The 72,089-nt window shown below is 37.5% G+C and overlaps 2 protein-coding genes across 2 annotated transcripts; one reads left to right on the plus strand and one right to left on the minus strand.

Moving 5' to 3' along the window:
* Nucleotides 1–10,324: 10,324 nt before the first annotated feature.
* On the minus strand, nt 10,325–10,909 carry LOC140862155 (uncharacterized acetyltransferase At3g50280-like). Its single transcript, XM_073265154.1, has one exon. It carries the CDS (start codon nt 10,907–10,909, stop codon nt 10,325–10,327), a length of 585 nt encoding a protein of 194 aa, XP_073121255.1.
* Nucleotides 10,910–19,663: 8,754 nt separating this feature from the next.
* LOC140862156 (peroxidase 27-like) lies at nt 19,664–38,935 on the plus strand. The gene is made up of 5 exons (XM_073265155.1): nt 19,664–19,876; nt 20,056–20,244; nt 20,339–20,386; nt 38,438–38,557; nt 38,675–38,935. The coding sequence occupies exons 1-5, from the start codon at nt 19,664–19,666 to the stop codon at nt 38,933–38,935; spliced, it is 831 nt and encodes a 276-aa protein (XP_073121256.1).
* Nucleotides 38,936–72,089: the final 33,154 nt, after the last annotated feature.

Consider the following 72,089-nt stretch of genomic DNA (forward strand, 5'->3'; position numbering starts at 1 on the left):
TGGTATTAAATATGAACATACTATCATGTTTTATCTCCTATTACATGATTGAAGATTTATGATTCATTTGGCATATAGATATCATATGTTTAACTGATGTATATGCATGTTGTTCATACTGAGATTTATTCTCACCGGAGTTATTCGGCTGTTGCTTTGTTTGTATGTGTGCATTGCATCAGGTTTGGGGCATGAGCGAGTCAGATGTGGCTTGGATAGCTCAAGATTGAGAAAGATTAGCATGTGGTGACTTCGGGCTAAGAATAGATTACTGTCAAATGCATGTTAGAAAGTGTTGATTTAGTTTGAGCTTAGAAAACTTAGAATTGAGTTTATTGTATTGCATCTTAGAAACATGTATGCGATTATTGTTATGTCTAGATATGCATGTATTTATGCTTCGAACATATTGAGATTATGTATGCAATTTTTCAGATTTGAAATAGCCCTAGCAACTTTGATCTTTGTTGTAGCCTTTGATAATTTTTGTAAATTTCTGCACCGACCCTTCTTGGTAGAATGAGCATAAATTTTTACTGAAAACTTCGATTACGGTGAGGTTGGCGGCATTGGAAAGCTAAGACAAAGATCTACAACTTTTATGTTTATCATTTTACCAGATTCTGTCCGAAACCTATGCGCGGGCGCGCCTGAAGTGGGGTGCGGGCGCGCGTGGGGTTTTGGAAAAAAAAAATTTGGTTTGAATATTCTTTTATTATATGATTAATTGTTGATTAATCATTTATTGCCTTAAGATGAGATTAGCAACCCGAGGTCCCCACAACAGGTGGTATCAGAGCATAAAGTCTTGGACTAAGATAGAAGTTGAGCGGGATAGATTGAGTCGCATGCATTTATAGTATGTCATGAGTATGCTTTACTTGCTTTACAGAATTGTATGCGACTATGATTGCTTGATTGAACACTACTTGCTTTATTGAGATAAGAATTACATGCTTATATGTTGTTATGTATGCCTGATATCTTGAATTCATTAGAATAAGTGAATTCGTTCTAAGCACTGTAATATGTGAAAAAGCATGAGAAATTGCAAGTATGTGTTCTATTAAGAAGCATGAGATTATATGTACGATATACTGACATTGTATGTTATAATATCTGCCATATATATTGCTTCTGTTATTGCATAAGACAGATTGTACAGATAGAATGAGAACCTCATACAGAACATAACCGCAGACAGAACAGAACAGAGTTGAGGTAAGTTTTTGAGCCGATCGATATGATGATTGCCCTGAGGAGTATGTTAGTTGAACAACTCCAAAGCTAGTACTCGCCAACTCAGAAAGATACAGAATATGCTATGTCTAGAAAGGGGTTGAATTGAAAAACTGAATCAGTTGTTCAAGTGAAGAATATTCAGATGAACATAGAATCAGCTTGATTTTATATCAACTCCAGGACTTAGCTAGAAGTTGGTGAAGCCAGAAAAAAAAAAAAACAAAACAAAACAAAATCATGAACCGGTATTATGAGGCAGAGTTGAATTCTTATTCACGCCTCACAATCATGATAATCACCAGATATTCCATAGCAGTATAGCTATGCAGCAAGAACAACAAGAAATAGTGGCAACATCAGCAAAGATTGATTCAATCTCAACGTCAGCAAATGAATAACTATAAGCATAAGTCCCCTAGCTGAAACAGATCAAGAACAGTTGAATGACATATAATTGTTTAGGCAATAAGCAAGTACAGAAAATGCGGCTCAAGTTGTATTAGATAAGAATCTTACAGGTAAGTGAGTTAATTCTAGTTAACCACTTGTATATTGCTTATATAGCATACATTCATAGATCAGTGATTTGTTATGCTATAATTTGTATCTGATGAGACTTTATTTATTGTATTTGCTGAGATTTTGTCTTTAAGTAGATGGAATGCATGTGAAAGATTAGTTATAGACGATGCAATACAGAATTGAGGAAATAAGATTGAATGTACTGATATCAGATATGGGATATTAAGCTAGAAATTTGTGCAATGGTAAAGCAATAGAAATGTATAGAAATGTATGATATGAGTTTCAGACATAAGATTTTGTTATTTTGGTACTAATTAGATCATGTTGGCTGTAGAAGAATGTCAGTAGAATTCTAGTCGATATACTGAACTAGTACAACATTAACCTAGAATTGACAGCTATGTCAGTGGTTAGAATGTACAGAAATAGTTCAAGCCTATTTCGAATTTTCGATGACATGAATGCATTTCTTTTTAGAGTGGTATCTAGTACGAAAGTATTATGACAACTTGTATAGAAGAGCATTACTTGATCTGAAGAACTTCAGAAACAGCTAGCAGATTGAGTAGAAAAGAATTATGTAGTACCGAAATGATGCTATGACGATAAGTTATGTCGAAAATATTATATTCGACTATTGTCAGCTCAGAATTAATAAATGAACTCATATCATTAGAGAATCAGAAAAATTAGTTACAATTGAGCTTTATCTTCAATTTTGCTGAAGCTATTACATCATAGAAATCACGATTCTTGAATTTCTTGATATCGATTCAGAGGTTGTGTTATTTGACCTCGATTGATATTGATCGACTCTTATTTTGCTAGAGTCTGCTTTGATTCACTCGCTGTCATTCAGAATATTTGATTTTGACTGACGTTTCCTTGAGCGAGTTCCTTTGTTTGGAAATTTGAGAATTCTTGATGATTTGATGTGTTTATTCAGTATATTTTGAAGTATTTGGCTCGTAACTGATAGAAATTCAGATCCAGACCATCAGCAAGATTTATGGGTTTTAGATAATTGATGAATTTATTGGGTACGGATCTGTACTTGTTGAATATTTATGCTTGACAGATACTTAAACGATCAGAATTGTTGCGATCCAAGCTAAACTCGATTGGTTTGGAACGATAAAAGTAACATTGATCTAAGATCAAGCAATAGAATATTGATTGAGAGCGCTAGATTAAGATAAGAGATAAGATAGCAGAGCAGAACAGATGAATTTTTGCAGTGAATAATCGTTTGATTATGCCAGATATTCTAGATATGGAATATCAGATTCTGAAAGATGCATATGACAACAGATTTAATATCCATTTAGTTGTCTAAACATGTATGACTTACACGTAGTCAGTACTTGGAAATTAGTATTGGAAGACGAACTGAAAACAGATACGACAGAATTGACAGTACCAATACTAAAATTCCAGTACAAGAAGCAGAGAAGAAGAACGCAAGTGGTTTATGTAACAGATTAGTTACATAAGAGTTGAAAACAGATCAACTTTGTGAACGACTTTAGTTTGAATCTACTCGAATCGTCATGATTTTGCGGTTTAGAGTGTAGTAGATTTCTACAGATTTATGAATATGTTGTATTAGATATGATACAAACATAAAAGATACTTGTCATGCATTTAGCAAGATGATCAGATTACAGGAATTATGGAAATCTATTGTCAAGATAGAAACTTTAGATCTGTTTTCTAGATTGTGGCATTGATTGTCAGATGTTCTGAGTGTTTGGTTGTATGAGATTTCATTATACCATCCTCTGATTAGTGGACTATCAGATGTGATTATCCAGATTTCCGAGGATATGCTCAGAACTATAGTACTAGATTCGGTACTAGTTGCTTGATTATTTGCCACGTGATTACTATGATTCATGTGACAGCTATTTGATTGATATAAAGACAATATTTTGATGATTGATTGATCAGAAACACAGAAATGTCTTTATATAGAAATGATCTTTCAGAACTATCAGCTATTTGACCAGCTATGAGTCAAGAAATGATAGAGAATGTGAAGATTGTTTTGAACAGAAATAGAACAGCAGTGACTGAGCTAGAAAATGGGCAACAGATATAGAGATTTGAAGCCTGAGCAGAATGATCAATTCAGAAATTGTTTATCGAGAATCAGTAGATTTAGAAAGAAATTTCAGAATTGATTTCTATGAGTATTTGATCTAGCTTATTGATTAATACTCAAGCATGAAGTATCAGATAGATGAATTGTTATATGCATTGGCTGAATAATATCAGTTAGAACATGTATGTGTATTCAATTCAGATGCAACAGAAGTTGATAAGATTGTAAGCAAGACAAAGTAATTGATGCAGAGTTAGATAACAAGAAAGAGCAACTTAGATATAAGTTGACTCAGCGATTATATGTGAATGCGAATAGATATGATTGCAGAAACAATCAGAAAGAAGATTAAGCTATGATAGAAGAGAAGATATCAGAATAGATATCGATAGCTCAGAGAATTGAAGTTAGTATTACTTCAGTCAGCTACACAGCCTACAAGAATCAGCAGTAAGATCGATGCGATTTCGAGGAAGAAATCATTCCTTAGAGGGGAGGAAATGTAAGGATTTAAGATTTAAATTCCGAATATGAGAAAATATTTATTTGAAGAAGTTAAGAAATGTGGAATTGCAATTTCGGGTCAGAAATATTTAATTTGAGGATTTTCGGATTTTAAGAAGTTTATTATCCGAAATTCTTAAATTAAAAGATTAAAAATAGTTGCAATTGATATTTATGGAAGTTAAGATGTGAATTCCAAGATGATAAATATCAAGGATTTAATTTGAGGATGAAATCCGAGCAAGAACCCATTTGAAAATATTGAGTAGTTCAAGGACTAAAATGCGATAAGGTCCGAAATTATTTAATTTTAATTCGAGAATAGATTAGCCGAGGACCAAATTGCAATTATTGAAGAATTCAGGGACTAAACTGCAAATAGGCCAATATATATCTAATATTCACTCTTTTCAGCAGAATTCACGTGGGATTCAGAGGGGAAACAGAAGAAACCGTGAGAAAAGAAAAAAAGAAGGGTTAAGCCATTTTTACCTTTTCAAACTCCGATATCTTTTGATCCGCCCGGTAGAATTTCCGATTGAATATATATTTGCGATCACAGCTCGAATGCTACGTTTTGACGTAAGTTTTATGAAGTTCTACCATGTTTGAATTTTATGATGTTGTTAGAATTAAGATTTGATTGTATAAACATGTTCTAGCATATACGATGATAGCATATCTAAGACGGATCGAGAAAAGATCGTCGTTTGGACATGTTTTGGAATATTGAAAGAATTATCGAAATTCTGAATTTTGAGGGCTGCAATTCACGTGATTAGGCTGCTGAATTATGGATGTTCTGATACTTATAAGATTGTCTAATTGATGTTTAAGCTTTTAGAATTTCCGGTTTTAATCCGTTACGCCGCCGGTTCAATATTTTGAATTGTTATTCATTCTATATGTCTAGAGCTCATATTCAAGTGTTTAGTGGATGAATTGAATATGTGGTTATATTTAGAATGAAGGTATAATGATATTTGAATCGAAAGATTTATCGAATTCGAATAGTTGTGACGTCGGTTTGAATTCCGATTGTGTTAGTCAGATTTGAAATGTATCAGCTTTAAAGAAACATCGATTCAGATTGGAAATTGATGTTTAGATATGTTATACATTATTTCAGATTTGACTTGAAGATTATCGAAGTTGAATTGACGAGTTCGAGTTCGAATGACTTAAAGTGTTTGAAGTTGAATCAAGAATACCTTCAAGTAGCACTGATTGAAATAAGCAGAATTTGATGTCAGATTTGGACAACTTGTAGTTGATCAAGAATTGACAGAGTGTCAGCTATTTGAATCATAAATGCAGGTATGAATAGACATTAATAAGATGGGCAGAATAACTCGAGATTGTTGTTGATTATCGAGTTGCCTAAAATCACATACATGCATGTTTAATATTTGTTATTGTTTACGTTTACATAAATGGGATAGATTATTCAAGATAGATATCTTCTTGAATTTCCAGAATATTTATGTCAATGTTTATTTGTCTTCTTTGATTTATATTATGTTCTGTATTGAACATGTCTTACATATTCCATATGATGCTTACAGATTTGTCGGTATCTTTGAGTGACTATATGATTATATGATTGATGTGTTCAAGATGTTGTTTTAGCTTATGTATGATTTGATGCATTCAGATTATGTTGCATTCATCTTGAACTCCAGCCTGAAAAGCACAGAGGGTTGAAAGGCCTAGAATGCAGAGGACGTTTGTAGAACTGTAGTTGAGTGGCACGGAATGTAGATTTACTTCCAGAGTCAGATGACTCATGGCACGGAATATAGATTTATTTCCAGAGCTAGATAACTCACTATAGTTGAACCAATGTCAGGGGATTGAGAGATTTGACGCCACCTCGATTGGGAGAGTCGGTGGTTATTTAAAGATTTTATTTCCCCGGGATCCCAGAATTACGACTTATTGATATCAGATTCGATAGCCTATTCCTTGGCACATGCATTGCATTTATGCATTAACCTAGAGTTTTCTAGGGATTAGAATATGCGTTTATAAATTCTAGCATGTTATGTTATGACATTCAAGATTTGAATGAGTTTATATACTTGGTATTAAAGATGAACATACTATCATGTTTTATCTCCTATTACATGATTGAAGATTTATGATTCATTTGGCATATAGATATCATATGTTTAACTGATGTATATGCATGTTGTTCATACTGAGATTTATTCTCACCGGAGTTATTCGGTTGTTGCTTTGTTTGTATGTATGCATTGCATCAGGTTTGGGGCATGAGCGAGTCAGATGTGGCTTGGATAGTTCAAGATTGAGAAAGATTAGCATGTGGTGACTTCGGGCTAAGAATAGATTACTGTCAAATGCATGTTAGAAAGTGTTGATTTAGTTTGAGCTTAGAAAACTTAGAATTGAGTTTATTGTATTGCATCTTAGAAACATGTATGCGATTATTGTTATGTATAGATATGCATGTATTTATGCTTCGAACATATTGAGATTATGTATGCAATTTTTCAGATTTGAAATAGCCCTAGCAACTTTGATCTTTGTTGTAGCCTTTGATAATTTTTGTAAATTTCTGCACCAACCCTTCTTGGTAGCATGAGCATAACTTTTTACTGAAAACTCCGATTATGGTGAGGTTGGCGGCATTGGAAAGCTAAAACAAAGATCTACAACTTTTATGTTTATCATTTTACCAGATTCTGTCCGAAACCTATGCGAGGGCGCGCCTGAAGTGGGGTGCGGGCGCGAGTGGGGTTCTGGAAAAAAAAAATTTGGTTTGAATATTCTTTTATTATATGATTAATTGTTGATTAATCATTTATTGCCTTAAGATGAGATTAGCAACCCGAGGTCCCCACAGATATGTTCCAGGATTAGCCATAAATCTTGACACTACACTAATTGCGTATGCCAGATCAGGCCTACTACACACCATTCCATATATGAGACTCCCCACTCCACTAGCATATGGAATACCAGCCATCTTCATCTTGTCTTCCTCACTTTCAGGTGACTGATTCGCAGATAGCTTCAAATGCTGTCCCAGAGGGGTCAAGACAAATTTTGCATGATTCATATTATACCGCAGAACAACCTTCTTCAAATAGTTCTTCTGACTCAGATGAATCTCCTGTCTTTTTCTGTTTCTCACTATGTCCATGCACATAATTCTCTTCGCTTCACCCAGATCTTTCATCTCAAACTCTGTGTTGAGCTGTTGTTTCAAGGATGATATCTCTGTCCTACTTTTACTTGCGATCAAGATATCATCAACGTAAATCAGTAGGTACAAGATAACCTGCCCATCATCCTTCTTCAGATAGACACATCTGTCATATTGGCTTCTCACAAAACCAATATCAATCATGAACATACATCTGACCCTTTCCAGAAGAGTTCTGTTCATTCTCTCTGCCAGACCATTTTGCTGTGGCGTTCCTGCCACTGTTCTGTATCTGGTAATGCCTTTCTCCTTGCATAGCTTGACAAACTTATCTGATAAGTATTCCAGCCCATTATCTGTTCTCAGGTGTTTCACTCTTCGATCACTCTTGTTCTCAACTGCCAGCAGCCATTCTCTGAACTTGTCATAAGCTTCATCCTTAGTCTTTAAGATGAATATCCATACTCTCCTTGAGTAATCATCTATCAAAGACATGAAGTATCTGCCTCCACCATGAGTTTCTGTCCGAGAAGGACCCCATAGATCTGAATGAATGTAGGCCAATGGTTGCTCAGTTGTGTGACTTCCTTGACCAAATAATACTTTTTTAGATTTACCAAGAGCACAACTATCACACAGCTCAAGTGATTCGATCTTATCTCCACCTAAAAGACCCTGTTTAAACAGCTCATGTAATCCCTTCTCACTTACATGTCCAAGCCTCAGATGCCATAGCTTGGTTCTGTCTTGCTGTTCCTGAATACTTGCTGTACTTCCAATAATCGTATCACCTTGTAGTACATACAGGAGGTTCCTTTTGACAGCCTTCATCACAACAAGAGATCCTTTTGACACTGAGATACTGCATGCTCCTGATTTGAATGAATATCCCTGAGCATCAAGCGTTCCCAATGATATCAAGTTTCTCTTCAACTCGGGCACATACCTCACCTTGGTGAGTACTCTGTCGATCCCATCATGCATCCTTATTCTAATATTTCCAGAGCCCTTTATCCTGCATGATTGATTATTCCCCAACAGTACCATGCCCTGATCTGATTCCTCCAATTTTTCAAACCAAGATCTTATAGGACACATGTGAAAGGAGCATCCTGAATCCAGTATCCACTCGTGGTTTTGATCACCTTTAGAAACTACCAATACTTCTGCTGAGTCATATCCATCTGTAGCTATGGCCAGAGTACCATCATCCTTGGGTTTTTCCTGTTGCTTCCCTTTCCTTTCAGGACAATCTCTTCGCAGATGTCCAACCTTCTGACAGGCATAGCACTTCATATTATCGAAGTTTCTGTTCTGTATCGTCCTTGACTCTTCGATCTGGACTTTGGCCTGTATTTCCCACTGGATGTCCTCTTATCACTTCTGCCCCTCGCCGTAAGACCTTCTCCATGTGATTCAGTGTTTGTGTTCGATTTTCTCTGAAGTTCCTTGGATTGAATAGCAGACATAACTTCTTCCAATGTTATCGTCTGTTCTCTTCCATATAGCAAAGTATCCCTGAAATTTTCATATGCTTTAGGAAGAGCATTCAGAAGTATCAAAGCTCGATCTTCATCCTCAAGCTTTACTTCAATATTCTCCAAGTCATCCAATATCTTGGTGAATTCTTCGATCTGGTCTTCAAGGTTCTTCTTATCCTTAATCACAAAGTAATACAATCTATGTTTCATGTACAGACGATTAGCCAAGGATTTCGTCATGTATAAACTTTTGATTTTGAGCCACACCGCCGCTGCAGATTCTTCTCTGGCCACCTCCCGAAGAGGTCTATCTCCCAGACAGAGAATAATTGCACTGTGTGCTTTCTCGAGCAATTCATCCTTGTTCTTTATCTCATCGGGCATCTCCTCCTTCTTCTTAAGAGCCTCCACCAATCTTTGTTGTATCAGGATTGCACGCATCTTAATCCTCCAGAGCGAGAAATCGTTCTTGCCCGTAAACTTCTCAATATCAAACTTCATTGATCCCACCATCTTTGCTTGGTTTCCCACAGACGGCGCCACTTGTTAGGAATCAATCCGATAATTTGATGTTCCGAGAATTCACAGACAAACGATACTCAGATAAGAACAATAATCCCAGAAAGCAGATAAACCCAACACACACAAATCAATCAACCAACTCACGCGAAAGCGATTAAACAACACAAGTATTTACGTGGTTCGGAAAAGACTTGCCTATGTCCACGGGAGTGCAACACACACACTTTTATTAATCACCAACAGAACAATCCAAGCTCAAGAACAGAGCTTATTACAGAGATGGACTCAGACAAACTATCAAGCTAGATACAGACAGGATTCAAGCTATTGATACTTGAATCTTTCCGTCACAATCTACGCTTAGTTTTCTCCTCCGAAATCTCTTCTTCTTCTCTCTCAATATATTCTGAAGAATTTTGATTTTCTGTTCTTCTCATTGCGGCCAGCTTCCATCTGCTTATATAGATAATTTAGACCGACTTTTATCTTGGGCTTTAGGTCAACAGTAACTTACGACCCAAATATAAAGTCAAACTGGTCCAGCCCGATAAGTCTTCATTCATCAGTTTGATCTGCCCTTGTATTTTGATCTGCATCGATCTGCCTGCAAGCGTATAGCTTTTTGGACACTTCATCTGACTTCTAACCAAGTCACAGTACTCAAGCAATCTATCTGCATGAACTCATCCGAAGACTCGTCTGACCATCACATCGATCTAATCCCAGTATACGATCTGGCCATGAACTCATCTGATCACCGAGCTCATCTGATCTGTACTATTCGATCTGATCTTCTCTATTCCCATTCAATCTGATAGAAGCATATTTCAACATGAGAACTGGTGGCTTTGATATTGCATCAAACCCACAGGATATCTCCGACCAAGAATTGACGAAATGCCAGAAGGATTCCCCATCTACAACGGCGTGATTTGCTGTGATACCGATGAAGAATCCATCCACAAGTTCCGTGACTTGCACGCCCAGCAAAGGCTTACAAGTGTCGCAATTGAAAACCCCTTTCAAGGTGAAAAACGAAGAGACGATCTCCGGCACATAGGCTGGATCCATGATATCGGACACAGACACGCCATGTGTGATTGCATGAGCGAATTCAGCTCCGGCATTGTTGCAATCGATGAAAAAACAGATCATGGTGTCATCTTCCTTGTTCTTCTCGGTACCGATGCGGCCTGATAATGGAGGGAAGTCATCCAAGGTCCGTGAAAGAGTGTTCTTGAGGCGATCGATGAAGCTGGTTTTCTTGAATTCTTGGGTTTCATCATCTGGGTTTTTGTACACGAGCCCTGTCTGAAGTGGGGGCTGTAGTATGAACTGAAGATCCCATGGAGATAGCTCCATCCTGGATCCGCCATTAGTGTTGGACATCGCAACAAGGGGTGAGACTATGCTCCACCAGGTGTGCTACACCTGGTGGAGCTAAGCCCTTGGATCAAGGAAGGGCCCACATGATAACATGTGGGTCCCACATGTTTTCATGTGGGCCCTATTGATCCAAGGGCTATGCTGCACCTGGAGAAGAACTTCAGGTGCAGCATAGTCTCCCCCTGCAACAAGGCATGAAGAAATCAACTTTACTTCCGCCATGATTGATTGTTAGCTGCTCTGCTATGCTCTGTTGCAGATGATGTTCTAAGTTTTGTAGGCCATGATTAAATTATTGTCCGTGGTTGGAAAAATCCGGGTAATTCTATCCTACAGATGGGGTAATGGGTTAGTCTATGCTACACCGGGAGTGTTTCACCCCCTAATTCAACACCATTAGATCATGTGGGTCCTTGTATTTTTATGGAAATTGACATGTGTGTGGATGATCCAAGGACTAATATTTGACCACATGTGGGGAGAAGTACTCCAGGTGTAGCATAGAATTATCCATGGGGTAATACCCCATCTGCAGGATCAAGGCCATTGATTGGCCAATTTCATTTGGGCCCCACATGAAAATCATATGGGGCCCACATGAAATGCATGTGTGGCCACATAATGGGCACACAACTGCAGTGGGGTATTACCCCCACTGCAGTATCGAATTACCCGAAAAATCATCTGCCACATGTTTTTTTTTTAAAACTCACTGCCACATGTTTTATATATTGCATTTTAAAACAAATTTATTAGGAGAAATATGATTTTTTTTCTTCGTTATAATTCATCTTTCTTTAATTTTGGTTTTGATACAGTAATTTTAAATATAAATTTTTAAAATTTTATTTTGAAGCATTAATTTTTTGGTTTTCGATCCTATTTTAATTGTCGTAGTAATAACGTAACACCATGATGTTATATTAATGAATAATCCTTATATTAAATGTTCAAAAAAAATTAAGTGTTAATAGATTATGACTTTGAATTTAGCTGATGTGGAAAAGATTGTCAAACTTCATATTAGATGAAAGAAAATACAACCACATGCATCCTATGACACAAGTCATGTAGTAGCCCGAACCCTAATTGAGTAATTAAAGGATTAATGTTAATTAAATAAATTGGGGATTGGACGGATCGGAAGCTCCGAAGGGACGATCGGAAGCTCCGATCGGGATCGGAAGCTCCGATGAGGATCGGAGGCACCGATGATATTACGTCATCCATGACGTGTGGCTGGATCGGAAGCTCCGATCAGGACCGGAGGCTCCGATCACCCCTATCCGGAGTCATCAAGTGATATTTTGACACGTGGCAGATCAGGATCTTCGGAAGCTCCGATGGCAGGATCGGACGTTCCGATCCAGGTTCGGACGTTCCGATCAAGGATCGGAGGCTCCGATCGTTGTCTATAAATAGAAGGCCGAGACTTCATTTCTCCTTGCCAATTCCGAATTTCCTCCCTATTTCTAGTCATATTCGAGCTGTTCTAGTCTTCTTAGGCTTGGTCCGGAGGTTGGAGAGGCGTTCGATAGTCGTAGCGGAGTTGTGCCCAAGTTCTGGAGGCATCGACATCAAAGGGCTAACGACGGACGAAGGTATAGCTTTTGCTTCCTATAAATATTTAGGAGTATGCAATAGCTTAGTTAAGGCTTTTAGAGCACTTTAATGATAGTAGTATCATTTCGCTGTGTAGGCGGACTTTAGGCTTGGACTTAGAGCTGGTAGTGCCTACCTGGTATTTGAGGTACGAAAGTACTGTTCGAGATATCCTGACTGAGTATGCATGTATTATGTGACTGCATGATTTATATGCCATGATATTATGCTGCATTCATTTGCATCTTGCTGTATCTCCTTCGAGATGTCTGTTAGTAGGGTTGTACCCTATCCTGTTAGTGGATGGACTTCCATCGATTTGGGTCCGGCGTATCCACGGTTATCTCGGTATGGGAGCCACCTCCTGAAGCGACGGCACAGCGTGCTACATACCAGGGCCCGGTCTGTCTCTGTTATCTGATCCTTGACCTCGAGTCTATAGAGAGTTCACTTTGCATGCATGTATACTCATACTCTCGCACTGAGCGTTTTATGCTCACGTCTCGTACTCTGTATTTTCTGGACACCCTATTCCATGGGGCAGGTTTGCGATTGGACGAGGAGGGTGGATCCAGGAGGGGCTAGTCAGTGGTTGGCCAGCTGGAGCTTCGTCTAGGCTTTATTACTGTTGTTTGGGTTTATACAGCTATTCGATTTGGTTGTATATTATTGGATAATTACAGATTCTTTTTCTTGGGATTGTATAATGTTATTGGTTTCCGCAGTTTTATTCTGATATCTGTTTTATTAAGTTAATTGCATGCCTAAGTTCTGTTTAGTAGGTGATCCGGGTAAGGGTCACTACATTTATGGTATCAGAGCATGCAAAAGATTTCTTGGGATTTAGTCTCATCTTGAGGTATTTTTGTAGATGTCAAATCGTGACGACCAGAGTTCTCATGGCAGTGTTGGTGGGCGTTGGGGTGATGCCGACCGGGAGCCTCGTCGAGAACGGCGTCATCGTCACCATGACGACGAGCGTTTCACTGTGCGTCGATTCTTAGCTATGGGTCCTAAGCCCTTAGTTGGAGGTGAGTCTCCGGAGGATGCGGAGAACTGGTTAGACCGCATGGAGACGACTTTTCAGACTTTCCAATGCACCGATGAGCAAAAGGTGGAGACCCTTGGCTATCTTCTGGATGGGCGTGCGCGCAGGTGGTGGAGGTTTACTTCTGCACCTTTTGTTACGGCGAGAGGAGTGGCCACCTGGGCCGAGTTCCGCACAGCTTTCCAAAAGCGGTATTTTCCTCCTGCACTCCGACAGTCGAAGGCAGGCGAGCTACTGAGTCTGCGACAGGGAACCATGTCTATCGATGAGTATCAGCAGAGGTTCTTTGATCTGCTATCCTATTGCCCCGAGATTGCTGATAGCTCAGAGATGAAGTATAATCTGTTTCTTCAGGGCCTTAACCCTGAGATCCATGACCGTGTGGCGGTTGGTGACGACATGTCCTACGAGGGTTTGGTGAGCCGTTGTCACCAGGCGGAGGACAGCATTCGGCGGAACAGGTCTTTCTCTCAGTCGAGACCTACTAGTTCTTTGGCCCCCCGTGCCCAGTCATTCAAGAAGTCCGGGTCTACTTCTTCCTCTGGTTCGGGAGGTGTTGTCCGTTTCGGTAAGAAGGACAAGTGTGATCACTGTGGGAAGAACCATCCATCCGACAAGTGCCGCAGAGCTTCTGGAGCTTGTTTCCGTTGTGGAGAGACTGGTCATATCCGGAGGGATTGTCCACAGTCTGGGGGAGGCGGTTCTGGTTCTGGTTCAGGATCGGGTTCTCAGGCCACCGTTCAGCAGAGGTCGCAGGGACAGTCTGCTGGGAGTTCTCATTTGAGGCCACGAGCTTCTGGCCAGGTGTTTGCCCTGAGACATGATCAGGCTGTGGAGGAGAATGAGAAAGTCATCGCAGGTACATTTATGCTTTATGGTATACCTGCTCTTGTACTTATTGACACTGGTGCATCTCATTCCTTCATTTCTGCACGTTTTGTTAAGAGGCATAAGTTACCATGCATTGCACTAGACGTAGTGATGTCTGTTTCTACTCCGACGGGCCAATCTGCTTTGGCTAAGCGTCTAGTGATGGGTTGCCCTTTAGAGTTCGAAGGGAACATTCTGTTAGCGAATCTCATGGTCCTGGCGATGGACGACTTTGATTGCATTCTGGGAATAGATGTGCTGACTACCTATCGAGCTTCAGTGGACTGCTATCAGAGATTAGTACGCTTTCATCCGGAAGGGAGTGAGAGTTGGTTTTTCTATGGTGAGGGAGCGCGACCCCTGATGCCTTTGGTATCAGCTTTGAGAGCCTGTCGAGCTCTGGAGTCTGGCGGGGAAGGCTACCTTATCTATGCAGTTGATTTGTCCGCTGAGAGTATTGGGATAGAGAGCATTCCTGTTGTGGATGAATTTCCAGATGTGTTTCCTGATGATGAGATTCCGGGTTTTCCTCCTGCTAGGGAAGTCGAGTTTGGCATAGAGTTGATGCCGGGTACTTCGCCTATTTCTAGAGCACCGTATCGTCTGGCTCCGTCAGAAATGCGTGAGTTGAAGAATCAGCTACAGGATCTTTTGGACAAGGGGTACATTCGTCCTAGTGTATCTCCTTGGGGAGCTCCTGTACTCTTCGTGAAGAAGAAGGATGGGTCGATGCGGCTGTGCATTGACTATCGGCAGCTGAATCGAGTCACTGTGAAGAACAAATATCCGTTGCCTCGCATTGATGACTTTTTTGACCAGCTGCAGGGTACTTCAATTTACTCCAAGATTGACTTGAGATCTGGGTATCATCAGTTGAGAGTCCGTGATCAGGACGTAGCCAAGACTGCATTCCGTACTCGCTATGGGCATTACGAGTTCCTAGTGATGCCATTTGGTTTGACTAATGCGCCGGCTATATTCATGGATTTGATGAACCGTGTCTTCAGGGAGTATTTGGACAAGTTTGTCGTGGTCTTCATTGACGACATCTTGGTGTATTCGCGTAATACGGAAGAGCATGTTTCTCACTTGCGGTTGGTACTACAGACTCTCCGAGATGAGCAGTTGTACGCCAAGCTGAGCAAGTGTGAGTTCTGGATGGATAGAGTGGTTTTTCTTGGCCATATCATATCCAGGGATGGGATTTCTGTTGATCCAAGCAAGATTGAAGCGGTACTTAATTGGTCGCGTCCGACGACAGTTGCTGAGATCCGTAGTTTTCTGGGTCTAGCAGGGTATTATCGTCGCTTCATTCTGAACTTCTCTCAGTTAGCTCGACCGTTGACGCAGCTTACCCGCAAGGGTGTGGATTTCGAGTGGTCCTCCGAGTGTGAGGAGAATTTCCGTGAGCTTCGACGGCGGTTGACTTCTGCGCCGGTGTTAGCATTACCGTCAGGATCTGGAGGGTATGTAGTTTATACGGATGCTTCTCTTCAAGGGTTAGGTTGTGTCCTGACTCAGAATGGGCATGTGATCGCATACGCTTCTAGACAGCTGAAGCTTCACGAGGACAACTACCCAGTCCATGATTTGGAGTTAGCAGCCATTGTGTTCGCTTTGAAGATCTGGCGTCATTATCTTTATGGCGAGAAATTTGAGATCTTCACCGACCATAAGAGTCTCAAGTATTTGTTCACTCAGGAAGAATTGAACATGAGACAGAGACGTTGGATGGACTTGCTTAAGGACTATGATTGCGAGATTAAGTACCATCCGGGAGCTGCTAATCTCACCGCTGATGCTTTGAGTCGCAAGGTGCGACTATCCGCACTTCAGACTTGTTCGATGTCTAGTGCGATCAGTGACTGTTGTACTTCAGGTTATACCTTCAAGCATAAGAAAGGTATGCAGAGTATCCAGATGTTTGCGATATTATCTGAGCCAGCCTTGTATTCGCGGATCCGAGATGCTCAGATGTCTGATTCAAAGACCCAGCGTTTAGCTCGTCTAGCTAACGAGGGTAGCTCGTCTGGATTTCATTATCAGTCAGACGGCTTTCTGTGTTTGTCTGGTAGGCTTGTGATTCCACAGGATGAAGAGTTGCGAGAGGAGATTTTGTCTCAAGCACATCGCACTAAGTTGAGTATTCATCCTGGGAGCAACAAGATGTACAAGGATCTACGTACTCGTTTCTGGTGGAAGGGAATGAAACGCAGTGTTTATCAGTTTGTTTCCAGATGTTTGGTGTGTCAACAGGTCAAGGCAGAGCACCGACGACCTGGAGGATTGCTTCACAGTCTGCCTATTCCTGAATGGAAATGGGAGTTTATCACTATGGACTTTGTGACCCAGTTGCCGGTATCCCCGAGGAACTGTGATGCTATCTGGGTTGTGGTGGACCGACTCACCAAGTCAGCGCATTTCATTGCCTATAGCCGAGAGTACTCTGTGGATCGCATGGCTCGGTTGTACATTCAGGAGATCGTTCGACTTCATGGAGTGCCTGTGAGCATTGTCAGCGATCGGGACCCCAGGTTTACTTCTAGGTTCTGGGGGAGTGTTCAGCGTGCGATGGGTACTACTCTCAGTTTGAGTACAGCCTATCATCCAGAGACTGATGGTCAGTCAGAGCGCACTATCCGTACGTTAGAGGATATGCTTAGAGCGTGCGTCTTGGATTTTGGTTCAGCCTGGCAGGATCATTTGCCGTTGATCGAGTTCGCTTACAACAACAGCTATCACACTAGTATTGGGATGGCACCTTTTGAGGCGTTGTATGGGCGACGTTGTCGTACTCCACTCTTCTGGGAAGAAGTGGGGGAGAGACAGGCTGAGGGACCGGAGTTTATCCAACAGGCGATAGATATTGTTGATCAAATCAAGAAACGGATTAAGACTGCACAGGATCGTCAGGCCAGCTATGCTAATATCAAGCGTAGGCCTTTGCAGTTCGAGGTCGGGGAGAAAGTGTTTCTGAGAGTGTCACCTTTCCGCAAGATTCTCAGATTTGGCCTTAAGGGCAAGTTGTCTCCCAGATTTATCGGTCCGTTTGAGATCTTGGAGAGTATTGGCGATTTGGCTTATCGACTAGCTTTGCCACCGCATCTATCCAGTATTCACGACGTGTTCCACGTATCTCTGTTGCGACGGTATGTGGCGGATGAATCTCATATTCTGCAGCGGTCTGAGGTTCAGGTAGACAAGGATTTGACTTATGTTGAGAAACCTCTTCGTATCCTGGATTATAAGGATAAGGTTTTACGGAACAAAGTCATTCCTTTGGTTTTAGTTCAGTGGCAGCGCCGAGGCACTGAGGAAGCTACTTGGGAGCTTGAGGACAGGATGCGTAAAGACCATCCTGAGTTGTTTTGATTTCATTCTTTAAGTTGTATTCAGTTGCAAACTCTGTAAACGTTTGTTTGAATAAAGAATGTTTCTGATTTCTGTATTTGCATTCGGTACTTAAGATCTGATTTCGAGGACGAAATATCTTAAGTGGGGGAGAATGTAGTAGCCCGAACCCTAATTGAGTAATTAAAGGATTAATGCTAATTAAATAAATTGGGGATTGGACGGATCGGAAGCTCCGAAGGGACGATCGGAAGCTCCGATCGGGATCGGAAGCTCCGATGAGGATCGGAGGCACCGATGATATTACGTCATCCATGACGTGTGGCTGGATCGGAAGCTCCGATCAGGACCGGAGGCTCCGATCACCCCTATCCGGAGTCATCAAGTGATATTTTGACACGTGGAAGATCAGGATCTTCGGAAGCTCCGATGGCAGGATCGGACGTTCCGATCCAGGTTCGGACATTCCGATCAAGGATCGGAGGCTCCGATCGTTGTCTATAAATAGAAGGCCGAGACTTCATTTCTCCTTGCCAATTCCGGATTTCCTCCCTATTTCTAGTCATATTCGAGCTGTTCTAGTCTTCTTAGGCTTGGTCCGGAGGTTGGAGAGGCGTTCGATAGTCGTAGCGGAGTTGTGCCCAAGTTCTGGAGGCATCGACATCAAAGGGCTAACGACGGACGAAGGTATAGCTTTTGCTTCCTATAAATATTTAGGGGTATGCAATAGCTTAGTTAAGGCTTTTAGAGCACTTTAATGATAGTAGTATCATTTCGCTGTGTAGGCGGACTTTAGGCTTGGACTTAGAGCTGGTAGTGCCTACCTGGTATTTGAGGTACGAAAGTACTGTTCGAGATATCCTGACTGAGTATGCATGTATTATGTGACTGCATGATTTATATGCCATGATATTATGCTGCATTCATTTGCATCTTGCTGTATCTCCTTCGAGATGTCTGTTAGTAGGGTTGTACCCTATCCTGTTAGTGGATGGACTTCCATCGATTTGGGTCCGGCGTATCCACGGTTATCTCGGTATGGGAGCCACCTCCTGAAGCGACGGCACAGCGTGCTACATACCAGGGCCCGGTCTGTCTCTGTTATCTGATCCTTGACCTCGAGTCTATAGAGAGTTCACTTTGCATGCATGTATACTCATACTCTCGCACTGAGCGTTTTATGCTCACGTCTCGTACTCTGTATTTTCTGGACACCCTATTCCATGGGGCAGGTTTGCGATTGGACGAGGAGGGTGGATCCAGGAGGGGCTAGTCAGTGGTTGGCCAGCTGGAGCTTCGTCTAGGCTTTATTACTGTTGTTTGGGTTTATACAGCTATTCGATTTGGTTGTATATTATTGGATAATTACAGATTCCTTTTCTTGGGATTGTATAATGTTATTGGTTTCCGCAGTTTTATTCTGATATCTGTTTTATTAAGTTAATTGCATGCCTAAGTTCTGTTTAGTAGGTGATCCGGGTAAGGGTCACTACAAGTCAACCCTATGCAATATTTAAATCTAACAACGTTACATAGAATACTATTATATTCACTAACCAACCATGGGATGAACGGGCCATTCTATGCTGCACCGGGTGAATTTCACCCGGTGCAGCATCCACCATTCATTGGCCCGGGACCCACACAATTTGTGTGTGGGGCCCGGGCCAATGAATGGCCCAGATCCACCGGGTGAAATTCACCCGATGGATCATAGAAGAACCTGGGATGAACTGTTGTGCATGCAATGACAGTTTTCCATGATTTGAACTACTAGACTATAGTCTATATATATGTATTCACGAACCACAAGAAATGCCTACCAAACAGAAACTCGGCAAAAAGCAGGGTTTGAACTCATGGCTCTTATCGCCAAGCATCTTCTTGTAGTGTTTGCCTTCTTGGTGGTTTTCAACATCTGTGATGGCCAAGGATTGAAGATCGGATACTATCGTAAAACATGTCCTAAAGTCGAGGCGATCGTGAAAAAAGAAACTACAAAGATTATTACTACAGCTCCCACTCTTGCTGCTCCGTTACTCATAATGCACTTTCATGATTGTTTTGTTAGGGTACGTTCATGTTCTATGCAAGTGCATGCTTGCATGATCCAAACGGATGTATCTACATAATATAGTATTTGGAAAAGCTGATAAGTGTTTTCTACAAGCTCTCCCGAACGCTACCTTAATGTTATATATATATATATATATATATATATATATGCTAATTAAATATCCCTATTTTGTAGGGGTGCGATGGGTCTGTGCTGCTAAATTCGACTAGAACTTCTCAAGCCGAAAAAGATGCAATCCCGAACCTATCCCTAAGAGGATTCAGATCGATGAATAGAGTAAAATCCGCGGTGGAGAAGCGGTGCCCCAGTGTTGTTTCTTGTGCTGATATCTTGGCTTTGGTGGCTCGTGATGTCCTCTCTGTCGTAAGCGTCGCCGCCGATGTCTTTCAGTTCTCTATTACATTATAAAGTTTTTGTTTGTGTGTTTATTTCAATTATATGATGAATCATTTGACAGCTTAAAGGACCATTCTGGAAAGTTCCCTGGGGAAGAAAATACGAAAAGGTATCTTCTAATTATCTAATTAGAATTTATAGATTTCTTTATATCCACTAAATTTTATAGTCAATAATGATACCCATGAGCATTTGACAAATGATCTAGAATTTGATTCATCTTATCATTATCTTCTTGAACAAATCTGTCGCACTGAGTTTGCTCAATACATTTACTTAACTAGCATGATTTACAAAATATTATGTCACCCTGAAGATTTACCTAACACACAATCACAATAATGACGACGGGTTCTCATGTCATAAAACAATGATAAAATTTTTGGCTTCTGAAGCTCGCTAGAATAGGCTTGGACATTGGGCCTTGAAGAATACTTTGTCGCGTTCTGAAGGAACCACCACCTCTAGATTCTCGATGCTGGTGGATCACCTCTTGAACTCGTAGGAGCCACCACCTCTAGATTCTCGGTGCTGGTGGATCAAGAGTTCAGGTCGCGATGTCTCGGTGCTGATGGATCACCTCTTGAACTCGTAGGAGCCACCACCTCTAGATCAAGAGTTCAGGTCGCGACGTCGCGTCCGAAAGGAGGGGTGATTGTGTAGTGACCCGTATCCAGAATTAACGATTAATGAATAATTAATCGTGTAATCATGTTTAGATTAAGTAAAACATGATTAAGGAAATTCCAAATGGGTTAACGGAGTCCAGAAATGGATTCAGGACACTCGAAAATGGTCGGGAAGGTTCCAAGGGTTCAGATGGTTCGGAGGCTCCGAACCGGGTTAGGAGGCTCCGAACTGGATCGGAGGATCCGAACCAAAGATCGGAGGATCCGAATGGGTTCGGAGGATCCGAGCTCGGGTCGGAGGCTCCGAAGATAATGCGTCATGGGTGACATCTTTGATGGGACTTCGGAGGATCCGAAGTCAGGATCGGAGGCTTCGAACAGGAACGGAGGCTCCAAAGTCAGGAACGGGGGATCCGAACCAGTTCGGAGGATCCGAAGTCGAGTTCGGATGGCCCGAACTTCGCCTAAAAATAGAGGTCCGAAATTTCATTTTTAACTCGCACCTCTCCTTTTCCTCTCTCAATTCCTAGGCCTTCTAACTCAGATCTAGGGAGTTCTAGGCATCCTATTGGGAATCCGAAAGTGGCATAGCGATCCCGACGTCGAGACAAAGATGTTCCTAAGTTTTGAGGCAATTGTCATCAGCGGGCTGACGACGGACGCATGTATAGCTATGGTCTCCTTAAAATATTTAGGAGTATGCAATAGCTTAGTTAAGGCTTTTAGAGCTTAAATAATGATGCATGGGTATTTGCATTGTAGAGCTGATATAGGCTTGAAACCTAGAGTGGGACTGCTAGGAACTACCTGTAGAAAGGTACGTAAGTACATACTGAGATAGCTAGCGGGTTTTGCATGCTTATATGTTTGCATTTGTGTGTCATATTATTATGCAGCATGTGCATATCATATTGTGTCTGTCCATCTTTTGAGATGAGCCATGTAGGGCTGCTCAGCCCTGTCTGGACGGTTGATGTCTAGGGCCTAGTGACTAACGGGTCATGGGTGGCTAGCATCGGGGGACACGGTCCACATCCTATAGGAATGAGCAGTGTTGACAGGGTTTGCTCCCCGGGTTGTACCACTCATGTCCTAGGCGCCATTACTGAGCAGTTATATACAGTTATCCGAGATATGGATACCCTATCATTTGCATGCATCATATTTGTATGTTTTACCCAGTGCTTTCGTATTGAGCTTAGAGCTCACGTCCAGTCTTTTCTGTGTATCTGGACACCCCATTCGACGGGGCAGGTGTAGGTGCAGGATTGAGCACCAGGAGCTTGGAGTAGCCAGTGACCAGTGAAGACAGCAGGATTAGCTGTAGGTTTTGCCTTTAGGGTTTATTTATTCGATTGGGTTGTATAATCGAATTTATTTAACCGGTTGTATTCTGCCGGTCTGTTTTTATTTAAGTTTTCCGTAGCGATTTATTTAATGCATGTTTAATTATGCTCTTAACTCTGATTAGGTAGCGGATCCGGGTAGGGTCGCTACATTTATTGGTATCAGAGCATATGCATGCAAGAGACTTGGGATATAGTAATAAGACTTTGGGTTATCCTTATAGGATTGATGAGACCTTGGAAGAGGTGATGATGCGGCAATTAGTTTGCCCAGAGACTATCATCATCGACAGAATTTCTGAAGATTTGGCTTATGGGATTCCAGCGAGTGCGGACAGGAGTGATGGACCGTGTCCGAGTTTTCGAGATTTCTACTCAGGTGGATCCTAGTTTTGGATCGAGTACCGGATGCCAGAGGCAGTGGCAGAGGATTGGTGGGGACTTACTTGATGCTTGCATCTGTACAGTCATTACCATGATGACACTACTCTGAAGATTCTCCAGTCGTAGTTGGAGAGATTTTCATGCGGAACACAGTTTTGCCGGGATGCTTGTATCGATGCGTTCGGTAGGCACACGGGAAACTTCATGTTCAGAAGCATGATTTGGTTACAAGAAGAATGATGATGGTAGATCGTGAGCAAAAGGGGTCGACTGACATGCACTGACGCAGAGCATAGCTGGTTAGCTATCACGTGCCATTTCTCCGGAGTTCTTCGTAGGAGGACATGTAGAGAGACTTGGTCGGAAGTTCATGCTCAAGAAACGAAGACTTGTACGATGATTTTAAATACTGTATCGTTGTAGTTGTAAACAGTATTTTAGTTGTAATGAATCATCATACTTTGGTTGTATCTTTTCAAGTTCGATTGTACATTTCATTGTATTTTGAATACTGTATGTATTACATGAGATTGTAATAAAGAGAATTGTACATAACTTGAAATAAGTGATACATGTTTTATTTATCCAGCAATTCGTGTATGGTTGCATGATTTTGCTGAGGTTTGGCTTGATTCTAGTTGATTAGTGTTCAACTGCTATAGCTCATGGGATTGGAGTGGGCCGATTGTGACTGTTTGACTTGTGGTTAGTCTAGGCGTTTTCCTAGGATTGACCTAGTTAGTCAGTGGACTAAGATAGTGCCAGCGATGAGTGGACTCATCTAGAGGCATTAGGCATATTGTTCGGTTTAGAACATTTGGGCTTTGTTCTAGGTTGTTTCCTTAGAACAGGCTATCTGACCTTTGTTAGGTTGAGGCTTGTGATGATAGGTTTTCATCAGGGATACCAGGTCCAGTATATGCCGAGAGTTGTGGACTATGACCATGACCAGACGTGATGGGACGCGACCCTATGCCAGTGTTACTCTGGGAGTCCTTGTACTTCAGAGGTTATCTGGGAGCCTTGGTGCTTCAGGATTGGCGGTGGGAAGGCTACTCAGTCTAGGGATTTGGTAGCAGTCACGACGAGGTATGACCTTGGATTAGATATCAGGTTTGATATCGATGGTACGATATGGTCTGGTGTGCCAGAGATATAGTTTGAGTTTTCTGCTGTGGAACCAGTCATGGAGGGATTTCCTTGACAAGTGTATACTCTGAGCAGATAGGTTTTAACCTTTGGGTTACTGCTAGACGTGTGGATCTAGTAGGTGGACGGATTTCTACCAGCGATGACTAGGGGTTGTCATCAGAGTTGTGGTTAGAATTTCCTTGTGATAGGAATTATCCAAGATATTGGATAGAATATTGTTTTAAGACTTAGACTCGAATAGGAGAATTACTTCATGATGATGGACTTCATCTGTGATGGTTTATACCGTATGCTAAGGATTGTATAAGCATTAATTGAGATGTAAGGGAAGCGTGGCCTATACCCATGAAATCTTGTTGATTGTCCAGGTGGGTTATCGTGGTAAGCTACCTCAGTCTTAATTTGTTGCACAATCTTAGCGTGGGATATAATCAGGAGCATGTCCGGGAATGTTGGAAATCTTTGGAATTCCTTAGGTATAACTTTGGACTTGACGAATCGCGATGTTCATCCTGAATGAACGAGGCAAGGATAGTGAGTCCGGTGATTGCGCTAAGTACTGCCTGATATTTTCAGAGATTGAGCGTAGGATTTTCCATGGGATGGAAATGGGCTTAGTTTATCTTGATGTTTGCCTTGGATAAACAAGACAACTATTGGTAGTGCTAAGGTGGCACGGGATCTGTGCTAGTGACTACTAGTGGTTATTGGGTAACTCTGTCAGAGTTAGGATGATTAAGTTCAGAATACGAAGCAGCGGTTAGTAGTGCTGAAAAGGCGCAGGACTTGTGCCAAGTAAACTACTTATGTACCGTGATCTGACACCGTTTGGAAATGGTTCTTTGTGGTAGCTGAGTCATGGTTATTGACCAAGACATGTAGGTTTAGAAGATCAGTGGTGATATGGTCTGATCTGATAAGTGTGAGCTTAAGTAGATCGACGAATTCGATTGGTTGAGCCAATCAGGGTTGATCAGGATGTAGCAATTAAGAAATACCTGGGATAGTATTTTGGCGAGTAAATGCTTATGGGATGAGTACTGAATACCATCTCAGAGAAATCGGAGATTTGAGTTATTTAGTCTCAATGATCGCAAAAGATGAATCTTCTGGGATTGCTGTAATCGGGAACGATTGCAAGTAGACTTGTATGATCAAGTTAGGTGATAACTTGACAGTGAAGACAAGCAAGGGAGTTGGTAGTTTCTAGTATAGTGCATTCTTGTTAAGAAGGAAGCTGATATTGATCCAATCAATTGCTTAGTGATAGAAATAGGCCAGGAAAGGATCATGTTGTTGTTTCATGTGAGAGTTTTCCATTGAACAACAATAGTGAAGATTGTTGACCGGACATTTCGGTTAAGTGATGGCATCTATGTGTACCGTTGTGTTTGGATCCGACGAATAGTTGGAAATGCTAATGGACATTAGCAAGGAAACATCAGTTGTCTGATCTGTGTGACATTAGCTAGGATCTGATCCTCGAGATCTAGCAGGATGTGTCACTAGTCTTCTAGCGTGTGATGAACGATGTCTCTGAAATGACAGAGATAGTAGAATTTCAACTTAGTAGCCAACAAGATTGTTGTGGGAATTGAAGATTTCGCAAGATAGCGATAAAGCAACTTTGTTCTTTCCAGTCGACAAGCCACATCAGTGCGGACCATTCGTCAAGGATATTGTGCTTTAGCAATGGACGATATTTGGATGTGCGTCGAGTGGCAAGTTACTTCGAGCACAATTATTTCCCAGGATTGACTAGGGAATCGACGAATTAGATCGTTCAGTGCTGAGACTGATGCGTTCGGCAAGGGAGCGATTTGACTATTGAGAATTCGTTGGGATTTAGTTCCAGGATCAGTATGTTCAACCTTGGGAGGTTGGTATGAGCTGATGGTATTATCAGAGACTCTGAGTTGAGTTATACCAGGTGCAATGACTGTCGAGTTTCGAGACGGAATAGGAAGCGTTTCCATATGTCTGTGCACTGTGGAATGTTCCAGTCGAGCATATTGGTGGAAGCTTGCCTTAGTCTTGATGTATGTACAGTGATTGCGAGTATGTATAACTATCATGAGGACGTCCATCGATCAAATTCATGAGATGAATAACCTATGATCGAGATGATGTAGATCATCAGAGGCGTGATGACTTCCATTGCAATGTATGCGTGATTTCGCAGGCCAATGGCTAGGAGATGACGTAGCGTCATAAATTGCAAGTGATGATAGTTATCATCAGGGCACAGTGTTGAGGTTATACTAAGAAACGTGGACAGCAGAATGTACTAGACATGATGGTTTAAGTTCCCAGTATTTCTTGGGAAGCTGGTTGTGCTTCAGGGAGAGTGGGAAGGATAACCAGTCTAGGGAACATTGTGAGCAGTTACGTTGGAGTATAGACTTGAGTCAACTGGATTATCTTAAAACGAGATTCATGTTAGAATGTGTCAGCACAATGTTGGGATTAGTGTTTTCCTGACTAGAGGTGTTGAACATCGAGAAATTTTGAAACCATTAGATGGTTAGATTCGACAGTAATTCGACGAGAGTCTGAGTATGTTGGAAGATATTTCGACCAAGACACTCAAGTAGTGGTCTATCTTACGTTCTCGAGGTATTACCTTAGATTTCGAGGATGAAATCTTTTAAGGGGGGGAGAATGTAGTGACCCGTATCCAGAATTAACGATTAATGAATAATTAATCATGTAATACATGATTAAGGAAATTCCAAACGTGTTAACGGAGTCCAGAAATGGATTCAGGACACTCGAAAATGGTTGGGAAGGTTCCGAGGGTTCGGATGGTTCGGAGGCTCCGAACCGGGTTAGGAGGCTCGGAACTAGATCGAAGGATCCGAACCAAAGATCGGAGGATCCGAACGGGTTCGGAGGATCCGAGCTCGGATCGGAGGCTCCGAAGAAAATGCGTCATGGGTGACATCATTGATGGGACTTCGGAGGATCCGAAGTCAGGATCGGAGGCTCCGAACAGGAACGGAGGCTTCGAAGTCAGGAACGGGGGATCCGAACCAGTTCGGAGGATCCGAAGTCGAGTTCGGACGGACCGAACTTCGCCTATAAATAGAGGTCCGAAATTTCATTTTCAACTCGCATCTCTCCTTTTCCTCTCTCAATTCCTAGGCCTTCTAACTCAGATCTAGGGAGTTCTAGGCATCCTATTGGTAATCCAAAAGTGGCATAGCGATCCCGACGTCGAGGCGAAGCTGTGCCTAAGTTTTGAGGCAATTGTCATCAGCGGGCTGAAGACGGACGCAGGTATAGCTATGGTCTCCTTAAAATATTTAGGAGTATGCAATAGCTTAGTTAAGGCTTTTAGAGCATAAATAATGATGCATGAGTATTTGCATTGTAGAGCTGATATAGGCTTGGAACCTAGAGTGGGACTGCTAGGAACTGCCTGTAGAAAGGTACGTAAGTACAGACTGAGATAGTCAGCGGGTTTTGCATGCTTATATATTGCATTTGTGTGTCATATTATTATGCAGCATGTGCATATCATATTGTGTTTGTCCATTTTTTGAGATGAGCCATGTAGGGCCGCTCAGCCCTGTTCTGACGGTTGATGTCTAGGGCCCAGTTACTGACAGGTCATGGGTGGCTAGCATCGGGGGACACGGTCCACGTCCTATAGGAATGAGCAGTGTCGACAGGGTTTGCTCCCCGGGTTGTACCACTCATGTTCTAGGCACCATTACTGAGCAGTTATATACAGTTATCCCAGATATGGATACCCTATCATTTGCATGCATCATATTTGTATGTTTTACCCAGTGCTTTCGTATTGAGCTTAGAGCTCACGTCCAGTCTTTTCTGTGTATCTGGACACCCCATTCTACGGGACAGGTGTAGGTGCAGGATTGAGCACCAGGAGCTTGGAGTAGCCAGTGACCAGTGAAGACAGCAGGATTAGTTGTAGGTTTTGCCTTTAGGGTTTATTTATTCGATTGGGTTGTATAATCGAATTTATTTAACCGGTTGTATTCTGCCGGTCTGTTTTTATTTAAGTCTTCCGCAGCGATTTATTTAATGCATGTTTAATTATGCTCTTAACTCTGATTAGGTAGCGGATCCGGGTAGGGTCGCTATAGATTGTGATACCTTTGTCCCACTTGGGAAAAATGAAATGTTTAAAATGACTTTAAAATGGGCTACAATGGACTTCTATAGCAATTTAGGTTAATTATTTTCGTAAAGCGAGAACGAATACGAAATAGTTGCTATAGGAGCCCATTTTGTGCAGTCGAGCGGGCCTGGGGCAAGACATTTTTGATAGGATATAAAATTAAAAAAATAATTTTATTTTATTTAAAAAAATAAAATATAAAATAAAGTATAAATAGATGACTTTGCTTTTAGTACATTCATTCCAATTCTTCCTCTAAGCTTCGCACATTTTACTCCACAAATAAAATGACAGATAAATTTTCTGGTTCATTCAACAATGATTTGGGTTCTCCAAATAAAGAGAAAAATTCAAAATTTCAAAATTCGCAATCTCGTTCTCGTCTCAACCCTCGTCCTTTTGAATTTCCTTACTCATCTTATTTTTCACAAAATATTCCAACTGGTTCGAATGTTGTTATTAATTTTTCACAAAATATTCCCACTGGTTCAAATTTTGTTCCTAATTTTTCACAAAACATTTCACACTGTTTCGAATTTTGTTCCTAATTTTCCACAAAATATTCTCACTGGTACGAATGTTGATCCTAACCCTCAATTTTATCACCCCATGATCCCAGATGATTATTATACTACAAGGGGTGGCCCCCATATGATGTCATATCATTCTCGCGCATTCTCTCATCCACAACCATGGAACATCTCACTAAGTGAATCTCAAAACTACAGTTTCGGAGGATCTGGATCCGATAGAGAGCCAACAACACCAATTTCAATGTTTGGTTCCACTACAAGAAATTTGGTAATAGACTACACCAGAAGGACTACGATTTTTAATAAAACCATAGTATTTTTATAATTAACTACGGTTTTTACAGAAATCGTAGTTAATGGGCGTTTTTTTAAAATATACGTTTACATTTTTGTGAAAACCATTGTTGTTTGTATTCTACAACATCGGTTTCTAAAAATCGTAATCTATGAGCGTTTTTTAATAAATAAACTATGGTTATTTTGTACCGTAGTCTATGAGCAAGTTTTTTTTGTAAATAGACTACGGTTATTTCGTACCGTAGTCTATGAACATTTTTTTTAATGAATAGACTACTGTTTTTTTGTACCGTAGTCTATGAGCGTTTTTTTTTAAAATAAATAGACTACGGTTATTTTGTACCAGAGTGTATGAGCGGTTTTTTTTATAAATAAACTACGCTTTTTCACCGTAGTCAAATTTATGTAGATAATTGATGAAGTAAAAATATGAACCTTATAAATTTTTTTATTTATATTTGGTGAAGTAATAGGTTGATCCGATTAAAAGTTCATATTTTCATTTTTTTTTCATTAACTTACACGTCTCCTCCTTTCTCTCGATCTCAAGTGCAAATCCATTTAGGGCTTCCCCATTCGTTTCATGTGTAAGGACCCGATGATAATTTCCTAATTAATTGGCACGATCTAGTAATAATTATTTTAAAGTGATAAATTAAAATAATTAAGTCAAATAATTTAATTGTGTGTTGAAAATATGTATTAATAAATGTCGGTTTGTATACGATATTAAAATACATATTTGATTTTTATAGCACACAAAAGTTGAAATAAATGAACTAGGTCAAGTTTTAACCTCAAATAAATAATAGAACATACTTATTTAATTATATTGTTATATTGTGATAATATATATCATTTTTCTTTCCTATTTCTATTCATCTTCATCGTCTGCTTCTCGATTTTTTTTTTCTTTTCCAAATTTTTATCTTTGCTTCAAATTGCCTTATCTTTGTCGTCGGTGATCGATTTTCGAAAATAAGCATAGTTTCAGAATCCTCACGAAGAGACCTAGCTAGTGATACCGATTTTGTAAAGTTTTCTCGCGACACCTTCGAACCCGTTTCTGGCAGCCTTCATTTCGCCGCTCCTTTGCTGCCGCCGATCGCCGTCTATACTAGGAATAAAGTGGTTTAGCTTTTTTGAAGCTCAAATTCGAAGCTTTGAGGTAAATTTCGAGACTAGGGTTTCGGAAATTTGGGATTTCAATTTAATTGACGTCCGAAAATTGCTATTTAATTTATTGTTGGTTGTAGGTGCAATATTTAAGCCGATTGGAGGTATTACTAATTTTTCAGAATTTATTTATAATAAATTTCGAATTTCCAGATTATGTAGAATTTTCGAATTTTAGTGTTAAATAATATGATATTTGGATGTTTACATTCTCATAAGGGGAATGCAACCCCATTTAATTCTCTTGTTTCTACTGTCATTTTCTCATTGTTTAGCCTGGTTTCAAATGTGTATGTATTGTGTCTCGATTTACGTTTACAAGTACAACGAAGATTATATGTACTTTGTAATTGAGATACTTGTTTAATTTCAAAAGTTTCATCTTCGATAAGCATCCATGAGTAGTCCTGAAATATCAATTTTGGGCATCTTTCTTGCAATCTAAGTTTCTTGCGTGATCAGACATTGTTGCTTACATTTATTGGCTAGGTGTTTAGATATTTTTACAATGTCTTATATTATTGGATTCCGTCTTTAATTAGCTCCATAGTTTTGCTGTTGTTATAAATTTATTAATAGCGGCCTGCATTTGTTTCTTTTATGTTATAGGCCTATTCGTTGTTTTGTGATGTCTAATTTTTGATGCATCGCTACTTCCCAAAGGGAAAGAAGGTCTTTTGTGTTGTCTTGATATAGTAGATGAGTTGCTATCTGTGCAATGTTGTGGCACAAAATTGATGTTTTAAACTTAATTTACTCGGACGTTTGTGGTTTATGAGTAGTGTTTTTGTTGTTGGTACGTACGTAGATTATGACCAATTTGTAGAAATTGTACATAGTTTTGATAAACTAATTGCACATTTTATGATGTTTTAAACATTATGAACAACTATTTTTTTGTAAATTGATCCTTAACTGGGCATTGAATTCCCATAGAGACTAAAGACAACGATTTTATTTTGAATATAACCATTGTCTTTGACGACAAAAGACAACGGTTTTATTTCTTAAAAGACAACGATTTAAAACCGTTGTCTTTAACGACAAACGACTACAATTTTACTATAAAAGACAAAACCGTTGTCTTTTACGACAAAAGACTACGGTTTAAAATCGTTGTATTTTACGACAAAAGACTACGGTTTTTTATGACAAAAGACTACGGTTTAAAACCGTTGTCTTTTACGACAGAAGACTACGATTTTTCACAGTTGTCTATGACCGCACTTTTAACTACATGACTTTTAACATCGGTTTTACAACCCCATTTAACTACGTTTTTTCCACCGTAGTCTTTCAGTGTTTTTTTGTAATGTTCTCAAATTCCATCACATTAGACACAGCCTGGGATAGAAAATATTAACCTCGAAGATGATGATTCGGGTGCAAAACAAAAAAAAAAAGGTTCATCGTAATAAAGGTAAGGTTATGTGGTCAATCGAGGAAGAGAAATGTCTTGAGATTATTTTGTTACATCATTGTACTGATTTAATTCAAAATTTTATAAATTAATTACAAATAAAAATAAAATAACCATAAAAATTTGTTTAGATTAAAAAAAAAATCAATACAGTGCAATGGATAAATTTATATTGCATTTGTGTAACGAATATAACAAACTTCATAGATTATGACTTTGAATTTAGCTAATGTGGAAAAGATTGTCAAACTTCATATTGATATCATGTTAAAATTATGAATTAGAATATAACTCATTTCTGAAACTATCTCAAATAAAAAATTGTCAAATACTATACATATTACATACAACTGTTAATACCTTAATTGAGTCAATGTATGACATTTAACGAAACCTATTTTCTTACAAAAAGATCTTCCAATATTTTGTAAACAGACGTACATATATATTATTAACACGATTTGCATATTGATATATTATGTGTACACCTGTTTTAGGGGTGTATTTATTGCAGAGAGTTACTTATTTTTTTAAAATAACAGACTTTTGTGGAGTTGATAAACTTTTACATACTTTTATAGATTCTCACAGATTTAAAGATTTTGACAGAATCGTGCAAATTTATTTTTCATGACTTTTATTGACATTTGTAAACTTTTTTTAGAACCCATGAATTTTGTATTTCATGATTTTAGTATTTATTTATTTCTTAGAATTATTAATCGATCAATAACTTCTATTTAGGTAGTGTTTGTAACCTTTAAAAATAAATGATTATGGAGATTCTCTTAACAAATTTTGTTAAGAAAATCTCCATAATCACTTATTTTTAGAGGTTACAAACACTATCTTATATTTATTTAAAATAATTCTATTTCTTTAAAATATTTTTATCTATCAAATAAATAAATTTTACTTATCAATTTGGTTTACAAAAATGGGTAAGTAGTATTAAATTTATTGCAATTAATAAATTAATATAACTCTATAAAATTTGAATATATTTAATTTTATATATTATCCTTATTTATATAATATCTATATATATAAACACACATTTGTGTATGATTTGAATTAAATGTCCATCTAAATCTTTAGGTTGAACCAAAAACAATTATTGACATTTTATTGTTGTACCTTAGACTTTAATTATTATACTTAATAGAATTTCATGGAGTCTTTAAAAGTCTATTGACATTTTGAATACCTCTAGGCTTTTGTAGAGTTTTTAAAAGTCAAGTTTGAATATCACATGACTTTTTAAAACTCTAGAAATGTTCATCTTGAATACTACTAAATTTTATGGAGTATATAAACATCTAGATTGAATATCTCTAGACTTTTAAACTCCACAAAAGTCATTAAAAGTCTAGAACAAATACACCCCCTAGTTTTTTGAGGAGTTATTATTTTTTTTCAAAGAAATAGGTATACCTTTTTGATTTTATATATACAGATATTATTTGTTGACATATGTACTTTATACACAAATAAACATCATATCATTTTGTAATTTGGTCAATCTTTATTTTTATCATATTCTTATTACGATAAATTGTTTTTATTTTCACTTTTAATATTTATTTTGATAATCTAGCTTTACTTTTTTTTTTTCTTTTGATCTTATAATCAGTCAAAGTTGATATTCCTCCGTTAAATTTTAAATTGTTTTTTTCTATTTTGATCCTATCTTTACGGAATTATAATTTTGGGTAGATTTCAACCTAGCATATAGGTAATACCTCAATGATAGATCTAATGTCTCATGATTTGTCACGTCAACAATATATAATTAATTACGCCTATGTGTAAAAATACGAACTGTTGGATGCATGATTTGGGTATTACCCATATGCTAGGATCTCATCTACCTTTTGATCGGAAATTGGTGAGTAAGATGATGAAATGGCAACAAATGAAAAAGCCACCTAAATAGCTAGCTTCCACGTCAGACCATTAATCTTTTAAAAGTAACAGGAAGTGTTTCCTTCCCCTAAATTCTATGAATTGGCATTTTTAAATATTTTATTTTATGTATCCATAATTTTAGTTTGATGGGGTGAAATGCATGTTGCATTTCAATTTGGAATATTACTCTCAAAATTGAAAAAATCCATAATTTTTTTGTCACATCATTAATTTAGTCATTGATTTCAGAATAAATTTAGAATTATTGTAAAAAAAAAACAAAACAAAAAAAAAATCAAATCAAAATGACTAAGGTAGTGTTTTGTCAGCTTTTTCATAACAAAATAATTAAAATTTTGTTAAGAAAAAAATGTCAAAACATGCCGAGACAACAATCGGCACATCCTGATGAAGGATGGTGGACTTTTATATGGAGCCTTTCTATTCCTCCAAAGGTCCCTCTATTTTGGTGGAGTTTTTCAATGATTGTATTCCCACTAACCACAATCTAGGCAAGTCATCATGTTCCGGGTAGTGCTTCTTGTAGTCTGTATAATTTCTCGCGGGACACTACTTGTCATGCCTTTTTTCTCTGTACGACAGTCAAACACTTAAGGAAGCAGACACCTTGTAGTAGTTCATTTCTATTTTACAAAATTAAGTTGCTAATCATGTTTAGATTTAATAAAATATTAAAAAATTTGAATTTGATCTATCGGACCAAGGAATTGGGTCCAGAATGCCCGGAAAATGCTTAATGGCTTATTGGGCTCGGGCAGTTCGGAGAATCCGAACTAGATCGGAGCCACCGATGGAGTTCGGAAGCTACGGGCGAGTTTGGAGCGTCCGATCTCAATGACATGCACATGGCCAGAAGGCTTGCACACGTAGCTGCATGCAAGGAGATCGGAGCCTTCGAAGTGGGATCGTAGCGTCCGATCTCACCCGATCGGAACGTGGCACCCATGCACGGATCGGAGCATCCGATCAAGGGACCGGAGCGTCCAATCCCAAGCTTATAAATAGGGGTGTGTAGGCTCATTTTCAAATCGCTCAGAATCCTCTCCTCTCCCGTGATGACTCTATTTTAAGGGCTTCGAGACTCTTTCTATAAGAGTTGGAGTAGAAAGTAGCATTTTTATAGTGGACAATATCCGTAATAACAGCCAGGCAGCGGAGCTTTGGCGAGGTATCCAGGGATCGTAGCTAGGCTATTCCCAGGTTCTGGGGAATGAGACATCAGCGGGCTGACGACGGACGAAGATATGACTTTGGTTCCCTATAGTAAATATGGAGTAGGCTATAGTTTAATTAAGGCTTTTAGAGCCTGTTAGGTGATAGTTGGCATGTTAGATAATGCATTGTATTTATTCATTGTAGTGCTGCATGGTAGGCTTGGATCTAGAGGGGAGCTTCTAGGATCTGCCTTAGAAGGTACGGAAGTATTATTCGAGATATCCAGATTGAGTATGCATGTATTATGTGTTTGCATTGATTATGTGATTGCATGTTTTATATGCCTTTATATACAGCATGTCATGTCTGTATGTTGCATACATGAGCATATTGAGTCTTTACCTTAGAGGTATCCTGTAGTAGAGAGCTCACCCTACGAGTTTGTGGATGGTTGGATACGTAAGTCTTGTGTCAGGTCACCGTGATGGTTGGACACTTGTACTAGTATCAGGTCACCATTATCCACTGGGTATATGAGCCACCTCCCGAGGCGACGGTGCAGCGTACTATATACCCTGGGCCCGATCTATGAGCTAGTTTTATTGGCCTGAGTATCTTGGTACCCAGTTCATTTGCATTCATGCGCATATAATATTGTATACTCATACTCTCGTAATGATCATGTAAAGCTCACTTCCGGTTATTTTTTGTTGGCTGGACGCCTTATTTCATGGGACAAATGCATGTAGTTCTCCTGGGGACAGGGAGATTAGGTGGTGACCAAGGGTAGATGACATGGTTGACCACTAAGTTTTGCTTACCTGGTATTTAGTTTATTTTTAAGTTCCGCTTTTGCTCTATTTAAGTTTATTAATGTTTAATTGCATGCTTAAATTTTGATTAGTAGGTGATCACAGTGCGAGTCACTACATTCATGGTATCAGAGCATGCAATGAAATTCTTTGGGACATAGTGTTAATATTTGGGTTATCCTTTGTAGGATTACAAGTTGGGTTCAATAACGATAGCAGTATCAGGAATTGGAATAGCAAGGTATCTAGGCTTTTCCAAGATCTTCATTGCCAAGGTTAGCATCGGAAGTTCGTATTATATGGATCCCAGCAGGATGGAGCTGGAAGAGAAGATCCAGTTTTCAACGCCAGACAATTCTCAGGATTGAATGGAATGTGTGACATGTAGTCATTCATTCTGCTTCGACCAAGGAAGCCACCCCGGAAGTTTTTCAACTAGCGGTTGGAAAGATTGTCAGAAGGACCTTGTCTCATATACCAGATAAGGAACCCAACAATATTATAAAGATCAGGTAGATTAAATCTTTTGGTTCTTTCGAGGAAGAGGTCTGCTGACATGTTGATGATTTCGGGAAACTTCATGTAAGGCCCGGGATTATTGAAAATAATTCGAGATTATTTAATTTTAATCCGAGTATATGTAATTTGGTAATATTTAGAGTTTCGATTTAAATTCTAATATTTTAAAATTATTTAGGATTAAAATTGAATTAAAAAGAGGGCCGAGGACTGAATTGCAATTTTTAAAGTTTCAGGGGATAAATTGCAAATATGACAATACATATCCGATTATTATGTGAATTATCAGCATGAATATGTGTAGCTTCCTTACTGATATTCATAAATTGAACAGAGCAAGTTGAGACCTTCTTCGTTTTTCTTGATATTTCAATTTTCAAATCTTCGTAACTTTTGATCTGATTGTCCGATTTTAATTCCAAAAATAGCGCTATGATCCTTACAACGAGGGCTTCGGTTTGGTGCAAGTATCTTCATGATTCAATCTATTTTGAGATGCTGTATGTTGGAGAAATCAAATTATGTGTATACATATGTGTTTGTGCGCTTTTATACATTCCGATATCGAAAACGAATCAAAGATTGAATCTCATATGAAGTTATGATGATTTTCAGAAGTATATTCGATGATTATAGCTGCTGATAAGAGGATTATGATGATGTTTTGCTGATTTGAATATGCGTATGAATTGTATTGAAGTTGGAAATGGTTTCGATATTTTGTCGGTTACCGATTTTCAATCGCTACGCTGTCGATTCATGTTTTGAGACCGTTTTGATAGACTACGTTTGAGCTAAGATGTTCTTTGAGATGTTGTTGATGTTGTAGCAATTTTATTCTTCAATTTCAGACTAGTTTTGAAGGCTAACGACTCAAGAACTTGAATTCGAACCGAAGAAGAAGAAGTTGAGGTTGAAGTGATTTTGATTGAAGATCTATTGATGATTTTGAATTGATTTGAAATGATAGATTTGAACAAAGTTTGATATGAATGTTTTGATGTTATATTTCAGATTTGAAGCATTCAAAACCGAGATATACAAAGGTATAATACGACATCGCGTGTCAGGGATCTGAAACTCGAGAATGAAGCTTCTTGAGTTGTCCCGCCAAAATCACATACTTGTTTATCGCTTTGATTTTATTTGATATTGTCGATCCATCTCAGGTAGTGGATATTTGAATTCAATATGATTATGATATGTTATGTATGGAATTGATTCTATTGCCAAGGTCGGAGGCGACCTTATTTTCTAGTAAAAAATGGCTACGATAGATGGATATCCATGTCAAGATCGTTTACGAATCTTGATGGCAAAGACGTTATATGAATCAATTCTTGATCGATATATGTGTTATTTACTCTCTTATTGAGTCGATTATGATTAGAGTTGATATGATTTATTTAACGCTTTATATGTTGATTATACTAGGAATGATTTCTCACCGGAGTTTATCCGGCTGTTGCTTTGTTTTGTATGTGTGCATGGCAACAGAGGGGGCAGGAGCTAGTCAAAGATGTCATTGACAGCTTGGGAGAGAGATGTAGCAAGTGTGGACTCGGGTTATAGCTGAACTTTTATGTCTAGAAGCATCAAACATCATAGAACTATTTTGGGTTGAAGTTGATGTATAAGTATTGATGTCGTTGTGACTTTTATCGCTTTTTGAACGACTAGTTTGATGTAATAAGCGCATGGTTTGATGCTAGGGACTTAATACTTGTATGTATGCATGTTTCCAGATTTTATAGCATGTTTAGAATCCATGTTTGATGATGAATCATGCCTTGTTCCATGTTTTGACAGCAAAATTGTTCTGCAGATTTTTCTGGACAGGGAGCCCGCTCGATCGGGTGAACTCCTCCGATCGAGCGCGGCCTGAAAATATTGAAACCCGAGAGACATGAAAATATTGAAACCCGAGAGACATGTTTTTGGGCTTGCTCGATCGGACGAATTCAACCAATCGAGCGAGGCTAAAAATGATGCAGACCCGAGAGCTTGGAGGTGATGGAATTTTTTTAAAAAAAATTTGAGCTCTTGGTTTTAATATTCCTTTATTGTTTGATTAATTATTAATTAATCATTAATTGCCCTAAGATGAGATTAGCAACTCGAGGTCCCCACAACAGGTGGTATCAGAGCTTAAGATTCTCGGACTGAGAATAGATGAGCGGGGTAGATCGAGTCCTTATGATTGCTTTAGTTACTGACTGCATGCTCGCATGGAATATGTTTTACTGTTGTTCAATTTTATTATCGCATGATTATGTGATTAAATGGTAAGAGTATGCTGATCGACTTACATGCTATCCGAATATCTGAATTGAGTAGCCGCATGTATTGAATGAGTATGAATCAGAACTCGATCTCTTGACGACGCATTAAAGTGCTAATCAGAGGAGGGACTGCGACAGAATTGTGTATATGATATATTGACGAATTGTGCACTAATCTGTTTGATTATCAGATATGCCTCCCCGTCAAGTACTGACCACTAGACAGACATTGGCAATGAATCAGCCAGAGCAGACTAATGCTGCACAGACAGTGCCACAGATAACAGTGACAGCACCTGAACTAGGACAGGGTAGTACGTCTGTTGATACGATGAGTGGTGGTGCAAATCCTATGGAAAAATTGCTGAAATGATTTCAGTCCTTCAAACCACCGACATTACAAGGAACTGAGAACTCCGTTGATTGTGAGAATTGGCTGGAGGATATCGAGAAGTTATTTGAATCCCTCAACTATACAGATGATCGTCGTGTGAGACTGGTGATTCATCAATTACATGGCCTTGCAAAGAATTGCTGGGTAGCGACGAAGAAATCGTTTGAAAATCGAGGTACAGTTATCACATGGTCTGTATTTAAAACTGCTTTTTATCAACAGTTCTTTCCTATTTCTTATCGCAAGGATAAGGGAGCGGAGTTTGCAAGTTTACAACAGGGCCAAATGAATATTGAAGAATATGTTGCGAAGTTTACAAGTCTACTGAAGTTTGCTCCACATATCGCTGGGAGTGATGAAGCGCAAGCCGATCAATTCATAAATGGCTTGAATCCAGATGTGTTCACTCTTGTAAATGCGGGAAGACCGAATAACTTTGTTGATGCTCTAAATTTGCAAAGGGAGCTGAAGCAGGAATATTGAGGCAACGAGGAGCTCAATTTGTGCCACAGCCGATGAAACAACCGCAAGAGCAGCCACAAATTCCACCACCACCTCGATTTGATGCTGGAGGTAGCAGTATTGGTAAGAAAAATTTATTTAAAGGAAAAAGCAAACAGTTTAAACGTCCAGGTGGTAGTTCTTCTAGTTCGAGTGGATCTAGACAGTCTAGAGCTGGACAGAAATCTGATGTGTATTGTACCAAATGTGGGGGTCGTCACACTACTGAGCAATGTCGAGGAGTGTTTGGAAGCTGTCACATTTGCAATCAGACAGGTCATTTTGCACGAGTCTGCCCACAGCGTGGTTCTGGAAGTGCAAAGGTTACTGGATCATCGAGACCAGTGGCTCAATCTGCATCTTTTGTTCATTCGTTTCAACCACAGCCAGCAGCACAGGGTAGAGCAGGAGGAGGAGGTCAGTCAGTGAATCAACCTCCAAGGCAACAAGCTCGAGTGTTTGCATTGACTGAGGAGCAAGCACAAACCGCACCTGATGATGTGATTGCAGGTAACTGCTCTATTTATGGTTATCCTGCATATATATTAGTCGATACATGTGCCTCACACACATTTATATCTGCGCAATTTGTTGCATTACATGAATTGCATGTTGAACCTTTAGTTACTGTAGTGTCTATATCTTCATCGTTGGGAAAAGGTATAGTATCTGTGAAGTCTGTCAGGAACTGTGTACTACAGTATGAAGGTAATGAGATTGAGCTGGACTGTATTGTTCTTGGTTTATCTGATTTTGATTGTATTATCGGTATCGATATGTTAACCAAGTACAGAGCTACAGTTGACTGTTTTCAGAAGATTGTAAGATTCAGACCTGACATGACTGACGAATGGAAATTATATGGTAAGGGGTCACGAGCCAGAATTCCTTTAGTATCTGTTCTTTCTATGACTGATTTATTGCCAAAAGGAGCGGAATGATTTCTGATTTACGCAGTTGATGTACTGAAAACTAGCCCGCAATTGGCTGATTTTCCAGTGGTTAGTGAATTTGCTGATGTTTTTCCTGATGAGATTCCGGGATTGCCTCCGTTTCGAGAGGTAGACTTCAATATAGAATTGATGTCAGGTACACAACCAATATCGAAAGCACTTTACCGTATGGCATCAATTGAATTGAAAGAGTTAAAAGAGCAACTTGAAGATCTGTTAGCCAAATGATATATTAGACCGAGTGTTTCTCCTTGGGGCGCTCCTGTTTTGTTTTTCAGAAAAAAAAGACGGATCGATGAGATTATATATTGACTACCGGCAATTGAATAAAGCAACGGTAAAGAATCGCTATCCTTTACCTCGTATAGATGATTTATTTGATCAATTGCAGGGTTCGTCATTATATTCGAAGATTGATTTACGATCCGGCTATCATCAATTGAGGGTAAGAGACGAAGATATCCCTAAGACTGCATTTAGAACCAGGTATGGCCATTACGAATTCATAGTCATGCCTTTTGGTCTAACGAATGCACCAACAGTATTTATGGGATTGATGAATAGAGTATTTCAAAAATATCTAGATGACTTTGTGATTATCTTTATTGATGATATTTTGATTTACTCTAAGAATCTGTGTGATCATGCCAACCATCTCAGAAATGTATTAAGAACTTTGCGAGAATAGAAATTGTATGCCAAGTTATCAAAATGTGAATTTTAGTTGCAGAAAGTTGTTTTTCTTGGTCATATAATTTCTGGATATGGTATTTCAGTCGATCTAAGCAAAGTTGAAGCTGTGATCAATTGGCAGAGACCGACATATGTGCCAGAAATTCAAAGTTTTATGGTCTTAGCTGGATATTATCGTCGATTTATCAGAGATTTTTCATCTATTGCGAAGCCTATTACACAGCTTACACAGAATAATGAACCGTTTGTTTGGTCTGAAGCATGTGAATCTAGTTTCCTTGAACTGAAGAAAAGATTGACTACAGCACCAGTCTTGACAATCTCTTCAGGTATTGGTGATTTTGTTGTTTATTGCGATGCTTCTCACCGAGGCTTGGGATGTGTTTTGATGCAGAGAGGACATGTTGTTGCGTATGCCTCACGACAACTGAAACCACATGAAGTCAGATATCCAATTCATGATCTTGAATTGGCAGCTATTGTCTTTGCATTGAAAATTTGGCGACATTATTTGTATGGTGAAAAGTTTGAAATCTTTTCTGATCACAAGAGTTTGAAGTATCTATTTTCGCAATCTGAATTGAACATGCGACAAATAAAATGTCTTGATTTATTGAAGGATTTCGATTGTGAAATCAATTATTATCCAGGGAAGTCAAATGCAGCAGCTGATGCCCTAAGTAGAAAGATATGTGTTTTGTCCTTGTCTACTATAGGTGTATCTAATTTGATTGAAGATTGCTGTATTTCTGGATTAACATTTGAGACAGATAGAAGGCCGATGAGGGTTTGTGCTATCAGTGCTGAGCCAGAATTGTTGATTCGAATTAAAGAAGCACATAAATCTGATTTGAATGTTCAGAATTCGATTGAAATGATCAAATCAGGACATTAGTCTGAGTATAAGGTCAGTGTTGATGGTAGTTTGTATGTGAATAACCGAATTGTTGTTCCCGATCTTTCAAATTTGAGACAGAATATCTTGAAAGAAGCTCATTGTAGTCAATTCAGTATTCATCCTGGAGGCAGAAAAATGTACAACGATTTGCAGAATCGGTACTGGTGGAAACAAATGAAGTCTGATGTGACTGGATTTGTATCCAAATGTCTCAGTTGCCAACAGGTGAAGGCTGAGAGAAAGAAATCAGGTATCTTATTGCAGAGTTTATCTATTCTTGAATGAAAATGGGACCACATTTCCATGGATTTTGTGACGAAATTGCCATGATCATCCCAAGGATACGATGCTATTTGGGTGATCATTGACAGGTTGACGAAATCTGCATGTTTTATTCCATATCGAATGACTTATCGTCATGATCAAATGGCAGATCTTTATATTCGAGAAGTGGTAAGACTACACGGTATGCCAAAGTCAATTGTATCTGACCGAGATCCGAGATTCACTTTGCACTTTTGGCATAGCCTACAGCAAGCTCTAGGTACGCGTTTACATTTGAGTACCGCTTATCATCCTCAAACTGACGGTCAATCTGAACGAACCATTCAAACTCTCGAGGATATGCCTCGAGCTGTGATACTTGATTTTGGTATTACATGGCAAGATTCTATACCACTTGTGGAATTCTCTTATAACAACAGTTATCAAACGAGTATAGAGATGGCTCCATTCGAAGCGTTATATGGAAAGAAATGTCGATCGCCATTATATTGGGATGATGTGTCAGAGGTACCTGAATTGAGACCGGATATGATCAGACAGATGACTGAGAATGTCAAACTGATACAGCAAAGAATGAGAACAGTGCGGCATAGACAGACCAGATATGCGAATATCAGACGGCGGCCGTTATTTTTTGAACAAGGGGATAGAGTATTCTTGAAAATTTCATCGTTCAGGGGCACAATCAAATTTGGCAAACGAGGAAAGTTATCTCCATGATTTATTGGGCCGTATGAGATACTCGAGAAGATAGGCAATCTTGCTTATCGCCTCGCTCTTCCTACATCTTTATCTGGTATCCACGATGTATTTCATGTTTCGATGCTTCGAAAGTATCAAACTGATGAATCTCATATCTTACAACCTGATGAAGCTGAATTAGATGAAACTCTTAGTTACTTTGAAAAGCCTATTCAGATACTTGATAGAAAAGAAAAGCAACTCCGAACGAAGACCATTCCATTGGTGAAGATTCAATGGAGTCGGCACGGAGTTGAAGAAGATACTTGGGAAGTTGAAGATAATATAAGACAGAGATTCCCAGAGTTATTCCATTGATGTGATTTCTTATTCAGTTTTCTGTTATTCTTTATTCTTATGTGCGTACATACTGCATATCTAGATTACTTATGAATTCGAGGACGAACTTATGACTTAGTGGGGGAGAAATGTAAGGCCCGAGATTATTGAAAATAATCTGAGATTATTTAATTTTAATCCGAGTATATGTAATTTGGGAATATTTAGAGTTTCGATTTAAATTCTAATATTCTTAAATTATTTAGGATTGAAATTGAATTAAAAAGAGGATCGAGGACTGAATTGCAATTTTTGAAGTTTCAGGGGCTAAATTGCAAATATGACAATACATATCCGATTATTATGTGAATTATCAGCATGAATACGTGTAGCTTCCTTAATGATATTCAGAAATTGAACAGAGCAAGTCGAGACCTTCTTCGTTTTTCTTGATATTTCAATTTTCAAATCCTCGTAACTTTTGATCCGATTGTTCGATTTTAATTCCAAAAATAGAGCTACGATCCTTACAACAAGGGCTTTAATTTGGTGTAAGTATCTTCATGATTCAATCTGTTTTGAGATGTTGTATGTTGGAGAAATCAGATTATGTGTATACATATGTGTTTGTGCGCTTTTATACATTCCGATATCGAAAATGAATCGAAGATTGAATCTCATATGAAGTTATGATGATTTTCAGAAGTATATTAGATTATTATAGCTGCGGTTATGAGGATTATGATGATGTTTTGCTGATTTGAATATGCGTATGAATTGTATTGAAGTTGGAAATGGTTTCGATATTTTGTCGGTTACCGATTTTCAATCGCTACGCCGTAGATTCATGTTTTGAGACCGTTTTGATAGACTAGGTTTGAGCTAAGATGTTCTTTGAGATGTTGTTGATGTTGTAACAATTTTATTCTTCAATTTCAGACTAGTTTTGAAGGCTAACGACTCACGAACTTGAATTCAAACCGAAGAAGAAGAAGTTGAGGTTGAAGTGATTTTGATTGAAGATCTATTGATGATTTTGAATTGATTTGAAATGATAGATTTGAAAAAAGTTTGATATGAATGTTTTGATGTTATGTTTCAAATTTGAAGCGTTCAAAACCGAGATATACAAAGGTATAATACGACATCGCGAGTCAGGGATCTGAAACTCGAAAATGAAGCTTCTTGAGTTGTCCCGCCAAAATCACATATTTGTTTATCGCTTTGATTTTATTTGATTTTGTCGATCCATCTCAGGTAGTGGATCTTTGAATTCGATATGATTATGATATGATATGTATGGAATTGATTCTATTGCCAAGGTCGGAGGCGACCTTATTTTCTAGTAAAAAATGGCTACGATAGATGGATATCCATGTCAAGATCGTTTACGAATCTTGATGGCAAAGACGTTATATGAATCAATTCTTGATTGATTTATGCGTTATTTACTCTCTTATTGAGTCGATTATGATTAGAGTTGATATGATTTATTTAACGCTTTATATGTCGATTATACTGAGAATGATTTTTCATCGGAGTTTATCCGTCTGTTTCTTTGTTTTGTATGTGTGCATGACAACAGAGGGGGCAGAAGCTAGTCAAAGACGTCATTGACAGCTTGGGAGAGAGATGTAGCAAGTGTGGACTCGGGTTATAGCTGAAATTTTATGTCTAGAAGAATCAAACATCATAAAACTATTTTGGGTTGAAGTTGATGTATAAGTATTGATGTCGTTGTGACTTTTATCACTTTTTGAAAGACTAGTTTGATGTAATAAGCGCATGGTTTGATGCTAGGGGCTTAATACTTGTATGTATGCATGTTTCCAGATTTTATAGCATGTTTAAAATCCATGTTTGATGATGAATCATGTCTTGTTCCATGTTTTGACAGCAAAATTGTTCTGCAGATTTTTCTGGACAGGAAGGCCACTCGATCGGGTGAACTCCTCCGATCGAGCGCGGCCTGAAAATATTGAAACCCGAGAGATATGTTTTTGGTCTCGCTCGATCGGACGAATTAAACCGATCGAGCGAGGCCAAAAATGATGCAGACCCGAGAGCTTGGATTCCTAGCTCGCTCGATCGGATAAGTTTGCCCGATCGAGAGAGATGATGGAATTTTTTTAAAAAACTTTTTTTTTGAGCTCTTGGTTTTAATATTCCTTTATTGTTTTATTAATTGTTAATTAATCATTAATTACCCTAAGATGAGATTAGCAACCCGAGGTCCCCACACTTCAAGTTCAAGATCAGTAGACGGAATGAAAGATTTTTGCAAAAATTTAAATACTGTATTAAGTTTTGTTGTAAACAGTATTTCAGTTGTAATCAGATGTATTAAAAGATTTCAGTTATTTGATGTACTCAGTTATTGTTGTATTGTACATCTTTCAGTGTAATCTTTTGATTAAGTTATGTATTACATGGGATTGTAATAAAGATTGTATTTGAACCTGAATTAGTGGTTCAAGTATTGTAATCATAGAGATTATCTTGGTTATGTTGAATAAAAGATTAATCATTTGTTTAAAATGTGTACTTGGGATTATATTATGCATGTTTCAAATGAATATTCTGGGGTTTTTTTATTTTTACCGTAAATTAAATAATAAATTTCAAAAATAATGTAAAATTAAAAATTTTTTACAAATACTATAAAACTCCAAATCTGACAGCGGACTTTTATTTACACGTAAGCATCGTCCTCCGCCAAGAGGCGCGGATGCTGCAAAATAGGCAGCGTCCGCGCCACGACGCTGCCAAATAGGCAGCGTCCGCGCCTCGTGGCAGAGGACGCTGCCTAGTTGGCAGCGTCCTCCGACAGCGTCCTCCGCCACGGGGCGCGGACGCTGCCTATTTGGCAGCGTCCTTCGCCACGGACCGCGGACGCTATGCCTAGGTGGAGAATTAAATTTATTTTAAATCATCTAACACTGACTTAATTAAAAAAAACGCGTATTGAACGCGTAATAAATTTTTAAATATATTATATAACGCGTATTGAATGCGTAATAAATTTTTAAATATATTATATAATGCGTAAAGAATTAATTTAACGCGTAAACAATTAATTCTACGCGTAATTGTATTACTATATATATATATATATGTTCACAAATGTTATTCGGATATCACTCATACAAATATTAAACTCTTTAAAATTTTCTCTTTTCTTTTATCCGTTTTTCATTTTTATTTCAAAAAAATATATCGAGAATGGAAAACATTGATATATTTTTATATTTTGGTGGTCATATTATTGTGGATAGTGGATCGATTGTGTATAGTATTCCTTATACTAGACCGATGCGAGTTCTACGTACCATTACTTTGTCCGAGTTGGTTGAAGTTGTGCATCAAATATTGAGGATTGATCCAACTACTTTTACTCTCAAATTGTCAACGAAATATTCTTTCATGGAAAATTCATCTTGGCATGAAATTCAAGTCAATCTTGTCGATGACAACGCTTTAGAGTTTATGATGCAATCTCCCAATATACGTATATTGCATTTGTACGTGGAAGCAAACCAAATTGACCATCACGTTGGTCATGTCGACCAAGAATCGGATATTTTACACGTCACCGAAGGAATGGACAACATGTATCTTTATCCTGAAAGTGGATCGTGAGATCAATATATCGCCGGCACATCAGAACCTGATCCTGCAAGTTGGCCGCAAAGTACACGTATTTGGGAACAAAATTATGGTGAAGCAAATTGGAATTCAGAAATTCAAAACTTTGTGCCACGTGTTGATGATCCTAGGAGTGAAAACGAAGATGTCCAGATAAGCGATACAGAGCCAGAGCTGTCATACGGGGAGTCTGAGGAAGAAGATGATGACGATGTTGAAGATGTGAATGATGATGTACATGTGAATATCCATGCAAATACTGATGAGGGAACATCATCTCGTCCACCACCTCGTCAGAAATTACAGAGGCAAGATGTTCCTTTCTTTTCTACCACTTCTGATATGCCATCTTTCTTTAATACATATTTTGGAGAAGAGATTCCTGATTCTATTGGCGTACCTCATGACATGCGGACAAGATACTATAATGAGGAGAGATGAGAACTATGTGTAAACATGGTTTTCAAGGATAAAAAAGATCTGATTGCATCTGTGAAGGATTATTCGGTCAGAGTTTCTAGGCGTGAATATCTTGTTGTTGAGAGCACATGCATTTTGTGGAAAATTCAATGCAAAAATGATTCTTCCACCGTCAGATGTCGTTGGGGTCTTCGCGCATCTTTCAAGGAGAAAACAGGTTATTGGAAAATAACCAGATATGGTGGGCCTCATACATGTATATCAACCAACGTCGGCATAGATCATCACAACTTAAATAGTGATATGGTTGCACATACACTATTGGGCATTGTACGATGTGATCCTTCGTACGAGATTAAATATATAATAGAGAGTGTGAAAGATAAATATGGATATCAAATCTCGTATACGAAGGCGTGGCGGAGTCTGAAACGTGCAGTGGAAATTGTTTATGGAACTTGGGAGAGCTCTGTTCAATTACTGCCAAAATATATGCGTGCTCTTTGCAAATACAATATTGGAACAATTGTCGACTGGAAGCATCTCAGAAACAATGAAGAAATAAAAACATTGAACTATTGTTTTTGGGCATTCAAGCCGTGTACTAATGGATTTTGACACTGTCGAAAAATCATTAGTGTCGACGGTACACATTTGTACACAAAGTACAAACACAAAATGTTGATCGATGTCACTCTCGATGCTAACAATCAAGTTCTACCATTGGCTTTTGCAATTGTCGATGAAGAAACGTCTGATTCCTGGAAGTGGTTTTTGGAAAATGTTGGACGGCATGTTGTATGTGGCGAAAATGGTGTGTGTCTAATATCTGATAAGCACAAGGGAATCGTGCGAGCCGTTGAAGATCTACCCTATTTCAAACCTCCACAAGGTGTGCATCGTTTTTGTTTGCGGCACGTGTGCTCAAATTTTAATTCCAGGTTCAAAGATGTGCATTTGAAAGATTTGTGCTGGGAAGCAGGTAGTCAAGTCGGTCCATTATCAATAATGGAGCAGATGCTGCTGGCGTGGCACACCCCCACGCCACGACGCAGCATCCGCTCCAAATGTTAGCGGACTCTGCCCACGTGTACTGAGTATCCGCTGTCAGATTTGGAGTTTTACGGTATTTGTAAAAATTTTTTAATTTTACATTATTTTTGACATTTATTATTTAATTTACGGTAAAAATAAAAAAACCCGAATATTCTAGATGTTTTACCTAGAATATTCCAGTGTTTTCCAGGGATGATTTGAATCATCTGGGGCATAATGAGAAATTATACTAAATACTGTGGACTGTGTAAATAGATAATTATACTAAGAAAAATGCGACCCTAGGCTTGTATTAATCTGGAAGTTTTCTTGTTTCAGATGGTTATTCGGGGGGGGGGGGGGGCTACCTTAGTCTAGTACTTTTCAATAGTCATAGTAAAAGTATAATATTATTGGAAGTATCTCGTGAAGATTTAAGAGATTCAGTATTTAAAGTAATTTGTTTTAGTCCAATTTCTTCAAAGATACGTAATAAGAATTTTTGTTGTCAGAACAGTCTTGGAAGGTATTTTCCTTGACAGGTAATCGTTCTGAGCAGATAAGTTTCGGTTTTGATTTGGGATTTCAGGATTTAATCCAAGAGTTTAGTTGAATTGGTATCAAATGGGATTGAATTTTCAGATGCTTGCAGACTCGGGATTTGAGTCGTGTTTCTGTAAAGTTAAGCAAGTTTTCCTTGACCAATGATTTTGGTCCAGATAGGAATGTTTCTCAGTAATGATGGATTCATCAGAGACTTAGGGATGAGTTATGTCAGGGTGCTGATGACTGTTGGGTTTTGAGATGGTATAGTAAGTGCGACCTTATACCGGTGTACTATGGAAGAATTGTTTTATTCCAGTTTGGCATTTTAGGAAAATTTACCTCAGTCTCGATATATGTACCGTCATAGCAATGAGTATAACTATCAGGAGAACATTCAAGATTTATTTGAGTCTTTTAGAGATTATTCTTGATGTTGTGTTAGTGTCAAGGGATATAATGAGTTATCGTCTGACTTCGTCATAGGTACAAATTTTTTTTCCGTGGATAGAATAGTTTTGGAAAGAATTCTTTGACAAGTGTATATTTTGGACGGATAGTTGTCGCACGTGATACTGGGGGAGAACCAAGAGGTTTGACCAGTATTGACTGATTCTATGAGGGATACATTTAATAATCAGGATCTTGATTAATTTGATGAAAGAAAATTCTAAGTGATGGATTTACTTAGATAAGTTTCCCTGTAAGAATTGAAATTTGATTGTTGGATTGTCAAGTAAAGACAAGTTTACATCAGGACACCGAAATTATTTATACTGGGAGAACATGAACTGTGATCTGGACTAGACATGGTGGAATGTATTTCCAATATTACTCTGAAAGTCTTTTATACTTCAGAGGGTGATGGAAAAATTTACTCAAGTGATCTAGAGATCATTGCAATAGTTCCGTTAAAGTGTAAATTAGTGTCAATATGATAACCTTGATCTTATCAATGAATAGAACTGCATTGGGATAAGTGTTTCATGTTTAGGAACATTTGGCATCATAAGAGTTTGAGATCTATCAGATGATTGATCTAGTTAGTGTGACGGATGACATGAGTCTGCTAAGTTATAACATGGATTTCGCAGTATGAGAATTCACTTGGATAGTGAAATTTAGGTGTTCATGTTGGTTTTATAATTAGTTAGACTAGTGCAAGATTAGTACCCCAATGAATAATTGTGACTATCTGATGCATTCAGAGATAGATGGGATTGATTCCAGAATGGATATAAGATATTATGAAACAAGTATGTGTTTCGAGATAGTGATTAAAGATGTGATAGAGTTGTCAGGATGATTTATTCTGATAATTACATCTAACATTATTAAACTGATGTCATCAAGTATTTACGATCTGGTATCGTGATTAAGAGATATATCTAGTTGTGAGATGTGATGTTTTAAATGTCAATCCAATTTTTTGAGATTTGACTCAGGATCAGAGTATCAGATTTAAAAGAATTCCAGTGATGCTGACCGGTGTTTGGATCGGTGGGATGTCACTGCAAAGAAGTAATCAAGTTTCTTATGCTTTTTTCAAACAATGATTTAAAATCAATGATATCAGTTAAGATATCTGATGATTTTATGACTAATCATGAAATCTAGCAGGATTGCATCAAGTGTTTTAGACATAAAAAAAGACAACAGCCGAAGATATGGATATATCTAGTCTGGTAGGATTGTTGTCATTAGTTTTCCAGGTTGTCTATTGGATGCGGTAAATAGTCATATGATTGGATATAGAACGATTACGAGCAAAATTACGAATTTTGTAATTACTAGATGATGTTTCTTGTGGATTACGATATCCGAAAACAGTTAGTCAGGATTCGGTGGAATTCTGCAGAGTTCAGAAAATCAAGAATTGTGAACAATAGTGTTGTCACAAGTATTATGACTTAGTACAAGTCCTTAGTATGAGGATTGTTGTACAGGTTCTGATAAAAAGGAAAGAAGCATTTTGAGTATTAGAATGTTTCTTGTTGTTGAGTGATTCAATCGATTTAGATTGAATATCGACAATCCGAAGGATTGTATCGGAAGTATTAATTTCTGAGTGAAAATAGGGATTTTCACAAAGAATTTTCACAAAGAAGTTGTGAACCAATTGCCAGTATTCTCAGAAAATTATGGTACAGTTAGGATTGTGGTGTACTGACTCACCAAGACAATATAATATTTTTGGTGTAATCAAAGTGTCACTCTTGGCAGTAGTGATTGATTATACATTAAAGAGATCATAAATCTGACTTATCTTTAAGCTCATGTATGGCGATCCGTGTTGCGTGGGAGGGAATTAATGAATTCCATTCACACCTAAATTATTCCAACCAAAATCTCATCTTTACTGTCTCTGTTAGCTCATGTATGGCGATCCGTGTTGTGTTGGAGGCGTATCAGCAGCAGCAACATTATTCAAAACCAATAAATTTACTTCTCCATACCCGTTGATACCAGAGAAAGAATACCTCTGCATATTTCTTACTTCGGAAACGCGACTCACGCGGTGAAAGTCGTGGCGAAGGAGGACGATATCTTGCATCATGGGCTGGGATATACGGCGATGAAGTTACACGGAGCGGTCACCCAGCAAACTATGGAATGAACGATCAAAACCATGGAACTTTGGGCGGCGAAGCCTACTATGCCGCCTAGTGTGGGTGGAAATCGTAATATCTGTATGCTTAGTAATTCGCCGAGGTTCGACGTTTATGGGAATGACTTCGGATGGGGAAAATCGATCGCTGTGAGGAGTGGGATCGGGTCGAAATTTGACGGCAGGATCATAGTTTTCGCGGCTGCGGATTCAAACGGCATTGACATGGAAGCTTACTTGACCAAGGAAACACTGGAGGCGATGGAAAACGATGCGGAGTTCATGGAAGCTGTTACCTTTTGATTGGAATCTCTGGATCTAGACTACATGATAAATTTACTAGACAATCATCCATCAAATCTCTATAAATTCTTTAAAAAATCGACAGGCGATTTGCAAAATAAAAAAAAAAATATATATACATGTGAAGATTTGATGATCAAGCTAGTTTTGGCTTTTATATATATATACACATTAATAATTCTGGATATCACATCAGCATTTTTCGATGTCATATTAACATTTCCCAATGCACGTTAGCACTCCATGAAAAACTGATTAAAAAAAAACATAGCTTAACTTATTTGACAAGAACCCAAAACTGAATTACAGGATGAAAATTCAAAATGGGAAAGCTTAATTATATAATTATTTTAGCTATTTTCTCGGGTTTATATTTTAATTTTGGGCCTCTTTTCCTTACCCTTATTTCTATAAGAAATATTTATTTTTTATATATAACTTTTAGCCTTCTAGCCCCTCTTCAGTTTAGTTAAATCGATGTCATGCCAAGGCAAGCTAGCTCGAGCTAGCTAGACTCTTCGCGAGATTATTGTTTTTCCCAATGTCCGATTAAGAATCCCCGAACTACCTTGCACTCGTGGCCGTTGATGAAGTATCCGAAAGCGATCGCGAAAAACATCACCACTAAAATTTCAAATTTCAGCACGAACATTTTCTCGACCGGTTTCAAGGATTTCAGAAGAAGAGACGTTATATGTTATGGAGAGGACTATATCAAGGTTCTTGAATTTCAAGGGTTCGATTCGGCTCGGTTCAGATTTATTAGGTTGCACGGAACAAAGACAAGGTAGAAGATCAGTTGGGGGAGTTTGATGACCAAGCGGAACAAGATTTCAGCCAACTGCAACTACGTACCTAATTTGTCTTAATATAATTTACATTTGAAAAACTGGTCCGGAATAAATGTAGATTTAATATATTGCCATAATCCATTATTTCAAAAAAAAAAAAAAAACTTTGCCATAATCCAAGTGTAACGGGCTTTATTTTGTACCATAAAAAAAGGGCTTTATGTTGCCCCAAAGTAGACCTGGCCACGGTCCGGGTCCGGGTCCGGTTCGGGTCGGGGTCCGGTCCGGGTCCGGGTTGGAATTTAGCCAACTCTTAACCGGCCCGCCAATGGCCGGTTCCGGTCTGGGTCGGTGAACCGACGGTTCCGGTTCGGGTTTGGGTCCGGGTCCGGTTAACCGCCGGTTCAGGGTTCGGGCTAAACCGTGTCATTTAAAAAAAAAAAAAAAATTTGCAGCGCCCCAGCGCTGCATTGTAGGCGCTGGGGCGCTAAACCTTCGAATTATATTCGAAGGGCGCTGCCGGAGTGCTGGGGCGCTGCACATTCGAAATTTAATTATTTTTAAATTTTTAAACAAATTTTTAATAAGACATATTCTTTAAATAATCTCAATCAAATATTTCATATCTCCATAATAAAAATCTATTACATTTATTAAATAAACAATATATTAGAATTTCAACATCTTAATATCTTATGACTTAATATTACAAATCTATTACATTTTATTCTACTTCACTCGCATTTCCTCCCGTCGTAGTTCCGGATGTTCCTTCGGTATCATCTTGGTCTTCTTCATCACTTTGAATATGTTGTGTTCGAGTAGCGGCTTTTGACCAATCATTGAGCAAATATTGGGCTTCCATGTTTTTCGGCCTTAAGCTAGAACGTCTCTCATCCAATGTATTTTCTCCAATACTAAATGCTTGCTCCACTGCAATTGTTGAAATCGGACAAGCTAGAATTTTTTTTGCCATTATAGCCAAAATTGGATATATTTGTGTTTTTTGCGACCACCATCTCAAAATGTCGAAGTTTTCCTCATCTGTATCACTAAAATCAAAAGTAGTGGTAAAATAATTCTCAAGTTCCTGACTGGAACTTGAGGATCCTCGTGGACGTTTCGTCCGTTCCCTTAATAAAAGTTGTGCTTTAGTAAGTTTAGAAGTAACATTACTAGTTGCAGTGGATTGTGTTTCATGTGAAACAATTTTTCCACCATATTTGATGTTATATTCATTATAAATATCAAGTAAATGAGTTTTAATATTAAACAAAATCAATGAGATAGAAGGAATCGTTTTCGCAATAGGCTCCAAAGATTCATAATATAATGTTAACATGTCGCTTAAGCCATCTAATTTAAGTCTAGGATCTAAAACAAAAGCACATAAAAAAAATTTCAGGAATGAGCAAAAAATATTTTTTTCATTTTGCTTTCATGACGAGAATACATTGAGATAAAGCACTATCATTAGAATTAACATGTTCATGAAAAATACAAGAAATGTTGCAACAATGTGTTAAAACTAAATGTGAAGTAGTGTAATAAACACCGGATAATTGGTCACTAGCATCATTAAAAACTTTTAAAATTTCACAAATACTAGTGCATATGTTCCATTGATTTGAAAACAAATAAATATCACGATCTTGAACAAATTGATGAAAAAATGTACATAATAAATCTTTATATTCAAAAGAGGATAATAACAATTTATATGTTGAATTCCAACGAGTTGGAACATCTCGTGCAAACCGCTTAGGCTTCATACCATTTACTCTACAAAATTTTTCTCATTGCTTCATAACTTGAGGATGCGTCCATAAATAATGAATAGCGTTCCTAATTGGTTGAATATGTATGCCTAAACTTTTTAGTCCATCTTGAACACACAAATTTAAAATATGACATGTGCATCTAATATGAAAAAATTTGCCACCTAGTGATGGTTTACATATTTCAATAAGGTCACTAATACTTGAAGTATTTGCACTAGCATTATCAAAAGACATTGAAAAAACTTTGGTAGTTAGACCATATTCTTCTAAAATAACAAATATAAGTTGCGAAATATTTTGTGTCGTGTGTGATTCGTTGAAACATCTATATGCAAGCAACCTTTTTTGAATGTTCCAATTATTATCAATCCAATGACATGTAATACCCATATATGAACAACTTTGACAATGATCACTCCAAATATCGGAACACAAAGAAACTTTATTATTCAAACTATAAAATTCCTTAATTAATTCTTTCTTTTGATCAACGACTAAATTTTTCATTGTGCGTTTGAGACTATTTCTTGGAATACGTCTAATAAAAGGATTTGCACTTGTAGAAAGCCAATTTTCAAAAGATAATTTATCGCTAAAACTAAAAGAAAGTTGTTCAACCGCACAAAATTTAGCCGTTTCTTCTCTAAATCTAGATTCGTTATATTTAAATAGTTGAGATTCATTATCCGATTGAGAAGAGAATGCCGGAATTTGAGTTTGAACACGATCAATACCAATTTCCACCGGATGATTTTTCTCGATATGCCGCGTCAAAGTTCCATAACCACCTCCTTGTTTAAATTTGTAACATTTTGAACAATATTTGCATTTGGCTTGCAAATCACTGGAGGGAAGCGTCACCTTGTCGAAGTGTTTGGTGAAGATATCGGATGTCGGGCGAGGCACCGCTCGAGTTTGTCTTTGAGAGGCCGCCGGATCGTTCATACTTTCTTGACTTGCATGATGAAGTGGTGGTGGTGATGGTTGTTCAACTTGCTATCTTTGTTGCGCCTCTTGTCGAATTTCTTGAATTTCATCATCGGAATATTCAAGATCAAATCCATCGACATTGAATTGAGGATACTCGACCTCGGATGGTATGATGCTCTTTTCCTTTCCTTTTCCTTTGTCACCCCTACGACTTGATCCCTCTCCGGACATTTGTAATTGTATAAATATGAAAATAAATCAACAATTGACAATAAACCAATAATCGAAACTTGATATTTTTGATAATTCAAGAAATTAAAAGGAATTGAGAATAGAGAGAATGAAGAGAGAATTGTGTAAACAAAATGAAAGGAGGTTTGGGATATTTATAGATAAAAAGTAGGTTTTTAAAAAAAAAAAAAATATCCGGTTGACAACGGCCACAAGATCGTGGCCGTTGATCTCAACGGCCACGAAATCGTGGCCGTTGAATGATCCAACGGCCACTTGCTAGTTCCAACCCGCCGGGTTGCCGGTTTTTCCTTGGGAAAATGGGGACCGGACCGCCTAGTGGCTGGTCCGTTCCTGGGTCGAGCCCGTTGACCTGGTTAACCGGCCCGTTGACCACGGGCCGGGTCCGGGCCCAACCCGGCCCTTGGCCAGGTCTACCCCAATGTACTTATGGTTCCCACTCGTCAGTGTCACCCAAATGATCATTTAATTAAGGGAAAATGTGTGCGTGTAACTTGCTATTTTGGTCATTTATATTATTAAATTTTAGTTTTTGTATATTTGATTTTTGAGAATTCTAGTATTTATTAATTGAGAATAATGATATGACATTACGCATGTTAATATCATATTGGAATCATATCGAAGCCATGTTGGAAAAAGAAATATTGCCGAACAAAACAAAGTTAACGGATATTGAAATTTCACAATGTTGATAACAAAAAATAAAATAAAACTACATGACCAAAAATAATTTGATCGGAACACTTTGGATACAAAAGTTGTAGATTAAAAAAAAAGTTACAATAGCTTTTATTTATTTATATTTTTTGTGACATGGGAACCCACTGTCGCTATTTTTCGGTGCGCTTTGGGTAAACCCTCGGACTAACGCAATAGCCTGCAAACTATGCTAGTCAGGTAAATCACATTAGGCAAGCCCTGTATGACAGGCTACTCCAAGAAGGTGTTGACATGGGGAATCGAACTTCTGACCTATGACCAAAAGTTCACCTACTCCACCAATTTGACAATTGGAATGGTGAAAAATGATTTATGTTTATTTTTAAATAGAAGTAGAACTAGAAGCTAAAACACGAGAAGTGCTGCTAGCTTTAAAAAAGTATTTTTTAAATTATTTTTAAAACAATTTTTAAAACCAAACACCACAACTTTTTAAATTTCAATAAGTTTCTCTAACTAAACTCACTATAAGAGCAAATGGGAATGGGATTTAGGTATAAATAAAATGGTAGAATAAAATATATGATGTTTGAAATAATTTTAACATTATGGGTTATTTTTGTGTATTATCATGAAATGACCAAAATATCACCATTATGTTTATATAATTACCTAATTTAAATATATACAAAAGCAATAAATAAATAATAAAATAATCATAAAATAAATAAATTTAAAAAATATTAATAATATCGATAGCAAGTAAAATAAAAATACATTACGACGTAAAGTTTAATAAATTAATATTAAATATAATTATAATATATAATGTTGGGATCGGATGTATATAGAAGGTGTGAATACACACTTTTAAATTTTTCTTTAAATGAACAACCGGTCAAGTAGATGTTATTCTACTCAACCAACTTTCTCAACTTTTAAAGTTACTTGAACAACTTTAAAATGCATGCATAAACAGTTCAGGAATTTTCAATGAAACTTGCACACTTAAACCAAGAGTAAATATACAAGATAATGTAAAACAAATAAGGTAAGAAACACAAGACATATGGAAGTTTGAAAGTTGAATCCTTCTACGTCTCCCCTCCCCTTCTTCTACGCACGAAAGAATCCACTAGATGACCCAAATAAACATTTAAATAAGGGAAAATCCATTCTCCAAAAAAGAATACAAGGGAAAATTGTTCAAGAACGTTAAAAAAATCTCACATTAGATTCCACAAAATAAAAAGTTAATTAATATAACATAAATTAAGCCTTAAAATGGGTAAATTTTATTTATTACCCATATGAAAACCAAAAAGAGCAGAAATCCCTGTAAAAAATAAATGATCAGATACAACCCGAGAAACATTTAGGAGTGCGAGAGTTGAACTATTAGGCATTGTTTGGTTTGATGTATTATTAATATATGTATAACTTATCTCAATTAATTTCGTCTTATTTTCGTCATATTATTTATCTATTTATTAATTAATAATTTTACATCAATTAAATCAAATAAATTATAATCTATCTATCAAATCAATTAATGTATTAACTATTTTCTCTTATTTATTTTTAATTTACATTATATTACTTATCTATGGATTACTTATCCTATCACTCAAACCAAACGGTGCCTTATTATATTCAACAAATCAGAAATATTCAACAAATCAGAAAATTTATTATTAATCAAGTGATTTCATGTATACTGCAAAAGATAAATTTGATGGAACGAATCGCATGAAGGGATAAATTGGTGTTCAGTCCCAGCACTCAAATATAAATACATGATCAGTCTTTGTCAGAAAAAAAAATTGTTTAAACTTCCTGGGATCACATGTTTTTTTTTCGGATGAAAGTCGGTACAAAACATTGAAAATATGGTATGAATACATTGTATTTGAGTATCAACTCTTTCAAAAATCATATATTTGTATCAGATCTAACACATATGATACTCAAATATCATATATTAGTACCATATTTTCAATGTTTTGTATCGATTTCCATCCAAATAAGATAAATGTATTATTAATATCAATATTTTCATAGTATCCCAAAATCATATATTTATATCAGATCTAACATATTTAATACTAAAATATCATATATTAGTACCATATTTATAATATTTTGTAATGATTTTCATCCAAAGCAGATAAATGTGTCATTAATATCAATATTTGTTTACATATTTGAGTACTCAAAAATCATATATTAATATCAGATCTCAAAGAGTTGATACTCAAAAATCATGTATTCATACCATAATTTCAATGTTTTGTATCAAATTTCATTCAAGAAAAAACATTTGAATTCAGAGAATTTAAACAATTTTTTTTGCGAGAGAAACTGATCATATATTTATATTTGGATGCAGGAAGTGAACAACAAATTACCGTCACATGTACAATGTGCTAAATTTTATTTTGTTAAATTTTATTATTTTTCGTCTTTGTCAGGGCGGGCCTGCACGGCCAAGTCTCGTGAAGTAATAATTAGCTAGGACACATCAATTCGAAAGACAACGACCGCAAATTCAGAATAGAATAGTTTTTTGGAAATATAAATAATATAAAATATATATAAAAATAATAATGATATAAATTTAATAACGATAAATTGTTTCAGCAAAGAAATGTGAGGTGAGGTGAGGTGAGGTGGAATAAATTGTTTTTGAAGTGATAAAGTCAACAAAGTTTCACTATATTCCCCTTCAACCGAAAACTTCACCGATTCCATTACCAGAATACATTGCAAATCAGCTATGCCGGAAACCGAAATACCATGTTCATGCCTCGTTCACCAGATTGTTAATTATCATTTTTTATTTATTTTATATTATATTATTTATCTTATCACTAAAATCAAACTGTATCTTATTATTTTATTTTATTTATTATTATAACTAATACTCGGATGCACGCGCGCGATGCATGAGCTTGTATTCTATTTTTTAATGAAAAATAAAATAATAAATCAACGGTGAAATAAAAAAAAATACAACACTAAGTTTTCTTACACAAATATCCACCAAATGTAAAAAAAAAAAAAAAAAAATCACACAAAAAACAAATGTGACATTTTATAGGGGCATACCAATGTATCAAAGTCTCATTCATGCTTAATATAATATAATAAATTAAATTGTGATAACTTTGATATTCCGATAACGGACCATGATACTAATTAAAATGTCTCAAGTATAATAATATAATATAGATTCACACATATATTACAATATTCTGGACTTGGTGTAATTACCACAATTAGATCTTTGTTTAAAGGCAACTAAAAGTGTAACGGGTTTGTTAGCTAATTTATAAAAGAAATAAATATATTTCAGTCCTGTTATTTGTATTACTTTTTCACTGGTTGTTGTTATGTTAATGGAGAATTTGTATTTTCACTCATGTAACTTGCATGTGTTTTGTTTTATTTATTTTTGATCTTGTTACAGTAAATTTTCATTTGTAGTTTCTTATAACTTGTATATTAATTACTTTCATATTCAGTCATTTAACTTGTATACTATTTTTATTTTTGATCTTTTTATCCAAGTTTATTGTGTTTGTCGATCATGAAAGTGTGAATTTTTTTTTTTAAAAAAATGTTTTTTCATTTGTTAGTATCGGAATTCAAATGATTTTTTTGGGATAATTCCTAAATATATCCTTGTATCTTTTCCATTTTCCGTATTATATCTCTTTCACTTTTCATGTTCCAAATATATCCCTAATTCATTAAATAATTTCTTGAATTTGTCCTTAAAACTAAATAATGTTCATTCTACCCTTTATTTTCCTATTTAATATTTAAAGGCTTAATCCCATCATGCTTCTGTCAGTAAATTAAAGCAGAATACCTTTTTGACCACACTGTTGCCGGGTAATGTCCACCGGATTTTATAGGTTGCTCCTCACAACCAAACCACGTAATCGCAACATATGGTTTCTGACACAGACTCCTTCAGCAGCAGCTAGCACAGCCCTATTTCGTTTCCTACCTTAGGACGTATAGTAAAAGCTTAATTTTTAAAATAAAATAACATGATAGGGAAGAGCTTCGAAAATTTATTCAGACAACATATTATTACATAAATCAAACTCCTTTAAAGAGGAGGAGATAACTAGTTTAGCTACTCATAGTAGTCTTGTTCTTGAAATACATAAAATTACAGAAACTTAATATAATTGTGGAAAGAGAAATATTACAATGATTTTTTTTTTTGTAAAAAAAACTGAAGGGAATGATCGATATATTCAGCTTCCTCAAATGCCTGTATTTATAGCTGAAGTTCCACTCGTTTCACCGAGAAACTTCGGGGAATCTTACAGCTGTCTTGAATTTTTTATGTCATTATTGATGGCATCTTTTGCTAGTGGGAGAGTCACATGCTTGAATTTTTTTTTTTGAATTTATTCTCCTCACATGCTTTCTTTATTGTTGTCGGGGCATCTTTTGCTTTTGCAGTGGGCTCTTGGGAAAACGCGGTTTTGGTGGTCCCTGTCCACCTTTGCTTGTCTCGAAATTTTTTTTTCGATTCGTTCGGGGTTTGAAGGTTTTTCCGAATTCTGGTTCCTTTTGGTTTGGACATTTTGGGCAGATATTCTCTGACCATCTTCCGAGCCATGTTACAAAATTTTCGGCGAGTTTTTTTATTTTTCGGCAACTTGTTGTTCCACAAAAAGTTTCTCTTTTTTTCGAAGAGTTCTTCCGCAAAATTCGTAGTTTTTCCTGTCATTGTGTTTAACAGGAATGATCCGTTCATAGAATTTTGATAAAATTTGAACGGAAACTTGACCTTGTCCATATCGGCGAGACAAACCCAAATACCCCATGCCCTTCTGGTTGAGATTTCATTTTCTCCAAAAGTGGACAACAATGGTATTTCTTCAGATATAGGATCCTTGATAAATCTTTGATTATTCATGTCAGGTCTCCTTAGCTTGATGAAATGAAAGGGCTCGTGTGATCCTTTTCCTGTTGGTTCTGGGGCTGCACTAAAGAAGTATAACTCGAGCACATCTCCTTTGGACAAATGATCATTATTTGCCCATGTTTCTTGGACTGCTTCCTGAATCCATTTTGGTAGCTGTGATATTTCCTGGAAGCCTGGTGAAGTTGTGTAAACTGAGGCTAAAGCCCCAAATTCATATCATAGCTTTACATCCTTAGGATTGACATTGTTTTTTAGCCAAACCCTTGGATATATTCCTGCAACATCAACCCTGCAAGTGATTGGGTTGATTTTACTTCTTGTACTTAATTTCTCTCATCTTTGTTGATAAACCTGAAATGGAAAAATGACAGCTGGGTTAGTATCAATATTAGATTTGCCCTTGTCAGTGTTGGGCCTAAGATTGATCTCTTCCTCTTTTACCCCAGAGGCGGAGGGTTGACTTGATGAGTTATCCTCATCGATTGTTGCTTTATCTAGATCATCAAAAGCTGATGATAGATTAGTGCTTGTTTCTTGAGTATTAGAATCCTCAACATATTGTTTTACAACCGATGGCTGTATTTCTTGTTCTTGTAAAACCAATGGTTTTAACATTTCTTGTTTCTGAGAAACCAATGGTTTTTCTATGGCATGCATAATTGGCCCTTGAATAGCAGCTCATAGTTGAGTTTGAGCTTGCATACATCCTGTGATTCGATTGGATACTTTGATCCGATCATCTTGTTATAACCTGCCCGCCATATCGGCACTTATGACAAGCTGGTTGAACTCGGTTTGAAGCAACCCAAGGTGTTCACTGAGATTCCTCTGCATTTTCATGATGGAATCCACGTCACTGCCTTCCATGTCTTGTTCAGAAATCTGCAAGAATATTTTCATGAGATTTAATAATAACAATATCAAAAATATAATTTTGACATAAAGCTTGCCATATTAATAACCTAGCTTTCTCAGGTTTAGATTCAATCTTATTTCTTAGGAAAGCTTTTACCTGAGTGTTATCAATCTTCAAAGTGAATTTTTTAGCAAGTAAAAATAATGGCCATTTTTCGAAAGCCCTTTTAACTGCATAAAATTCCTTCTCGTTGATATGCCACCTGATAGCCTCAGATTCTGAAAAAACACCGCTACAGTATCTGCATGGTATTTCTCCATACGGATTGATCTTAGTAAGGACTGCTGCCCACCATTCGTCACTGGCATCCGTAAATAACACCAGATCATCTTCAACCACGGGTATAGCCATTTTTGGGAGATTCTTACATATATCCTTTAATTGGTTCACCCCTTTAGTATGGTCATCGGTCCATATAAACCTTGCATTTTTTTTTAACAAATGACTGAACACCTTTCTGTACATTGTCAGATTGTTTATGAACATCCTTGCAAAATTAACTACTCCTAGAAAACTTTGGAGTTGTTTTACATCTTTGAGTTTATCTGGAAAAGTCTTTACCTTTTCCACAATATGGGGTTGTAAAATTATTCCAGTTTCATCAATCTCAATTCCAAGGAATTCAATTTTCCTTGTTGCTATGACTGCTTTCTTTTCAGATAAAACCAGTCCTTCTTGTTTACAAATTTTAGAGAAAATCTCTAAATGTTTAACATGTTCATCTATGTTTTTTGATGCAATAAGAATATCATCAATATAAACAAACATGAAGTTGAAATAATCTTTAAAAATATTATCCATCTTTCTTTGAAATATTTGGGGTGCATTAGCCAATCTCATAGGCATAACTTCCCAGATATAATGTCCTTGTGGTGTAGAGAAGGCTGTGAATTTCTTACTGCCTTCTTCCATTCGAATCTGGTAAAATCCAGACTTACAATCAAATTTTGAGAACACTCTAGCATTTCGTACACAGCTAATTAGATGATCTCTACTGCTTATGAAGTACCCATCAAAATCCAGGATTTTATTAATACCTTGGTAGTTAATAACTAACCTGTGTTTCCCTCTTTTTATTTCACCATGATTTCTGACCAGAAAACCTGGGCTGCTATATGGTGAAACTTCTTGTTTGATTAGACCAATGTACAAATTGATGCGATTACGGATAGCTCGCATGCTGATCACATGGTTAAGGATCCGTTGGAGATGCCTCGAGGACCAATTACGAGTGGTCGAGCTAAGAAGTTCAAGGAAGAACTTCAATCGTTGATGATAAATTGTCAAGAAAGCATTGGAATGTCTGAAGAATACTTTGGGGAATGTTACAATCTTATTGAAGTCCAAAGAAGTCAAGAGAGTGGAGAAAATTTCAAGAAGAACACAAAAATAGGTGACATAACCCGAGACACATGCGCGCCCGCGCCTTGTTCTCGTGCGCCCGCGCTTGTTTAACAAAATGTTAAGCGCGTCCGCGCCCCTTCCCACGCGCACCCGTGCGTCGATCCAGAGAGCTATGCGCGCCCGCGCCTCCGAGTTTTACACACAGTTCGGCATGTTGTGTGTGTGCGAGACTTTTTTTGATATTTTTGGCATTATTTTCTTAATTAAAGTCTTTTATTCCTATTAGGAAAATTTTAGGAAGATATTATCATATCTTTAGATATATTTTTGAGTTATTTTGCGATATCTTTTATTATTTGTAGTTGTATTATAAATACAACAAAAACATTCATTATTGATATAGAATTCAGATTTTTGATATTGATCAATTAAAATTCTCTATAGAATTTTTATTAAGATTTTGTTTACTCAAAAATCAAACTTATCAAAGTTTTCAACTTTGTGGCGTTTTTCGATTGATTATCCTCGTGGGTTGTCAGAAACAGGTTTTCTGAAGGTCCCGTTGTAAGGCCCGAAAATATTAAATTATTATTATGGGATTTGAGAATTAAATTCCATATTATGGGATAATATTGATTTGAGAGGTTATGGAAATGATAGATTTAATTTTCGAGTCGAAAATATTTAATTTGAGAATTTACGGATTTTGAGAATTAAATTGCGAGAATTCTTAAATTAAAAGAATAAATAGTCGATTTGAATATTTATGGAATTTAAGATTAAATTTCATATTTTGGAAATTAAAGAAGATTAATTTTGAATATACAACCCGATCAGGGACTGGTTTGCAAATATCGAAGTTTGAAGGGCTAGAATGCAAAAGGCCGAGATTATTTAATTAATTCAAATTTATTTAATTTTAATCCGAGTATATTTAATTTGAGAATATTTAGAGTTTCGATTTAAATTCTAATATTCTTAAATTATTTAGGATTGAAAATGAATTAAAAAGAAGGCTGAGGACTGAATTGCAATTAATGAAGACTTGAGGGACTAAATTGCAATTATGCAACACATATCCGATTTCTAATCAGATTATCAGCATGTCAACGTGTATGCTTCAGATTTTATTCAGAATTTAGAGTGCAAAAGCCGAAGCCTTTTTCTTTCTTTGAATTCTTTATTTTCAAAATCCCGTAACTTTTGATACGATTGTCCGATTTTGATTCCGAAAAGAGTTCTGGAATCCTTACGACGAGGACTTCGATCTAATGTAAGTTTCTGATTACTTCGGTATGCTTTATGGAGCGAAATATTGCAAAGATCAGCTTTTGGATTGTATGATCATGTTCTTCAACGTTTATACGATTCGATATCGAAACCGGATCGAAGAATTTATCGTATTTGTATTGAAGCATGATTTCCAATTTATATATGATGTTTATAACCGCTGGTATGAAGATTAGAAGTATGTTTTGCTTATTTGAATAGACTTGTGAATTGAATTGATGTTAGATTCGAATTCGATATTTTGTCGGTTACCGATTTTCAGTCGCTACGCCATTGATTAATATTTTGGAGCCGTTTTGATAGCCTATAATTGAGATAAGATATTCGTCTAGATGTTATTGACGATATGTCAATTTTATTTCTCAGTTTCAGACTACTTTTGAAAGCTAATGACTCAAGACTCCGAATTCAAACCAAAGAAGATGAAGTGAGGTTGAAATGAATTGTATTGAAGAAATATTACTGGTTTTGAATAGATTTTTGAATTGATTGAATAGAATGAAGATTAAATTGAATGTTTTGATGCTATGTTTCAGATTTGAAGCGTTCAAAACAGAAGAAATACGAAGGTATAATGACGACATCGCGAATCAGGGAGTTTGAAACTCAAGATCGATTATTCTTGAGTTGTCCCGCAAAAACCACATACTTGTTTATGTTTAGATTTGATTTTGATGTTTTCGATCCATCCCAGATAGTGGATCTTTGATTTGAGTCGATACGATTATGATACGAGGCTATATTGAATTGATTCTATGGCAAGGTTGCGGTTAACCTTATTTTCTAGTCCAGAATGACTACGATAGATGGATTTCCATGTCAAGATCGGATACGAATCTTGATGGCAATGATGAAATATGAATCAATTCTTAATCGAGATATGAGTTATTTACTCTATTGTTGATTCGTTACAAATAGAGTTGATATGATTTATTTAACGCTTTATATGTCGATTATACTGAGAATGTTTTCTTACCGGAGTTTATCCGGTTGTTGCTTTGTTTTGTATGTGTGCATTGCAACAGATGGGGCAGGAGCTAGTCTGAGATGACGTTGATAGCTCGGGAGCGAGATTTAGCAAGTGTGGACTCGGGTTTAAGCTGAAGAATGGTAGTTAGATAGCATTGAGTTTGACATGAAACTTGTGATTTAGAAGCTCACTTTTGAGACTTAGTGTAGCTTATCGTTTCATGTTCTTATGCTATTCGATTGATGTATTAAATGCATGATTTGATACTTGAAACTTTATACATGTTGATATGCATGTTTTAGAATTTATAAACCATGAATTGAGTTGATATTGAATGCATTTGGACTGATGAGGCAAGGTTTGACAGCAAGATAATATTGCTGTCATTTTCTGGAAAAGGAGCCCGCTCGATCGGGTGAATGTTACCGATCGAGCGAGGCCTGTTTTTATTAGGCAGAAAACTTGAATTTTCCTGCTCGCTCGATCGTTAAGATTTGACCGATCGAGCGAGACCAAAAATGATGCAGACCCGAGAGCTTGATTTTTATAGCTCGCTCGATCGGTGAAGTTTGACCGATCGAGCGAGGTGATGGAATTTTTTTAAAAAAATTTTGTGCTCTTGGTTTATTTATTATTTTAATGTTTGATTAATTGTTTAATTAATCATTAGTTGCCCTAAGATGAGATTAGCAACCCGAGGTCCCCACACCCGTTGTGATCAATTGTTTTCTCTTCGTGATTGTTTGTTGCTAGTTTCAAGTAAACTAGAGGTGAATAATCCAAAACCTTTACTTGTTTTCAAGATTGGGCAATTTCTTGATTTCTTTTGTTATTGGATTGAGGGTACGATTTTAATATAGTCGTGTTTGCCTTCCATACATTAAGAATTCATATCATTTGGTATCAAAACCAAGGTTTTGAATCAAGTAAGTATCTTATATCTTTTCGTTCTTCGTATTCTTCGCTCTTCATCTTTCGTTCTTCATCTGAGTCTATTATATTTCAAATTTTTAAGTCGTTTCTGTGTCAATCTTGTCGCCCAAGTTTTTGTGTCTTGTGCTACAAGTTATTTTGAAAAAAAAAAGAAAAAGAAAATCGGTCAAAAAAAAATAGAACGACCGAAAGCTTCAAAAGAAAAAAAAATATATAGAAGAAGCAAGATAGCTTGTGGTCAATTAATTATTTCGCTCTTGTTCATCCTTGGGTGCGAGTCAGAAATTTAAGTTCATAAATTTCTTCATCTTGTTTTTGTCAGTCTTCGAGAGTCAAGCTTCAAGTGTCTACAAGTTATAAACTTGAGAGTTTGATTAACTTCTACATAAAGCAAAAGCCTGAATAAAATTTAGTGAAAAAAAAAAGAGTGGTTGAGTGAATTCTTTGGAGTGACTAGTGAGAATTTGTGTGAGGAATTTTTATTACTAACGTTTTCTTGTGGGTACAATGAGTTCTTCTAGCCAAAATTTTTCTCAAGGCCAAATGGATGAATTGACCAAGATGATGATGGCAGCTTTGGGGCCAATACATGAGAAGTTGGATAGGCTTGAAGTTAGTGGGGGTGATGGTAAAAATAAAAATAAAATATTTGAAGAAGATGATGATGGTGGGGATGATGAAGAGAGTTTGGGTGAAAATTGGGGTAGAAATAGAAGGGATCATGAGGGTGAAAAAAATAGAAGGGGAGCTGTGAGAGGAAGATACATCGAAGGAGTTCGAGAGGATGAGAATATTAGTGGAATTAAGATGAAGATTCCTTCATTCCATGGGAAATCTGATCCGGAGGCTTACTTAGAGTGGGAGATGAGGGTGGAGTCCATATTTGACTGCCACAACTACAGTGATGCAAAAAAAATAAAATTTGTGGTTGTTGAGTTTGTGGATTATGCTCTTATTTGGTGGTATCAGTTTGTTATTTCTAGGAGGAGGAATCGAGAGCGTCCTATTGAGACATGGGAGGAGATGAAGCAAATATTGCGGAAGATATTTGTGCCTAATTACTACTATCGTGACATGTTTAGGCGTCTACAAAATTTGAAGCACGGTCCAAAGAGTGTAGAGGATTATTTCAAGGAATTGGAAGTTACTATGATCCGGGCTAATATTGAAGAGGATTGTGAAGCAACTATGGCTCATTTCTTATGCGGTTTGAATAGGGAGATTCAAGACCAAGTGGAGCTTAGACATTGCATGGATCTTGAGGAGATGGTGCAAATTGCCATGAAAGTAGAACAAAAACTCAAAAGAAGAGGCATGGGTCGAAACTCTACTGTTGGAGGTTCTTCTACTCCTTGGAGTCCAAACGTTGGCAAATGAGAGGATGTCAAGCCGGTGTCCAAACCAAAAATCGACATCAAGCAAGAAACACCAAAGCAAGGAGTGCAAGGTAAATCTGAAACTCCTATTAATCGTTCTAGAGATATCAAAAGCTTTACATGTCAAGGTGTTGGTCATATTGCTAGTCAGTGTCCAAATAAAAAAATTATGATTATGAATGCTTGTGGTGAGTTTGAGTCGAAGAGTGAGGAGGAGAATTATGATAGTATGCCTGCGTTGGAGGATACCGATGATGAGGAATATGATGCGGTGGTTGAAGAGTTGTTGGTGACTAGGAGAGTGTTGAATGTGCAATAAAATGAGGAGGAAGAAAATCAAAGGGAAAATTTGTTTCACACTAGATGCTTTGTGAAGAATAAAGTGTATAGTGTCATCATTGATAGAGGTAGCTGTACCAACGTCGCGAGTAGTGAGCTTGTTGAAAAATTGAGTTTGCCTACTTTAAGACATCCTCAACCATATAAATTGCAGTGGTTTAATGATAGTTCTGAAGTGAGAGTGTGACGCCCGGGGCTGAAGAGGCAGGGAGTGATCGCCGGTGCCAAGAGGTTGCACGGACAATGAGCGGCTCCTGGTAGGCTTCTAGGTGGAGGGAGACATGAATGAACCGATCCCGTGCCGAAATGAGAGGGGATTCTGAGACTTTGTAGGTATGGGACTACATAGTTGAGGAGGGCTTAAAAGATTTCATATGTACTGCTCATATTAAGAAGGTGCATCTTCTTTTCGGAAGCTCATCACATAAGAACTCCAAAGTTAAGCGTTCTTGACTTGGGACAATTATAGGATGGGTGACCCCTGGAAAGTTTTCCAGGGTGCGTGTGAGTGAGGACATAAGCACGCTGAAAAGACCCATTTTGATACAGTGGTTCGTTACAAATGGTATCAGAGCCGACCTTTCTTAGTACGGTATGCTTCGGGGACGAACCAAGCGGAAGCTGGTGGGCATGTGACGCTCGGGGCTGAAGAGGCAGGGAGTGATCGCCGGTGCCAAGAGGTTGCACGGACAATGAGCGGCTCCTGGTAGGATTCTAGGCGGAGGGAGACATGAATGAACCGATCCCGTGCCGGAATGAGAGGGAATTATGAGACTGTGTAGGTATGGGACTACATAGTTGAGGAGGGCTTAAAAGATTTCATATGTACTGCTCATATTAAGAAGGTGCATCTTCCTTTCGGAAGCTCATCACATAAGAACTCCAAAGTTAAGCGTGCTTGACTTGGGGCAATTATAGGATGGGTGACCCTTGGAAGTTTTCCAGGGTGCGTGTGAGTGAGGACATAAGTGAAAGAGTGGGTGCCCGGTTAGCCAACTTGTGGCTAAGGGCTTTTATTACTCTATGTAAAATAATCTTTTGTTTAATATAATTTACACTTTTATAATGGCATTGACTTTATCTTTCTTCATATTGTTATATTATGATATACTATTGTTGTTTTGATAATGACCTTGAATATACTATAGTGTATGTAAGATGTGGTAGAACATGGGGATGGCTATCATGAAACACATCTTATAGTCACTGTATATTCTAAACTGTTCCTAGTCAATTGAGCCGTCCGCAAATAAGGATAAGGATCGCTCGAGATTGAGACTAGCATTTGTGATGCCGAGTACCACGTTTCATTGGTATGGAACATAGAGATGTTCAAAGCATGCAAATGGATATTCATATGACGAATGATCGAACTACCCTATTCGGACTTTCCAAGTGGTTATCACTTATCGAGTGGATAAAGTCCACGGTTTTGGTTGTACACCATTAGTCCTTATTACTTGAAACATCATTGAGACTCTATATGCTAGTACTGTACTTTGACTCTCTTACCGACTCTATTGGGGTCATCAGGTGTCGGAATTGGGTACAGTTACGACACATATAGGAGTCGATGCTTTGTTGTCAAGGATTCACCACATACTTGCGAGTGTGGATATCCTATGCAATCTGAGGAGATATTAGTGTGACGAATATCTGGCCAGAGTACATGATGTGTTTTAGGTTAATGGGTTTTCCTAGTAACACATGCGTTGTCACTAATAGATCTCCAAGATGTTATGCATAGTTATCGAATCTCGAACAACTCTCGATATACCAATGGTTGTTGATTCGATCGGGATATATGGATGAAGGGACCGTACTGTATGCTAACCAAAATCTACTGGTTCTTGCAGGCACTATCAGTAATACCTAGGGAATCATGGGGCGATGTTGCTAGGCGCTCTTACCATGATTCGATGGGTAAGTCGGAAATTGTTGTTCCGAGTCACAAGGAGTTGTGAGCCCACGGCTAGCTGTATTCCTGAACCATTGAGGGTTACACAAGTAATGGATTACTAAAACCCCGTAGAGATAGTTAAATTTAAAGAGTTAAATTTAATGAAAGAGAAGTTGGACTTCTTAACTAAAGGGAGTGAGATTTCCTAAAATGACATAGGGATGGGCATTTTTGGAAATCACTGAATTCGGATTCAGAAAAATTATTTTGACTCTAAAAGATGCAGAAATGGTTTCTGTGCACATTGGTGAAATCAGTTTATCAATCGAAGTCACGATGAATTTTATATTAATTTCTATAACAACAGGCTTGGCTTGTTGGGCTTAAGTTATGGATTGTGAGCTTTAAGGAGTTAGAGTCCTGATACAATTATAACTAGAAATTATCTATAAATATACTGCAGTGTTCGAAAATTCCATAAGATTTTTAGTCTTGCAATTTTCAAATTTCAGCCTATATTATTCAAGGGGATTTTCGAAATCCTCTGTCTCTTTTGGAGAAAATTCGGGTTGTGATTTTTGTGAAAAATTACAATCTGAATTAACAGATCATATCTGTTTATTCTCTACGCAAACTTCTGATTGATTTCTAGTGCAGTCAATCAGAGGGTTTTTTTTTCTATTCGTGGACCTGATTGAAGAAACGTTTATTCATCAGTTCCTGGGATATACAACAAGAGCAGATTAAATTCTGTTGGTGTCCATAATCTCGCTTCGAGATTTCAAGGTAAAATATTTAATATTTATTATTTGTTTTACTTACACAAATTTAATCGTAAAGTTTTGATACCCAGATATGGAATCGTTTCATATTAATAAAATAAATTTTTTAAACTTCCGCTGCACCGGGTATCAATTCTAATTGATCTGAACACAGTTTTCCAACAGTGGTATCAGAGCCAGGTTGCTCAGATCAAACGATTAAATTAATCGATTGTACAAAATTTTTAAGCCTCGATTTTTGAAACAAAACGAAAATTTAAAATTGAAATTTTAATCTGCAAATCGGGCAGCGAGCGTCGCTGCCCAAGGGGCAGCGACGGGCTGCCCAGCCCGGGCCCCTTTTTGGGGAGCGGGCTTCCCGGGATTGTCTCGGGCAGCCCGAAAAAATTATTTTTTAATTTTTAATTAATATTTTAATTTTTAATTAAAATTTTAATTTTTGAAATTCTAGTTTTTGATTCGATCGAAAATTGTTTTTGATTGGTTCACGAGGCATCGGATCGAATTGTTCGAGTCCAAAAATTTTAAAATTGATTTTTGGATAAATTTGAATTTTTGGAAAATTTATAAATTTTATCCGTTAAATTAAATTTTATAAAATTAATTATTTTGGTACAATTGATGATAAGATATGATCTTATGGATGGATAAGATAAAATCTGATTTTATCTTTTAAATTATGATGCCTTTGCATGTTTATCCAATTATTTAATTATTGAATTAATTAATGGATAAAGGATGATCGATTGCCATGACCAATGTTTTAGGTGTATGTTAGGTGATTTACATTTGTCTTATTGTTGTTGGTGTTTATTAATGGTTTTAGTTTATAGCCCAATATGATTGTCACATGTAATAAAAGTGGGCCTGGTTTATGGCCCGTTCCCACCCCTAAAAATGTATCCCATATTTGTCATTGAAATTTATTGTAAATTTATTAGACTTAGTGGGAGACAAAGATTTGAAAAAATGGTGGGCCCAGCAGACAATGAAGACCGAAGAAATGTAAATTGGAAGCACAATGTAATAGGATTGCATTGCATACTTGCATATCACCTAGGATTGGACTTAGACTCGTGATTGGCAACCACAGGTCGATTAGTAAATGAGATCGATCATCCTTAAATAATATATGATATTATTGATGTATGCATGTTTAGACAAAATTGTATGAATCCCACAAGCATACATAAATTGCATGATGAGACAAATTTTCAAAAATTAAAAATCCCTCATTTTAAATATGATTTAAAATTGATATCAAGATTAATGAAAAGGGAATTTAAATATTGTTTAAATATTCCTACCTTCCATCAACGATCAATGTATGAGATGCTACCCGCGGATACGGTCCGGCTCATATTATTGGGGGGGCCCGTTCGTCGGAAAGTTGTACATTGGATCGACACATGTTGTAAGTTGGGTGGAACTCCCATGGGATTGGCTCATATTATTGGGGATCCACATGGAGACCGTCCATCACAACTTAATATTGATGGGTTATCTTGACATGTC

Source organism: Henckelia pumila, chromosome 4 (genome assembly GCF_033568475.1).
Source record: "Henckelia pumila isolate YLH828 chromosome 4, ASM3356847v2, whole genome shotgun sequence".
NCBI classification, from domain to species: domain Eukaryota; kingdom Viridiplantae; phylum Streptophyta; class Magnoliopsida; order Lamiales; family Gesneriaceae; genus Henckelia; species Henckelia pumila.

Bases quoted from the DNA above. Each gene is read 5' to 3' on its own strand.
- LOC140862155 (XM_073265154.1), bottom strand. From the start codon at position 10,909: ATGGAGCTATCTCCATGGGATCTTCAGTTCATACTACAGCCCCCACTT.
- LOC140862156 (XM_073265155.1), top strand. From the start codon at position 19,664: ATGGCTCTTATCGCCAAGCATCTTCTTGTAGTGTTTGCCTTCTTGGTG. The intron at 20,387-38,437 runs GTATCTTCTAAT...AAATGATTTCAG, and splicing joins GGGGAAGAAAATACGAAAAG to TCCTTCAAACCACCGACATT. The intron at 38,558-38,674 runs GTGATTCATCAA...TTTTATCAACAG, and splicing joins ATGATCGTCGTGTGAGACTG to TTCTTTCCTATTTCTTATCG.